This window comes from Salvelinus sp. IW2-2015, linkage group LG4q.1:29 (genome assembly GCF_002910315.2).
Source record: "Salvelinus sp. IW2-2015 linkage group LG4q.1:29, ASM291031v2, whole genome shotgun sequence".
Classification (NCBI taxonomy): domain Eukaryota; kingdom Metazoa; phylum Chordata; class Actinopteri; order Salmoniformes; family Salmonidae; genus Salvelinus; species Salvelinus sp. IW2-2015.
The window spans coordinates 6,741,116-6,802,063 of NC_036842.1; the positions used below are offsets into that span (position 1 = coordinate 6,741,116).

The following is a 60,948-nucleotide window of genomic DNA, read 5'->3' on the forward strand; positions in this document are numbered from 1 at the left end:
TATGATTCAAGAAATGAACGCCTGTGTTCAAAGCACGTTCTCATTCAGCAGGTAAGAATTACAACACTTTTCATTTTACAGGACCTTGAAACAAGAGAACACACAGGAAGTCACTGTACCAGTTTGTATTTACAAAGTGCAATATATATATATATATAGAGAGAGAGAGAGAGAGCAAGAGCGAGAGAGAGAGACACACACACAATATGGGGAATCATTTTCAGCCCTTTTCACAAATGATCTTGAAACCAGAGTGACTCAATAATGCTAATCAAAGTCGTCCCTGAACTGAAACGGTGCCAAAGCAATACAGTACATCTCCACGGAGAGTACAAAGGACCGACAAAAAGCAATGTTACGGATCAACGATAGACCTTGTCTAAGTGGATAACATTCCCTTATTAGATGAGGAACAGTATCATGATGCTCTGGGGGCAAATATAGTTATGTTATAAACACTGGTAGTTGACGTGTACAGTATTACAACTGCAAAGTGTTGATAGTCAAACACATTTCAGCTAAAAATGTGGTGGTACAGCTTCAGATTTCACACTTCAGTACAGGTTATTCAGTCAATAGAGGTAATACTATTTTGGCAACACATAAGCCCCACTTACAATGTATACACCAATAGAAAAACAACAAAATGTGTCAATTGTGCAAATAATACCTGTATGCTAGGTGATGATTATGATTGTTTATTCTATCCTCTGACCCAGAGAATGACTACTCATTTAAATACGTAAACAATGTATAGACTGCGACTGTGACCCGCTGGAGGATATAAGGTGTAGAGCTGCATAGCAGTTATCTAAATGTCAACCAGACATTCTCTGACAAGAGAGCCATGGGTCAACAGTCCTCAGAGAGACAGGTGGCACATCAAAGCACTTTAACTCTCATCTGAAGTGTGTTTACACTGTTATAATGTGTTTTGAATGGTTTACAAAGAGTTCCTAATAACTCTCAATGTACACCAGAATCATCTTTCCTCAAAAAGGCACAGTATTATTCATCATCATGACACACCTCGTGAACCAAATCAAAGATGCCCATTTAAAACAAAATGCAGTAGTGAGCAGTTGAAACCCATTGGTAATAATCCAGCCATTTATGGAAATGCTCTGTAGATGCAGTCTTCAACTCCCATTGTGGGTAGTAGGGTTTCACCGTAGTGGAAGACAACCAGTCATACTGAAGAAGTTTGTACTATGGCTCCGGGCCCTGGTCTCTGGCTGCAGCTGTTGGAGCAGATTGCATTAAAAGTCTGTAACTGCTGTCGGCTGGAGTCTTTAAACCAGGTTGTACTCCTTTAGATTCAGCTGCAGGATGAAGTCCTTGACAGCGGCGAAGACAAATCGAATGTTCTCCGTGTCGGTGGCACAGGTGAAGTGGGAATAGATGATTTTATCGCTATCTGGATTCAGGTCCAGAAACATCTTCAAGATGAATTCTCTTCCTGCCTGTGGGTCCTGCTGGGGTCCTGAGAGGAGGAGATACGATTAGTTATGATTCATGAAATTATGACAGATGCTTTTTTTTTTTTTACTGTTATATCGGTCTAAAGCGATACATATTAAATATTGTTTCATTTCCGGTTAATGGAACAAGGTATTTGCTCAACAGGACTGAAGAGGATGGTCTTTGAAAGTGTACTGCCCACCGATTGCCTTAACTGGAACAGTGTGTGTGCTGTTTGAGGTTTAACCATGATTGTTTGTGAATGTCCTTCTGTGGCCACAGGGGACAAAGAGGTTGCAAATTGCACCTTCAAGGATCGATTATAGGCCATAAGGGGCAAGGTCATGTAAATGGTATTAGACGGCTACATCGTATATACAATACTTTATTTATGGTGAGTATGCTATTAATAGGGTTTATTGCGGGTGTTTTTATCTATACACTATATCAGTAATACAATCACTGAATGCTAATCCATTTTGCATTGGTAGCTTATGATCACATTTAGCTGGTCCATGCAAATGAAGCGCTTGTCATTTTGTCATTAGGTCCATGAAAAGAAGGACTTCTTACCATCATATTCAGGGAAGTAATCCACCAGATGTGAGAACAAGATTTTCTCCTGCAATAAGTCAATCTTATTTAAGAATAGTATGATTGAGGAATCTTTAAACCATGGGTAGGTTATTATTGTCCTGAACAATGCTTTGCTTTCCTCCATTCGATTCTGTGTAAATAAAATGAACACACACACACACACAATGTTAAAGAGACTACTGGTATTTGAACTCATTTTTTTCTTATTCCATCAAGGTGGTGTTGGACCCACTGATCTACACAGTCAGTGTGGACAATTACTTTGCAGTGATTGTGCATGATGCAAATACTGTGCAACAACCAGGCTTTGAGTGTGTTCCAATAATTATTACAGTGACTGAAGGGCTCCCCCTACAGGTGAACACTGAGCACAAACCCTGAGTTGGTCAAAGTCCAGTTCAAGTAGCAGGTGTGTTACAAAAAAAAAATACTTTCAAATAGTGCGAAGGGTATTCTCAAAAAAAGTTAATATCAGAGAACATGTAGGCTGGTCCCAGATCTGTATGTGCATTTAGCCAACTCCTACAACTATTGGAGTTGTCGTGCAACAACAGTCGGAGGGGTTGGCTAAAGTAGAGATCTGGGAGCAGGCAAGGTCCAACTCCAACCCTATGAATGAGTATGAATGGAGATCAGCTGGGGGGGGGGGGGATCTGGGTCATCTTCACATAACAGGTTTGGGCTTATTAAACACTAGCGCTGGAACAATGTGCCTCTGTGTTCGGACTGACTGGTTGATTGTCTTTCCTCGGTTGATCCTCTCCTCCACTAGAACAGAGCCAGTCATAGAGAGATAGCAAGAGGCAGAGAGTTTGGCCAACTTTCTAGTAAGATGTCATGGTTCTGCCTCTTAGCAGTCCATCTACCCATTCATGAGTTCAAGCAGTACAGTTGGTTAGCACAGTTTAAAATTGTCAATATTTTGCGGAATGTCATTGGTCAGCATTATCCATGGAGGCTCCAACATGGCTGCCATGGACTGATACAATGTCCTCTAAGAACATCAATGCTTTGGACTGTTGAAAACTGCAATGGCCAAACTCACCTCATTATCAGACTCTACCAGGACCTGGTCATATTCACTGAGAGCCACCAGGAACATGATGGAGGTGACATTCTCAAAGCAGTGTATCCATTTCCGTCTCTCGGACCTCTGGCCACCCACATCCACCATCCTGAGAACAGCAGCACAGCACCATGAGGTTTAGGGGAAACGCTCAACAAGCAGGTATAGAGAATAAAGAGTAAACTCTTTTTCTAATGGGTTATGATGAGTTATTAAAATATCATTACTATGTACTGAACTGTAAAGCATGGAACAATGTCAATTTGTATTTGAGTAAATCAAAATGATGCCTCTGATAACAGTTTAATCTTCTAGGATAATCTTGATTACTTGTGTTCACCAGACAGGGAGACAGTAGTAGGCTATGTGGATGCTTACCTGAAGACCACACTCTGGAGGTCAAAGGGGTACTCGATGATGCCTGTGGTGGGGACCCGGACCCTGAGCACATCCTGCTGGGTCGGCACATAAGATGACTCAGCTATACGGTCCAGTGAATTCAGGTAGCTGAAAGGTCATGAGAGGGATGGGGTTAGTATCATTATTATTCTGTTTACAGTTCTGTTACTCATTATATCACTTCTCAGAAAAACACAGAGGTCATAAGATACGTAATCTTTCACCCGAGCAACAATAGGAAGCAATCTGGTCCTTGGACCTCTTCATTGCTTACCTAAATCTGCACAGCCTGTTATGTATGAAAATGAGATGTTTCTTAACATAACTGGTATTGGACACAGTGGAAACTATTTGGCAAGAGTTAGGGAGTAGTTATTTACTGGTCTCTGTATCTAGTCACTATTTGGCAATCTAGACTAAAGGCTGGTAATGGTGACTGCTTTACTCACTATTTGGCAGAGTCTGAGAGCTGGTATTCCCTCTTCCGATCATAGCATTCCTGGATCCCTGGGTCATTCCATAGACTCTTAATGGCGTCAATGTACGGATTTGTAAACGTGATCTTCTCCACGTCCACTTCAATGACAATATTTGCATGGCCCTGAAAAAAGGTGAGAGAAAGACAAAGAGAAGGGGAAAGAGATCATTACTTGAGAAACGTAGAGAGGCATTTATCTGAGTGATCACATTCTTGTAAATGGCAGGCAAGGGATTGTGTTAGCTTGGCCCCAAACCTATCTAGAATTTAAATGGGTGTTAGTGTGAGGCAGGCAGCACATAGCAGTGAATTTGTATGATTATTATATGGAGGTTTTGCGGGATAGAAAGGTCAGCAAAGTATATTTGTCTCTCTCGTGGAGATTCCCTACTTTATGTGTGGGCCAACAGTCAACGACGTGTACCTTTTACAAGACCTTGTCTGTCATCCTGCTCAGTAACTAATGACATCATCAGCTAGGCAGAAAGTAAACAAAGTTACATATATCATAATGACATCACCTAACCCCTTACTACAAGTCTCACTGAGCCTCGAGAAACGAATGAAAGGTCTGTACAAACATCTGCCTAGCCATTACAGCTAGGGTCGGGAGTTTTTTCTGACAATGTGACCTGCCAGGAAAGCCCCCAGACGAGGGGTCTTCAACCTTTTCTTGCCCAGGCACTCCCCTCCAGCCAAACCGGTGGCCCAGGGACCCCCATCATACGTTAGAAATATGTTTCATGTCTTATCATAAGGTGAATGATAATGGCAAGGAGAATTAATCAACATTTCTAAACGAATAGACTTGGTAGATAGTTATTCATTATTTTGCAGCGACTGATGCTCACGGGTACTTTTTAACAGCCTATGTCAGGTACTCCAGTGAGTGTAAATAGCTCCAATGAATGTAATTCGCTCAATATTAGGAATTGAGAACTAAAGTTAACATCATTAGAAATAAAATAGGAGACTATTTTATACTGTAGGTATGTAATTCAAAATGTGTTTATTATGTGATTGCTAGCGATATTCATAAAAACTTTGGGGGGAATATACTTTTTTATGTTTTTATTTTTGGGACCTCATGCAGTACCTCCGCAGACACCTAGTGGTCCGCAGACCCGAGGTTGAATATCCCTGCTCTAGACTAGAGGCTATGACTAATGCTCATAGTTTTTCCAGGTGAGATTACAAGGTGTGGAAAAACACAGGTCTATAAAATGTATTATGGTGCAAAAACTCCTCACCAACAGACTTGTGGGCGACCAACACCAAATGTTGACAATAAACAGGCAAAGTCGGTATAGATTAAACAACAAAAGGGTTACCTGGTTGCCTTCACACTTGTAGGGGATCTGCAGGGTCTCCATAGCATGGACCATGGTCTGCATGGCAGTGAAGATGTTCTGGTACACCAGCTTGGTGAAGCCTCGCTTGTCCTCCTCGGAGTAGCCCGTCCCATGGATGATCCTCATCTGCTTGATGAAGGTACTCTTCCCACTCTCACCAGTCCCTGGGGAGAAAAAAAGCTCGGAGATTAACTGTTTCACTTTTAAATCCCTACTTTTAAACACCATTAATGTGTGCAGTGGCTCTCTTCTCACTAACCCACACAGTAGCCGGAGGTTGCTGATGAAAGTGAGGCACATTTTAAGCTTATAATAGTGTCATCTTTATATTGTCAATTTCATGAATAAGTGAAATTTAGATTAAAGCAATTGCAATTCGTCACATGCTACGGAAGAGAGGGACTGTGTTGGCCATTAAATGTTGATACAAAAGTGTCCGAGGGTTTGGCTACTGTGTGTGCATTGTATGTACAGTATGTCACTGGAATAGATTTCTGATCTACTAATTTAAATGGGTGGTGATCCATGACAAGATTCGATGATTTCTAAGAAATGTGTCCCCCTCTGCAATTTTAAACAACCTAGTGTTTATTGTAGCAATTGTAACACTTCCTTAGTTGCAACTACATTGGCCCGTTTGCTGTCAACCATCTTTCATTGAGTTATCATTTATTTTACTTCCAGCAAGCTGACAGTTGTGAGCTGGTTGTGTGAACATATTCAAGTTATATAAACATCAAAGAGTACAAAAAACAATGCACAACAATAAACATTGTTTTCTTGGCAATATCTAAGTTGAATATAAGTTCAAATAGCCATGTTTATTATAGGCGTGTACATTGAAATAACAGAGCTAACCGTGTAACAATGATAGTCATACAATGAAACAATGTTTAAAATAATGATTCAATGTCGTATCAGTGCTTTGAGTGGGATTCAGAACTTAGTTTACCGAGAAGCAACAGCTTGAATTCGCGGTTCGAGTCTTTCTTGTCCCGGCGAAGCTGCCTTTCGATCTCGTCGTTGATCCGCCGAGCCTCCTTTCCTTCTTCGCTGAGGCAACAGGCCCCTACGGAGTTCAAAGTCATGACTCCCTTGAGAAATACTTTGGCTACTTTTGGGTCGAAGAGGTAAACCTATATTCCCAAAGTGAAAGAAAACAATTATAATTTGTAAAGATATTTATATTTCTAAAAATACTTCCCTCAGCTCAGGCTGAATTTTCACACAGACTAGGCAGTAAAAGCCAAGCGCAATAATAACGCAAATGCAATTCCCAGATGTTTTTTTAAACCTTTGGCAGAAATAGACCACGTTGTTTTCTTTTTATATAAACTGCGGTCCTCCAAAGAAATGCAGTAGCAGCCAAATTGGGTAGCAGTCAATCTGTGGAAGAATGAATAATTAAATACCAGCACATCTTCACATCCAAATGTTGAACTCCGGGCGTGGTGAGTGAATATGGCGGACTTTTACTCCATATCGCCACAAATGTATAAAAAACTAAATTCCATTATTGCACGGGAATATAAAAAAATGATCTCATGCCACAATATGGTGCGTTTGAATTTGTCTTCATTGAAAATAGTCTGCTTAACTTTGCTCCATTTTTTCTATTCTCACCTTTGCTTGTCCAATCTTGTAATTTCATTATGTACAGAATACAGGCTACTCTGTAACCTATGTGAACCTAGCAGCAAAAAGGCAAAAGCCTTCCAAATAAAAGTGCTCCACACAGAAAAGTACATGTAAAACATTTTTCTTCATCCACCCTCTTCATTCTTCTTCAACTTCATCACTCATCCTAGTCTTTATTTGCATTTTCCCACATCATGCTAATCTACATCGTAATCATCTTCACCAAATTTAAAAAGTGTGGGCCCATTAGAGTGAGGGAGGGTCGGACAGTCTCTCGTAGTAGAGGACTCTTATTTTGACACAATTCTAGCCATTATTGCTGCAGCTGCCGTGTTGTGCTGGCGTAACGCAACTACACTCAAGACCCGATCCATGTGACGTTAGGAGAGGGTGTGTTTAGATGGGAAAGGCTCATGAGGGCATGTCGCGCCAGCACGTTACTATAACCAAGTTACCCTTCCAACAATTTTACGAGTGTAAAGTATGTCTGATAAAACATTTCACGATAGGCCGGATAACAACACATTTGTCGGTAAACTTTCCAAATGTCGACAACACACACCAGACGGTCGATAAAATGAATGATGCGAGAAATGGCGATGGAAACGCCTTGGCTTTATGCGAAAATATTGATATACGAATCATATCGAAGTAAACTTGGTTATACGATGATATGTTGTGTGGTCCTCCCACTACGACTCTGAAAAAAATCAGTTTTTAGGCTACAGATTAAGTTACAGATAAGTTTTAACTTCACAAGGTGGTGTGTGGCTCAGTTGGTAGAGCATGGCGCTTGCAACGCCAGGGTTGTGGGTTCATTCCCCACGGGGGGACCAGGATGAATATGTATGAACTTTCCAATTTGTAAGTCGCTCTGGATAAGAGCGTCTGCTAAATGACTTAAATGTGAAAGTGCACGCGGTGATCGATGCTACTTTCCAATAAATATCGAGCGTCTTATTCTGGAGACATGATCGACGCTTGGCTGCCTTTTGAATACATATAATATTTTCATGTAGGCTATCCTACCCGCACCATATTTGCTAGCTGTTGATTAAAGCGCATGTGGCAAGACCAAAGTGCGCATCCGCAATAGGTCTACAACGCAAACCATCAGTAGAGAAACCCATTTAACTTGTATTCTGTACATTGGCAAAAAATTGTGCACTACGTCATCACGCACAGACTTTTTATCCGCAACAGGTCAATATCATGGAAATGTCTCAGGTGGGGAAAATGTACAATTGTTTTTATGCGGATTTTAGAATATTGACATGAAAATCTGTCGCCAATTGGATGGAAACCTAGCTGGCAAATAAAAACGGTGGGCAGTCCACTACCTACATATATATTGGATTTATGAATAGGCCTATGGGCTAATTTTACCAATCTTAAATGTATCGTTAGGCTACATGTTATTGCCTACTGTATGTTGACCATACAGAACTTAAATTTGATGTCACATTGTTGCACATTAATCTTATGCTGCATTGAAGTGTTAGTCGGAATTAGGAAATGTCAGACTTGCTAACTGGTTGTAGTTATACACGTGCAGCGTTCAAAGAAACAGCAAGTCAGAAATGTCCAAGTTTCGACTAGCAAGTAAACAGTTCATTGGTAAGTATGATGCGTTAGCCCTACATGTCATTATTGAAAATGCCTGCCCTCCACCACACGTTTAGTAAAAGGTGGCACAGATTTTATTACTCAGACTTCCAGCAGATACTACAGACAGGGGTAGAGCGAACATGCCACTCAAAAGGACAGAAAGGCTACATTCCCCTTGCAAACTGACTGGCGTCTACAAAGATCCCATCTAAAATGTAACAAATGCTTACAAACTGACACGAAAGCAAGTCTAAATGGATCAGAATGTCAATTATTATGTATGCATGAGTTACATCATGTCCATCCCTATGAGTGGCTTGTTAAACATCTGAAATCAGGTAGAAAACTAAACTCAAATTAAAATCAACAGTACTTTTCCTTTTGGCCCCATCAGTCTAGCAACAAAATAAAACAATCTTAGCACTTATTCATCCTATGAAATGATTACTGTATATTTCAGTTTTTATACAGCACCTAGTCTTTCAGTTAAAAAAAAATAAGCAAAAAGAACCTACATTAATTTTTTTAATCATAAAATGTTCCTTACAAAACAAGATTACATTCTGCATGCTGTACTGACTGGGGGAGGAGTGGCTCAGGGGAGGCGGAGAGAGAACACATGAGTTTACTCCAAGTACAGAACAGCACAAGAATCCAGAAAAAAAACAAAAAACAAGCAGCGCAAAAAATAACAGGGATTCATTCGACAGCTTTGAGAGAATTTCCAAACTTCTTCTAATTAAAAGTGTGTTAAATGACCGGGGGAGAGCACATCTACCCAAAGCAGGGGAATGTTGGCTCTGAGGGAGAGAATGGGCATGGCAGTTTGGCTCCACTCCACTTCCCTGTTTAGAAGAACCGACCAGAGTACTGCTTCACACTGCAACACAAAACAGTGGAAAAGTGAATAAAGGAACCCCAGGAATCATTTCTAGAAGTCCATTATGTTCAATTTCATTTCAATTAGTCATGAACAACTATTTTTTTCTTCTTCCTTGATTACCACTGATAGGTGACGAGTTGAATAGGTTTCCACCATACTGCGTTCACCGGAGAAGAGGAAAGGGTGCTAGCACGTGCCTGTTCTGCAGTAGATACTGGGCGTTCTGGATCTGGTCCTGTGTTCCATTGATGGTGATGATGCGGTCCTCTGAGCCCTCTAGTGGCTCGTCTATCTTGATGGACGCTCCCGACTCGTGACGGATCTGCTTGATCCGCTGGCCGCCCTTCCCGATGATGGAGCCGGCCAGCTACGACAAGTGAGGAGCCAGGGTTACTTTTCCCCAACAATGTGATTGACACAATGACAACCGGGTATAGGGGGCAATTTCAACGATGTATGAATAGAGGCTTATGTGGGGAGTTTCTGATCAATCGGAAATAATCTTAACTCTTTTTTTCTCCAGTACATATTTTATGGAAGTGTGTGTGTGGTGGTAAGATTATGCTTGGGGACTGCTATTTGATCTGTTACTCACATCTTTGGGGATGGTCACTTGTGTTGTGATGACAGGACCCCCGATGTCACTGTATGACCCTCGGCCACCTGGAGAGACCAAGAGATATCATTTAGAATTTATCCACTGTTGTGGGGAAAGTCATCCCTTTATAAAACGACAACAAAATACAGAAGCAACAAAATGAGACATGATACAAATGTGATCCATTTGCACTCACCAGACTGAAAGGGCTCCCACGAGGAATTGTTGTCTTTGAAAAGATGGAGGAAAAGAATAACAATACGTCACATTGTGGCTGACAGACTACATAGACCAACAGGGTGACAAAGGACAGGGGGAGAGCTGGTGGTGCTTACTGGACAGAAAGGTCTTTACCCCGACCTAAGAGACATTCAAACAGGGTAGAGACTACCGTGACCAAAAGTAAATGTGGAAGAGAGGAGACTCACCACCATATCCACCACTCTGTATTCAGCAGGACATGGGGAAGAGAGAAAGACAAAATGAGAAGCTTATTACAACACTGAAACCTACATCAAGTCAATACTGGTTTACATTTAAGATTGTGCTCCATAATTTGCGCATATGAATCTTAGCTGCCCTATTCATTTTCGACTATGTACATTATTGGTACGACCCTACCAACCCTGCCCGGAAATCGCTTTGGTTTCACCTCAAGTTCATTTGTTAGTTTAGCAGCTCCAGACTATGTACTCAGCTGCTCCTTGGTAACCAAGGAGACAACTGTTGCCAGGCAACAAGAGGCCTAACCAGTGCGCTCGCTCGTTGAAGAGCAGCGCCACAGTGTCCAAACCACAGTGCTTTCACTAGAACAGGAAAACAATACCAATCCATTTCCATAAGTAGAGTAGCTACGACAATCCAAACTGTGTCGACTTGCCTACTATTATAACACCAGGCAATTGACAGACTAACTCGCTCTACCATGCTTAAACCCTTATCCAAACACATAAATGCTGAGGTCACTCACCATGCTGTTGTAGCGGTCTCCTGGTCTTCCTCTCCTGTCGCTGCTTAGATAAGATGGGAGGTTGTCAGGGTTAACATGGCATGAGATGGAGAGGGTTCAGTTTACCACCTTCAGTGGACAGACAGTGTCCCCCAAACCAACGGGCTGACAAGTCTATACAACACAAGTGTGACAAGTCCTTCTTGGCTTGTCGTTTAGCCACCCGAGAGTGTGAAGAGCCACAACAACTTGTTTTGGAATCAGTATTCATAAGTGGACACCGATACAGACGTGGTGTTCATATAGTCATCCACTTATAGGATACAAGGTCATGTTGACAGAATAGCTACTGTGCCATGGTTAAAACCATACTGACGCCCATTAAATCAACAGAAGAGTAAACCCAAAATTTTCAACTCCACAGCCGAGAGCTCCATTCTCCAAAAAACTATGGGGATTTTGAGAAGTGGAGAAGTTTCACCCTAACCACTCTGCAGTTGTTTCCTTTTACACAAATTACTTACTTTGGTCTGTCGTCCATGTTGCCGTGATAACTCTGGTGGGAGAACCGGTCCCCTCTGCAAACAAACACAACACGGGAAACATGACTCAGTGGAACTGTGTCATAAAAGATTACTTTAAGGATTAGTCTAACAGTATGACTTGGGTCCATATGATCGCGTTAACATAGGAGAAATCCCTGAGTTTATGTATATGACTAACAGTAGTAGGGAAGCTGTGACACTTACACACAGGGGAAGGTACACGGTTAGATTTTTTTTACTGAGTAAGTGAATGTGATAAAAAGAGGTAGCCATAAACAAACAATCCAATGAAAGAACAAAAAGGAAGCTAAGCTCCTTACCCTCCTCTTGGGGGTGGTGGTGGGGGGAGGGGCAGGTTTCGAGCCCGGCTCCCTCCACGCCCTCCTCTACCTGGCAGGGGAGGGGGCGGTCCCCGACGAGGGCTCATGTCGTCATAGTCCCGTCTGGTGGGGGGCATAGGTCGGCCCCCGCGGCCGGGGGGCATGCGTTCAAAGCCCCCCCTGCCCCGCATGGGGAAGCCCCCCATGGGCCGCCGGCCCCGCTCTTCGTAAATCATGGTGAAGCCGCCGTAGTCATACGTCTCGTCGTAGAAGTTGGGGTCATAGGGCTGGGCGCGCCCTTTGATAGGAGCCTACAGAAAGATGGATAATACTATTGAGATGCTATATGTATGTAGCCCTGTGAAGAAATGTAGCTCTGAAATGACTACAATGTCCACAACTGTTGTAAATGGAATATGTAAAACAAATCGGTACAATTCTAGTATAAGTGACTGACTTTCAGTGAGTTTCCATGTTTAGACACTGGTGATGGGGAAGTGTGTTGTGGTCACCGGCTCAGAACTCTCACCCACCTCAGATACCAAGTCCAGGATAACTTTGATGCATTCAACAACACGGTCTGGCTTCCCTCCAACCAGAACCACACGGTCAGTGGACTGAGGACAGCACTCCTGGAACAGCTTGATGGTGGTCTGGGTGTTCTGGTGGAGACAGAGGAAGCTCAGCATGAAATACACCCGCAACACAGGAAGACTCCGCACAATGCCAAATGTTCAAAATGGGTTTGACCCTTCTTCAGCTTTGAACATGAAATAATATTCATCTTCCAATACACTCCCCATAGCTATCTAAGGACAAGTGGGCAACAACGACAATGATTAAGGACTGATCAAGCACATGCACTCTACATTTCAGCTCATCTTTAACCATGACTATGGACTGAGTCAAGTCAGCATTTTGAAACCAGTGGTGTACACACGACAGACAACAGGATCTTACCTCTCTTAACTCCTTTATCTTGGCACCTTTCACCCCGATAATTCCCCCGGCCAAACTCTGATGGATCAGCAAACGCAGCTCGCAGTCAAAATCAATCCCGTTATAATGCTGGTACTAGGAAAAAACAGGTACAGATCAGTCAGGTCAAATACGGCCTTTAACTCTCGACTGAGGAGCAGGAAAAATACAAACCTACACATGTACTGTATGTCTTTGGAGGCCGCGGGGGACTCACCTCTTCCAGAGTAGGGATGATCTTCAGCAGAATCTCTCCGATAGTGTCAATATCTGCACTCACACTCAGGATCCTGGTAGGGAATGGCATGTGGCCAAAGGTAATGAGGCAAAACAGAAAGAAAATAAAAAACAGAAGTAAAATAAAAACTTACTTTAAGACTAACACTCACGTGAAGGTCACACAAAGAGTTAAAAAACAAAAAGCAAAGGAAGAAGAGGACTGCTGTATACTGTACATCTTTTGGCTTTCCCAACACTGGACTGAAATACGAGCAACTTGACATGCACTCGCTTATCTCACATTCAACAAAGAAAGACAGGAAGATTGGAATGGGGCAGGTTTGGCAGGGCGTTAGATTACAACGTGAGGCACAAGGCTGGCCACAGTCAGGGGGGAGAGAGAAGCCTTCTTTTAATCATCATGTGCAGCAATTTAAAAAATATAGAATAAACTCGCCATCACAATCGTGCCACCGGCACACCTTCTCATAGTGACAGGGGGTCGGGGGTAGAACAGAAACAAATAAAGAAAGCAGGGGGTGGGGGATGCGAGTGGTAACCACTAGGTGGCGGACAGGAGCGAGGGGGGGAATGAGAGGTTTGGCAGGCAGTCTGGACCGATGGGGGGGCCTGAGAGAAACCAAACAGGGAGATGCAGCACAAGGGGGGGGAAAAAAAGAGACGACAGTGATGAGTGACAGAGTGGGCGGAGCTTGAGCGCTCAGATCATGAACAGTGATGTTGAGAACAGTGGGGTGGGGGAGGGGCGCAGGGGGTAGGGGGGAGCAAGATGGGCCAGAAGGACAGAGCGAGAAATATCATTGGCTTTCCTTTCCACAGTTCAAGACGAATAATATCACAGCAAGGAAACATCCAACAGTTCAATATGAACTACTGAAAGTGGAGGATTATTATTTTTTAAATCTCCCTCTGTACGGGACAAGTGACTTCATTTATAGTGACTAAAAAAGGTCAAAATTAAATGGAAATACCTAAATGTGGGGGGAGAAGACAGAAAGATTCAATGGAACAATACACGTCTCCTGATAAAAGGGGAAGGGGAGGGGTTCTATATGTAAAAAATGTTAAAATGAAACAGAAGGCAGGTTATCAAAGACATGTTTCTCTGTTCTAATCAGGCAGTGAGGCAATAACTGGTGGGACATACCGCTCTGGGCCACTGCTGTCAGGGACTGATACACTGGCATTGTACTGCATTGGCCGTGGAGGTTGGCATTGGGCAAGGGCATTCAATCACATGATGTCAAGTAAGGTGCCCGTTTAAGGAGGGGCACGTTTGTGGGCGGGCGGCGGGGCGGGGCGGGGCCAACCGGGGTGTCAGGTGGGCGGGCGGGCGTTCAGGGGCGGAGGTTGGGCCAACGTCAAGGTGGGCAACGCAGGAGGGGCATGTCGATCCAGTACATGGGCAACGGAGGAAGGTGGCCAAAAATAAAAAAGTAAAGGAGAGGGAAGAGGGGGAGAAGGAATACATTTTAATTGAATACACGCTATACTCCATCACTATACTGCTTAAAAAAAAGAAAAAAGAAAAAAAGAACAACGGCGACTAGACTGAGCTCTAACAAACACACTGTTAGCTAAATGGACTGCATGGCTATAGAGGTTGTAACAGACTATAGGTCCGCTCAGGCTTTGAGACACCAGTTGAAGGGACATCGCCACAGTCCGGTATAGTTTCAAGGCCGTAAGGGGCATTAGAAATCACATTCAGAGTTCAGTAGGGAGAATCGTTTCCTTTTATCTGAACCATGAGAATGCCCCACCCACCCTCGACCCCAAATCTGGTCCAATCAAGCCAAACCATGTCTGTCCACATGAGCCAACCTATAGATGTGCCATTTGGGAAAGCGAGAATCTGACTACTGTATAAAATAAAGCTGCAGTTGTCCCTCCAAGTGTTCAGACATGCACCATTTGACCAATCAAGTCAAACAATGACAGTCAGTCTATAGATGGGAGATTACCTTTATCAGAGGAAAACCATTTAATACAGGGATCACGTTTGTTTAATAGGGCTCGTTAGGGTTGTCATTAGAAATGGGGTTGCTGGATACCATAATGTCTATGAAAATGTTAGGTATACAACGTCAATTATTAGTGATGGGAGAAAAAAAAACAATAGTTACATATCACAATATTTTTTGACAATATGATATTTATACATATACAGTACGCCCAGAAAGTATTCAAAACCCTTGACTTGTTCCACATTGTTACGTTACAGCCTTATTCTAAAATATATCAATCAACACACAATACCCATAATGACAAAGCGAAAACAGGTTTAGACATTTTTGCAAATGTATTAAAAATAAAACAGAAATCTTATTTACATAAATATTCAGAACCTTTGCTATGAAACTCAGAATTGAGCTCAGTTGCATCCTGTTTCCATTGATCATCCTTGAGATGTTTCTACAACTTGATTGGAGTCCACCTGTGGTAAATTCAATTGATTGGACATGATTTGGAAAGGCTCACACCTGTCTATATAATGTTCCACAGTTGACAGTGCATGTCAGAGAAAAAACCAAGCCATGAGGACGAAGAAATGGTCTGTAGAGCGCCAAGACAGGATTGTGTCGAGGCACAGATCTGGGGAAGGCTACCAAAAAAATTCTGCAGCATTACAGGATCCCAAGAACACAGTGGCCTCCATCATTCTTAAATGGAAGAAGTTTGAAACCACGAAGACTCTTCCTAGAGCTTGCCGCCTGGCCAAATTGAGCAATCGGGGGAGAAGGGCCTTGGTCAGGGAGGTGACCCAAAACCCGATGGTCACTGACAGAGCTACAGAGTCCAGACATGGGAGAACCTTCCAGGACAGCCATCTCTGCAGCACTCCACCAATCAGGCCTTTACAGTGGAGTGGCCAGACGGAAGCCACTCCTCAGTAAAAGGCACATGACAGCCCGCTTGGATTTTGCCAAAAGGCTCCTAAAGGACTCTCAGAACATGAGAAACAAGACTCTGGTCTGATGAAACCAATATTGAACTCTTTGGCCTGAATGAAAGGCATCACATCTGGAAGAAACCTGGCACTATCCCTACGGTGAAGCATGGGGGTGGCAGCATCATGCTGTGGGGATGTTTTTCAGCAGCAGGGACTGTGAGACAGATCCTTGATGAAAACCTGCTCCAGAGCGCTAAGCACCTCCGACTGGGGCGAACATTCACCTTCCAATAGGACAATGACCCTAAGCACACAGCCAAGACAACACAGGAAATACAGGTGTGCCAAGCTTGTAGTGTCATACCCAAGAAGACGTAAGGCTGTAATTGCTGCTAAAGGTGCTTCAACAAAGTACTGATCTGAAGGGTCTGAATAATTATATAAATGTGATTTCAGTTTAAATTTGCCAACATTTAAAAAATAGTTTGCTTTGTTATTTTGAGGGGGTGGGGGGTTAATCCGTTTTAGAATACGGCTGCAATCTAACAATGGAAGTCAAGGGGTCTGAATACTTTCTGAATGCATTGTACATATTTATTTGCTACTGTAGATAGCATTAGCTCACGCTAGTCTGCTGTGCCAAAACTCTGGTATTTCATCCTATAGCTTGTTCTCCATCTTTTTGTAGTAAGCCAGCAACTTTATTTCCCTGAGTGATCAAAACTCGTCCTTATGCTCCCCCTTGTTTCTGCAGCAGACATGGTGAACAATAATACATTTGGAATGTCCAATCGCAATACACATAGAATTGTGACAATCATGAGAATCGCAATACATATTGTATTGGCACCCAAGTATTGTGATATCGTATCCTGAGGTCCCTAGCAATTCTCAGTCCTAATAATTATAGCTTTACAGCAAATCCCCTGGTCGAGGAAAATATTTGATGATGCCAATTCTGTATACTCACGTCTGTGCGTAAGGCTTTTATATTCTTGCCACCCTTTCCGATAACGGCTCCAGCATTCTGAGGGGAAACGAGGGTTTTACTTAGGGACAGAATAATGGGTCAGATTGTTCCATGTCTATCATTCAGCAGACTATCAGGAATTTCTGATTTTTAAAAGGAATAGGTCTAAAATCCCATTTCTGTTGACAGGCTTACTTTGCTCTGCAGCAGTACCCGCAGCTCAACCATCTCGTCTGTGTTGCGAGAGCGCTTGAAGGCCTGCTCCTCGTCCATGTCCTCGGCAGGGCGTTTACCTGGAGGGAGAAACCTGGAGCGTTAGCCTGATGCTACACTGTGCCCTATACATGTTCCAGCCAGGCGACAGCATCTACCCAGCATGTGTTCAGCCCCTACCACTCCCCTTCCTGGATCAAAACTGGGCAGAACTGCTCCCAAAACAGCAGTGACTTGGACAGCAAAAAAAACATGGCCATCTGACATGCAATCATGGTGCCAGCATGCGGCTATACCAGTAGTCCCTTCTGTAAAGATTGACAACACTGCTTTTTTCCAATAGTTGATATGTCTGATAATGCACTGACAGAATAGCCTTCATGTCTTACCGTTAGTGTCAGTGTTGCTGAACGTGGTCTCTTCTTCCTGCTGCTCGATTTCTGTCTCCATTGTCTTGCACCAGCGGTGAAACGTGAACAGGCTCCTCTCTGTGGATCTGCTGTGGTGAGGCAACAATGGAAATAAGACTATGCCTCTTGAGGACTGAGGATGTGTCAGACAAGACTTCACCAATCCTGTCACTAATCAAACCTGTTGCCTTGCCCCTGCTTACAACTAAAATGATATCCCAAAGGCTGGCAGATGGCGATAGTCGTGTCATCTTACCGTCCAAATGCATTGTATGCAGCCGGCAATACATTCGTATCCCCCGTGGACCGGTTCTTACCTACAACATTCTCAATTCAGACAGCATAGGCTTTGATTTCCTCCTACCTAAATTATAATCCTGAATGTTCTGTATCACGTTCAGCCAATCAAGTTGCAGCAGTCAGTTTTTTCCACCCCTAACCTAATGCAGTGCTGTATCATTAGTGGAAACCAAGACTCTCTGGGTGGGTCTGCTGGTTTGGACTAGCAGAAGTTACTTTTCATAGCAGGTGAGGGAAAACTTTTGGAGCAGGTTAGGAGAATTAGTGGAAGGTTGGTACGATTAGCTTATGGTTAGGATAAGGGTTAGCTAAAATTGTCCCGGACTCGAACATATCTAGTTACAGCCAGGTCTGCCTTGAGAACAGTCTTGGTTTCCACTAATGCGACGCTGCCAACTCAACAGGCTTGCTTAAAATGAACTGAACCCCTGGTCTGGGTTTAAACCCGATTGGCTGAACGTGATTGAAAACATCAAGCATTGGCTTTTAGCCACTCCAGTAGCATGGTGGTGGAAATGGAAAGGAAAGTACACATTTTCCCCCCGTTTATTTTATCCACAGAGGATATGAATGTATTGGCGGCTGCATACAATGCATTTGGACGGTAAGATGGCACAACTTAATATCGCCATCTTCCGGTCTTTAGGCTACTTTAATTCCTATTAATGCTGTGCCACAGGATACACAAGTGTATTTACTATACTGTAATTTAACGTAAAACATCCCAAATCACCGCCCTTAATACGAGTGTTTGCCGCTTGATGACATAGCTAAATGTAATGTTAACAGGTCATTAAATGAACACAGTACAGTCGCCCGAATTTTTTTAGGGGGTAGTTTGCCACCTCTCATTGTAACTAGCTAGATACGTTACTACTTGTGTGGGTGTAATGTGTAAGAAAGGGATGACATTAGCAAGTTAACGTATGCTTAATACTGATGAGGACAAGCTATTTATCGAGCTAGTTAACGTTGGCCAGTCAATGACCTAATGCGTGGCAACACTGGAAGTAATCTCGCTAGTAACGTTAGCTTGCTACCGTTACCGATTACTAGGTAGCTCTGGAGGCCTATAGTAGCTAGCTAGCTACTTCTGCACAAACACATTTACAGTAACGCGTTATATAACGCATTTTTTTGTCAAGAAGTCAGCTGTTATGTTTCTGTTAACCAGCTAATACAGGGTCAGACAACGTTAACCAGGTAGTTATGATTATTGGCTAAATCCATATGTGTAACGTTACATGCGCTGTATGTAGCTAGGCGAGTTAGCAAGCTAGCTCATTCACACTAGTTAGCCAACTACAGTATAAAACTAGAGCCGTTTTGCATAGCTAAACGTTAGCTTGAGGAATGACTGACAACGTTAGCTACAATTTCCTCAACGGAGGTAACCGCAAACGTTTGGGAACTAAATTAACTAGGCTCGACTCCTAGCTAGCTAATATTAGCGATACAGTTCGAGGCGTGTCCCCAAATGAGCCCAAAACTGATTTCATTCCCCATTGACCGATTAAAATGTAAAATAAATAACGTTAACTAACAAACAGCCTCAAATAATTGAACGCGAACCACTAACCTATTTAGATTTTTTTAGCTAAACTAATATGAAACAAACCTGCAGCCAAATCGTGTTCTTCACAGCCAATTTTTGTCCTGAAATTGGTTGAACAATCTTCCCATTACAGTCGGGCCGCAAAATAGGGCGTCTGTCTTCTTTCACTGATTGGAGAGTGCAGATTCGAGATAACAAAATATTGTGCCGAGATTGGATAAATCAGCTGTCTTTCAAAATCAACACGTCTTCAGAGAAATGTGGGCTGCGTTTAGACAGGCAGCCTAATTCTGATAATTTTTTCCACTCGTTTTCAAATGTTATAGTAGCCTAGGCTATGGCTAATCAAATTTTATTTGTCACATGCTTCGTAGACTAACAGTTAAATGCTTACTTAGGAGTCCTTTTCCAACAATGCAGTTAAACAGAAAAAATGTGTCATTTATTTTATTTATTTAACCAGGTAGGCTAGTTGAGAACAAGTTCTCATTTGCAACTGCGACCTGGCCAAGATAAAGCAAAGCAGTTCGACACATTCAACAACACAGAGATACACATGGAATAAACAAACATACAATCAATAATACAGTAGAAAAGTCTATATACAACATGTGCAAATGAGGTAGGATAAGGGAGGTAAGGCAATAAATAGGCCATGGTGGCGAAGTAATTACAATATAGCAAATAAACACTGGAATGGTAGAATGTGCAGAAGATGAATGTGCAAGTAGAGATATTGGGGTGCAAAGGAGCAAGATAAATAAATAAATACAGTATGGGGATGAGGAAGTTGGATGGGCTATTTACAGATGGGATATGTACACAGCTGGTGCTTAAAGCTAGTGAGGGAGATAAGAGTCTCCAGCTTTAGTGATTTCTGCAACTAGTGACACGAGGAATAACTCCACAGTAAATAACAATGTATGAAGAAAAAAAAACGTACAGGGAGTAACTGTACCGAGTTGATGTGCAGGGGTATGAGGTAGTATGTACATAGAAGGGGTAAAGTGTGGGTGTGTGGGTGTGTCCCAAGACACTGCATCGCAGTACAAGAGGCATCACTGCAGTACCTGGTTCGAATCTAGGCTGCATCACATCTGGCCGTGATTTGGAATCGCATAGGTTGGCACACAATTGGCCCAGTGCCGTCTGGGTTTGGCCAGGGTAGGCCGTCACTGTAAATAAGAATTTGTTCTTAACTGACTTGCCTAGTTAAATAGAGGTTCAATTTAAAAATAAATGTATTTAACTAGGCAAGTAAATAAGAAATTGTTCTTAACTGACAATGACTGCCTAACCCGAACAACGCTGGGCCAATTGTGCGACCGCCCTATGGGACTCCCAATCACGGCCAGTTGTGATACAGCCTGGAATTGAACTAGGGTCTGTAGTGACGCCTCTAGCACTGAGTGGCACTGCCTTAGACCGCTCCGCCACTCGGGAGCCCAAGTTGGGGTGTCATGTTGGAGTGTGTGGGTAGAATCCAGTGTGTGCAGTTAGTGCAAAAAAAGTGTCTGTGTTGGTGTAAGTGTGTGTGGGTAAAGTGTGTGTGTGTGCATAGTCAGTGCAAGAGCAAAAAGGGTTAATGCAGGTAGTCCGGGTAGCCATTTGATTAGCTATTTAGCAGCTATTTAGCAGCCATGTTTAGCAGTCTTATGGCATGGGGGGTTAGAAGCTGTTCAGGCTCCTGTTGGTTCCAGACTTGATGCACTGGTACAATATTTTGAGCCTTCCTCTGACACCGCCTGGTATAGAGGTCCTGGATGGCCGGGAAGCTCGGCCCCAGTGATGTACTGGGCCGTACTCATCACCCTCTGTAGCGCCTTGCAAGCCAAGATGCTCTCAATGGTGCAGCTGTATAACTATTTGAGGGCCCATGCTGAATCTTTACAGAACCCTGAGAGGGAAGAGGCACTGTTGTGCCATCTTCACACCTGTGTGGGTGTGAGGACCACGTTAATTCCTTAGTGATGTGGACACAGGAACTTGAGGCTCTTGGCCACGCTGTCATGAGTGAACAGGGAGTACAGGAGAGGACTAAGCACACACCCCTGAGGGGACCCCATGTTAATGGTCAGCGTGGTGGATGTGTTGCCTACCCTCACTGCCTGGGGGGCAGCCCGTCAGGAAGTCCAGGATCCAGTTGCAGAGGGAGGGGTTCAGTCCCAGGACCCTGAGTTTGGTAGGGACTTTGGTGTTGAATGCTGAGCTATAGTCAATGAACAGCATTCTTACATGGGTATTCCTTTTGTCATGTGGGTGAGAGCAGTGTGGAGTGCAATAGAGATTGCGTCATCTGTTGGCACGGGATGCAAATTTCAGTGGGTCCAGGGTGTCTTTTTATGGCTATAGATGTGCTATGGGTCGAAGGTCATTTAGGCAGGGACTATGGTGGTCTGTTTGAAACAAATTTGTATTACAGACCGGGTCAGGGATAGGTTAAAAATGTCAGTGAAGACACTTGCCAGCTGGTCAGCGCATGCTCTGAGTACCCGTCTTGGTATTCCACCGTGGCTTTGCGGATGTTAACCTGTTTAAAGGTGTTACTCACATCGGCAATGGAGAGTGAGATCACACAGTCGTATGGAACAGCTGGTGCACTCATGCATGGGTCAGTGTTTGCCTCTACGCGAGCATAGAAGGCATTTAGCTCATCTGGTAGGCTCGCACGGCTGGGTTTCCATTTGTAATCCTTGACAGTTTGCAAGCCCTGCCATATTCGTCGCGCATCAGAGCTGGCGTAGTAAGATTCGATCTTAGTCCTGTATTGACACTTTGCCTGTTTGATGGCTCGTCTGAGATCTGAGCAGGATTTCTTATGAGCGTCCGGATTAGTGTCCTGCTCCTTGAAAGCAGCAGCTCTAGCTTATAGCTCATTGCAGATGTTGCATGTAATCCATGGCTTCTGGTTGGGGCATGTACGGTCACTGAGGGGACGATGTCATCGATGCACTTATTAATGAAGGCGGTGACTGATGTGGTAAACTCCTCAATGTCACTAGTTGCACAGGTGACATGCTGGTAAAAATGAGTTAAAACGGATTTCAGTTGCCTGCATTAAAATCCCTGGCCACAAGAAACGCAGCATCTGGATGTGCATGCTCTTGTTTGCTTATGGCCCTATACAGCCTGCTAAGTGCGGTCTTAGTGCCAGCATCGGTTTGTGGTGGTAAATAGACGGCTATGAAAAATATAGATTAAAATTCTTGGTAAATAGTATGGTCTGCAGAATGTCCAGACCTGTAGACTCGTTGAAGTAGAAATGGTCATCCAAATTGATGATGGTGACCGCTGTTCTGATGTCCAGAAGCTGTTTTCGGTCATAGGAAATTATGGTTGAGACAATATATACAAAAAAAGTTCAAATCAGCTTGAAAAACACACAAAATAGCAGAATTGGTCAGGAGCTGCAGCACCATGTGGTGGTCATCATTGCAATGATCAGTGGTGTAAAAATGCTTGAAAGTACTACTAGATTTTTGGGGTATCTTTACTTTACTATTTAATGTTTTTCACAACTTTTACTTCACTACATTCCTAAAAAAAATGATGTACTTTCACTGACACCCTAAAGTACTCCTTACATATTGAATGCTTAGTTGGACAGGAAAATGGTTTAATTTGCACACTTATCAAGAGAACATCCCTGGTCATCCCTACTGCCTCTGCTCTGGTGGATTCACTAAACATAAATGAGTGTTGGAGAGTGCCCCTGGCTATCCTCAAATTAAAAAAGTTAAAATGATGCTGTCTGGTTTGCTTTATGAGGAATTTGAAATTATTTATACTTTTACTTTTGATACTTTAGTATACTCGGGCTCCTGAGTGGAGCAGTGGTCTAAGGCATCTCAGTGTTAGAGGTGTCACTACAGACCCTAGTTAGATTCAAGGCTATATTACAACCGGCTGTGATTGGGAGTCCCATAGGGCGACGCATAATTGGCTCAACGTCGTTAGGGTAGGCTGTCATTGTAAATAAGAATTTGTTCTTAACTAACTTGCCTAGTTAAAATAAATATTTTAGCAATTACATTTACTTTTTGATACTTAAGTATATTTTAAAACCAAATACTTTTATTTTACTGGGTGACATTTTCTTGAGTCATTTTTTTTAAATTAAGGTATCTTTTACTCAAGTTTGAAAATTGGGTAGTTTTTCCACCACTGGCAATGATTCAGGAAAAAAACAAAGTAGCCTAACATCTGTTTTCAAAATGTAGCAAGCTAATGGTGCAGACATCAAATTACATTGGTTTTCATTTCAATGTAAAAATTGCTATTGGATACACTGCTAAATCTGCATTAGTCTTTTCATTAATCAGAATAATACCCTCTGCTCCTCCTTGTGGAGCAAAAATGTTAACTTCCCCTGTTATTGGTAATGGTGAGAGGTTAGCATGTCTTGGGAGCATGATCTTTGTACATCTAACTTTTTTGTACTCATTATTTCTTGATTCTTTCATGATTATCTGTAATCATGGTAGCATCTACATTAAATGTAGAAATGTTAAGCAAATAATGTTTATCTACAAGATAAATTACTCAAATGACACAAACCATTGATTTCTGTTGGGCACATTGTATTCCGAAACACATCAAACAAACTGCCAAATACATCCAAGTTTGTAGAGTTACAATCTTGATGTAATCATTGTGTGGTAGGAATATGGGACCAAATACTACATTTAATACACTATGAATTTGTCCAAATACTTGACACCTTCAAATGTGGGGACTACAGTAGATATATAAAGCGCATTCATTTCTAAACGGTAAAACAGATATGTATGAAAATATCCTAGAATAAATGGTGACATTCTGTACTGCCACCTCATATTAAACATTTGATCTCAAATCCAAAATGCTGGAGTATAGAGCCAAATACATTTTTAGCTTCACTGTCCAGTAAGTAGGGAGTGTATGGATAAATCACAAATTGATACTATCCCATTTCTATGACTATTCTTCATGTTCCATGTGATTTTTTTTTTTTTTAAGCTGAGGTACAAGGGTAGAACACGAATTGCACATGGTTGCAATGTTTTGTTCAGTTGATTTTCTTTCATTGTCATAAGAACATTCATTTATTAAAGATCACAAATTATCTCATTTCAATAGCCATTGATATCTGACATTTCCTTCACTTGCTTATTGTGACATTTATGTAATCATTAAAGGACCTTGTCAGAATTATAACACTTATCCCTCAGAGATACAATTTTCCAACATCACAGCACCTGTGTGTGTGTTTACACCTGGTATGAAAACAACCGTGTCATGTGCCAGGAGTTTTCTTGTCCGTGACCTTTGTCTGCAGCAGATTTACTTGTCCTCACATTGAAAAGATCCTAGAGGAAAAAGTTGAACTGCGCATAATTACATATTTTTTAAATAATCTGTCCAAGTTAGCTATTACAATAGCAATTTTTTTCGTAAATGGATGCATATTTAATCTTATGGCCTACCAAAATCTGATGTATCCACAAATATGTATTTTTAAAACCATATGCTAAACATAGCTTTGACAAATTACGACTATTCCGATTGAAGCTACAGTATTTCTGTCTTTTTTTTCCTCGGATGGAAGACCCATTTGAAGCACACACACACACATATATATTGTTTAATTATTTTTCGTAGATGCAGCCCGTCTTGTGCGTCAAACTGCACGTCACACTCGTAATGGCCATCCATGGAGCTGTGGTATTGTTGGAAAAAGCACTCTGTAGGCCTATAGACCGAGGTTGTCGGTATGCAGAATAAAATTGGCACATCAAACATTACAAATAAAGGTAATATAATTCAATTTTAACCAACTATTAAGCCTTCTATTATAAGATAAGGGTGTAGGTAGGCCGTCAATGTAAATAAGAATTTGTTCTTAACTGACTTGCATAGTTAAATAAAATAAATAAATGTAGGGTTATAGTTTGAATAGCCTATTCCCATCTATTTTTCAGAATGTGTACGATAAGCATACAAATATATAGCTATTGAATAGTCATAACACTGATAAATGTTGATCAACTGTCAGCAATACATCTCTGTATCAACGCAATTCCAGCGATGACTGGCGGAGATGCGCTCTTCCACAGCGGTAATCAATAGACGAATGCAGGTACCCTGCCTCCTCGCATACGCACTCTGTCGCTACATCACCACGCATTCTGACTCCACCGTGCAGTCTCTTATTTCCATCTCCATCACTACTGCATATGAAGAAGAATCACAAGGATAACGGGTTGCTCCCTCAACATCTGGAGCGCCACGTTTTACCACGCAGAGACAGTCGCTCTGCCTCTGAGAAAGAGACGGGTGAGACGGAGGACGGAGCACTTGACACCTTGCTTCACCGCATCGATATGCAGTAGTGTGATACCAATTCTGCGGAGACATAGAGGCCATTCCATGACATCCTAATATTACATTGAGGGGATTGCGCATTCGTGATCAAAGGTAGTCTCGTTAGTGGTGCCGAACGGATTAATTTGGCTATAGGACAGGGGAAATTAATAATATCCATATTTGATCAATACCTACCGTGAGATATCGTTGGACCTGCAATGGACTCCAACGTAGGGGAATATGGAATGGCTCGCTTGGGAATCTTTATGGTTTTGATGGGGCTGTGGCGGTTTAGTGCTGCTTGCCCTGCGTTCTGCACTTGCAGCATCTCAAGGATTGCTTGTATCGATCCTGAACCAGGGATCGAGGATTTCCCTATCCTTACGTTAGATGACATAGAAATGGACATCAACATCACCGATATGTAAGTATCGAGTAATTAAAATAAATGGCTACGCTCATTGCAGACATGGCAACCCTACAATGAACAGTTCATGTTTTAAGCAAACCAATGTCAGATTGCCCAAACAAATAAATACAAAAACACATAAGGTGTATTTACTTTGCCATACTATTTAGGCTGTTCATCTCTCATGTTTTCAGTTTCGTATGGAGACAGCCTACCCTAAGCAACAATTTAAAAAAAAAATAAGAAGTAGGCTATAGCTTCAGCATATAATAGTGTAGGATAATTATCATGCTAGGGGAGGGGGGTCGAGCGTGCGTGTCAGGTGGTGGGGGCACGAGTTGTTGGGAATATTTGGAATAGGCTATTTTCCTCTAGAAACCAGGCCCTGGCAGGGATAGTGGTAAGGATATTTAGTGGGGATAATGGCATGATGGCTGCCGTGGCTCCAACATGCAGAGACTTGGGGGAAGCAAGAAAAAAAACATGAAGGAAAACAATGTCAGATAAATTAGCCAAATCACGATTATAATGGGCTAGCCAACGTAACAGACTCGGGTCTATGTCGCCCCCACAAAATACCCATCGTAGCAATCAATGCCGCGCGAAGTGGTTCTTGGAAATATCAAACACGTTAGCTCACAGTGGTATCTGTATAAAACACAGGTTTAAAGCCATTTATTAGGTTTAGGTTACAATTGTTGAAGCGCCAGAGCTGGACTGGATGAGTGTATTTGATAGACAATAAACAGATAATGCATGTGCGGAGAAAACAATGCATTACCACGGCACGTTGTTGGTGATAAGTGTTACTCTAGTTTATCAGGTCTATTAGCTAACGCAGCATATGTTTAGATTTACCATATTTCAGTGCAGTAGGCCTATTGCATGTATCCATAAGGTGTATAGTATTGTGCCTGAAACCTATATTGCTCCTGGGCAAATGCAGATAGTGAGAGAACTAACACCATCAGCATGCAGGGGCCATAGCCTACATCTAGACAGGGTGGTGTTGTACTTAACTGTGTCCTCTCATACCATCCATAGCTTAATCAAAGGTTAACCTTAATTGATGATGGTCTACTGGCCTATTACCTTGGCATGCAAAGCATTTTCATTCATTATTATGAATATTTAACATGAATAATTCATTCTAAACATATATGAATATTACATGAACAACCATCACCCATCCGGGTGTTGTATACTCTAGTGTAAAGAGATATCAATCACATTAGCTGTTCTAATCAGTAGATATTAGCCGAGTGTCCAAAGAGACACCAGTTTGTACCACTATCCAATCTATCATGAAGAGAAGCTACAGATTCCCGTAAAACAGTTCAGAAACCTGTGAAACTGCCCGAAATGGACATGATGGTCAAATACTATATTTCCATTATGTTTGTAATAACAATAATTTGTCATTATTTTGTATTGAACTTTTACAGATACATTGCAAATCAAAACAGACTATTTGACATCAATGATAACAGCTTGAAGTACTACTCAAATCTCAGAAATCTGTAAGTATCAGTATTACGCGAGGTTATGATCCAGACTATGTTATGGTTGAACTATATTATTATGTAATCGTGACTAAAAATAACACATTCACTCCCCCACTCCGAACAGAACTGTGACAAATACGAAATTGACTTCTATCTCATCTCAGGCCTTTTTCAACAATACAAGACTTCAATATCTGTAAGTACTGTATAGTCTTTGATTAATCCTCTGTTTGGTGTTTTTCTTATCTTCCTCCTCACAGATGTAGCTAATGTACTTTCAAAGAGCAAATGTAGGGCCCCCAAGCCAATCAAAAACAATTAAGCCCAATTCATATTATAGACTATGTAGATTCTTACAGATGTAGGATCTTAATTTGGATCTTAATTTATATTTTTGTTTTGCTGAGAATGTTCCTACACAGCAGGAAATGCAAACTTGTAGTGTATTTGAGTTTTAAATAGGCTTCTAAACGGTGTGCATTCCACTTTGAAACTTGATTTGCCCTAATGAAAAATGTATCAACCCCTACAAAAATGTCCATTAATTATAATCCACATAATAATTAACATTTGCTGTTGCTGAAGGATTATTCTCCTGCTGTAGCAAACTGTCTCAAATGAAGATTCTACATCTGTACTAACCTTACAGTGAAGCCTGGCAGTCAACACTTCTAATGTGGTAATTCTTGTCCAAATCTGCATGGATTGGCATGATAATGTCGACTATAGTCAAAGGAGCTGGTTCAAGCACATACGGTTTAGCCTCATGGCTGGGTAACGGGACGACACGCTCAGCAAACAGTGACGAGCAGTTAATGGTCGGACTATATTTTTTTGTTAATGCATAGTTAAAAGGTGCTAGGGGCAAAAGAAGTGAAAGTGATAGAGAACATATAGCAAGCATTCTTTTCCAACGTCACATACGTTTTCATTTTAGTTTAATCACACACACACACACTGATTTTGGATTGAGTTCAGTATATACAGGTAACTGCCAAAAGAAAGGAAACTCGAGTAAATGAGGGATATAAAAGTACATTGAAAGCAGGCGCTTCCACACAAGTGTGGTTCCTAAGTTAATTAAGCAACTAACATCCCATCATGCTTAGGGTCATGTATAAGTGCCCAGTTGCCCATTATTTAGGCTACCATGGCTAGAAGAAGAGGTCTGTGACTTTGAAAGAGGGGTCTCAAATGAGCATAGGGGGTTTAAATGGTTATGTGTGTGTGTGTGTGTGTGTGTGTGTGTGTGTCACCAGATCTCAACCTGGTGACACAGACGTATGGGAGATTCTGGAGTGGCACCTGGTGTTTTTAATCACCATCAACAAAACACCAAATTATGGAATTTCTCGTGGAAAATGGTGTCGCATCCCTCCAGTAGAGTTCCAGACAGTGCTTGACTTGGGCAGGAGCTCACCGGAGCAGAGTACCGGCACCTCAAATGTTCTACTGCTTGAGCTCCTGTTCCTCTTATAGAATATTAACTCAAAAGTATTGTGGAGCTCCTGCAACGAATTGTAAACAATACCGGCACCTATTTCAGTCCAAGTCAAGCACTGGTTCCAGACACTTGTAGAATCTATGTCAAGGCGCATAGGAGCTGTTCTGGCGTCTCGTGGTGGCCCAATGCCGTATTTTTATTTAACTAAGCAAGTCAGTTAAGAAAAAATTCTAATGTACAATGACGGCCTAGGAACAGTGGAAGGAACACAACTGCCTTGTTCAGGGGCAGAACGACAGATTTTTACCTTGTCAGCTCAGGGATTCGATCTAGCAACCTTCCGGTTACTGGCCCAACGCTCTAACCACTGCCGCCCCAAAGATACTTTCTGTTGGTGTTTCCTTTATTTTGGAAGTTACCTGTACATTGATAACATTAGTTAACCTACAATAGTTGGTTTATTGTAACATTTATGATTTATTGTTTTGACTCGTAGGAATCTGAGAGACAATAACTTGTCAACACTCTCTTGGAAAACATTCCAAAACTTAAATATGACATCTTTGTAAGTACCTATCCCTATTTACTATTTTATGTCATCTAATTCTTATTTTAAAGTGCAATGTCTATGAATGTGTGTGTGTGTGTGTGTGTGTGTGTGTGTGTTAATGCTCTGTTTTTTCCCCCCTCTAGTCCTCTCCTGTCTGGTAACCCTCTGGAGTGTGTATGTGAGAACATGTGGATCAAACTGAGGCTGCAAGAGGACATTGACAGTACAGAGAGTCAAGAGCTGAAATGCATAGATGACAGAGCAATGAAGAGGGCCATCTCCAGATTCTCTCCCCCTGATTGTGGTAATGTCAACCCCAGAGAAAGACAGACATACAGACGGGGAACTACACTAAACATGTTGTGACAAAGCAGAGAGAGAGAAAGTTTGTGTACGTGTGGAACATTGAGGAGCATACTAGAATGCCAGTGTATTGGTTTGACTTTTCTTTTCAAATAGTCAGTAAACAGCATGAAGTACAAATCAAGTGAAGGTCACTTAGGTGCAACTTGTACAGTAAAACAACATTGTTAAAGGTTCTGTTTACATTTGACAGAGGCTCCCGCAGTGGAGGTCAGTCCCACTATCATCAAAATGACGGAGGGAAGTGATGTCAGAGCAGTGTGCAGTGCAACAGGGTCTCCTGCCCCTGATATCTTGTGGAATATTGACAGTTTGTTTACCATCACTAAGGTAAGATGAGGATCTTTGTTTTGGTATATTATGACACAACCCTCTGACTATTACTAGGGCTAGGAGTTGTTCCTAATGAGGTCATGTGGGCAGGGAAAAACTCTTGGCTTTGTATATTATGCACTTTCCTCAACTGACACCTTAACACTCACCCCCCAAAAATTGCCCCTTTTTCGATCTTGTCTCATCGCTGCAACTCCCCAATGGGCTCAGGAGGCAACGGTCAAGTCACGCGTCCCCCGAAACATGACCCGCCAAACCGCGCATCTTAACACCCGCCCACTTAACCCGGAAGCCAGCCGCACCAATGTGTCGGAGGAAACACTGTTCAACTAACGACCGAGGTCAGCCTGCAGGTGCCCGGCCCACCACAAGGAGTCGCTAGAGCGCGATGAGCCAAGTCAAATCAAATTTTATTGGTCACATACCCGTGTTTATCAGATGTTATTGCGGGTGTAGCGAAATGCCCCCCCGGCCAAACCCTCCCCTAACTTTGACGACGCTGGGCCAATTGTGCGCCGCCCTATGGGACTCCCGATCACGGCTGGTAGTGATACAGTCCAGGATTGAACCTGGGTCTGTAGTGACGCCTCTAGCACTCCAATGCCTTAAACTGCTCGGGAGGCCCCATAGCACTCAGTTTTATGTTTGTTTTTCATTTTTTACATGAAACTTGTCAAGTTTTTACATTTCAATACGAAAAGAACAATATCATTTTATTATTATAATAACAGCACATTACACCATACTTTTAAGTGTTTTATAACATACAGCGTTAAATATTTTAACTCCAGATGTTTCACTATGATCACAATGATTTGTTATTAACTGTATTGACTGTGTAATACATGTTACTATTACTAATAATGCTAAAGCTAATAATGCTTATGCTCATCATGACAATGCTAATATTCCTAAATGTATTTACAGATCAATGCCTTGGAGCTGGAGAGCAATCTGACACTGTTAGGTCTCTCGCCTTCGGACAACGGCAGAGTGATCACTTGCAATGTTGAGAACGTAGTCGGCCAAACCGAGGCTTACCTCCAACTCAACATCCTCTGTAAGGACGTGTTCTGTTGTGTTGAGTGCCTATACCATTTTTTTATATTTTTTTATTCTGCCACTGTGGTTGCAAAATGTAAAATGCCATTTTCACTGATTCTACAGTGTAATTTTATCCTGGATCTGTAGCCTCCTAGTATTGGTTGTCTACATTCTGAAAGACCACCTCTGGTGGTTCTGTGTCCTTACTGAAATGATAATATTGCTCAACAATCTGATTGACTCTACATGTCTCCTGTCACCTTGCCATACTGTACTCCTCCTTCTGTTTAGCTCCTGGTTGCCCTCAATGCCCTACCATACTCTCCCTCCTGTCTAGCCCCCTTACCCCAGTATCCCACTGTATTCTTCCAGTCCTCCTTCCTCATGTCTAGCACCCACTCCCAGTACCCTGTGACTATTCTTCCTGTTGTCTCTGTGTCAGTTCGCCCCACTATCCTGGAGCTGCTGGAACCATTGCGCCTCCACCACTGGTGTATCCCCTTCAGTGTGACCGGAAACCCCAAGCCCGAGCTACGCTGGTACCACAAGGACCAAGAGCTCCACGAACAGGAGTACATCAAGACCGAGATCCACGAGAGCACAGGGAGCGTTCACCACGGCTGCCTGAAGCTTGTCAACCCGACTCACATCCACAATGGGCAGTATACGCTGGTGGTCAGGAACGAGTACGGGGAGGATCGTAAAGAAATCGACGCCCACTTCCTGCTCCCGCCAGACCCAGACTACGATACAGGTCTCACTGCAGTTTAGTTTATAGTTACTGTAATTCTATATAAGATGTTATAATCTATATGTAAGTTGTTTTTAGACTCTCTGAAAAAATCTGTGCTATGTAGAACCCTGTAGGACCATAAAAAAGGTTAAAAATAGAACCATTTCAAGTCAAATAAAAGTCTTTTTGGTTCCAAATAGCACCAATTCAAGAGTTATATTTGAAACCAGAGGTTCTATGTGGAACCAAAAATGGTTCTATATGAACTGAAAATTGTAACCTTTTTTCAGAGGTTTCCTACCGGAACAAATGGTTCAACATAGCAGCTTTTTTTCTGAGAATATTCTGTTTTTTTTTGTGTAGCATGGTATGTGTAATGGATGTTTATGAATAACATGTACATTCCCTTTTTCACTTATTTCAGAACCGCCATATACCTACCCTTGTAAGTATTTCTTAAGACATTGCAATTTTGCAAAGAATTACAATTCTAAAACGTGCCATTACAAAGACAAGTATGTATGTGTTTTTCTCTTGACATGATGTTAAATAACTGTCCAGTGTTTTCAGATTTCTATGATATATGACCTATAATTAATTACAATATGAGTGAAATAGATTTCCTTCCAAATTCTTTCAATTAAGAATATCAAAAATCAGCTTTTCTGTGTTGGAATGGTGTGGGCGTATACCAATCATAAAAAATATGCACGCAAGTAGACCACCGATTGGCCTTTATGCGATCATCCTCTGAGGAAATTGCAAGCATTTTTAAAAACGGTCTATTTGACATAGTTTGAGGTGCTCCCCCCCCCCCCAAAAAAATAATGCTTTGGCAACATACGGTATGAGTATAGCACGAGTCAACAACATTATTCATGTACGAGTTAACAGAATATGAACTTTTTAAAAGTGAGATTTTCACTGGAGAGTTACTTTAATTTTAAATATCCATCGCAGCCGTTTTTTTTGTTATCTCAATATCAAATCATTTTGGGATACAATTAAGTACCTTACTGTGAATGTTTTCAATTTAAATTGTCATAAAGAAACAAACATTGCTCTTTGCTAAGAAGCTATTTCTCAAGCAAGAATTTTGCAGGGACTGTCTGGGAGTGGTCTGAGTTGGGAGGGGAAAACTGAAAGCTAGCTGTTATTGATAGAGGTTTGGAACTGTTTCTTATTGGTCTATTAACTAATTTACCACCTGGTGATGTCACCAGTCAGGCCAACACTCCATCCCACAAAACAGTCAAAAAATTTCGGGCGGTCTTTTCAAACAGCTCTTACACTAAAAGGTCATTATCATAAATTTCACAATTTTACAGTATTATTCCAACGTGTGTGTGTTTGTGTGTGTGTATACAGTGCATTCTGAAAGTATTCAGACCCCTTGACTTTTTCCACATTTTGTTACGTTACAGCCTTATTCTAAAAATGATGAGGAAATGTTTTGATTTAATCAATCTACACACAATATCCCATAATGACAAAGTGAAAACAGGTTTTTAGAAATTTTAGCAAATTTATTTTAAAAAACAGACACCTTATTCACAAGTATTCAGACCCTTTGACATGAGACTTGAAATAGAGTTCAGGTGCATCCTGTTTCCATTGATCATCCTTGAGAGGTTTCTACAACTTGATTGGAGTCCACCTGTGGTAAATTCAATTGATTGGACATGATTTGGAATGACACACACCTGTCTATATAAGTTCCCACAGTTGACAGTGCATGTCAGAGCAAAAACCAAGCCATGAGGTCGAACAAATTGTCCCTTGAGCTCCAAGACAGGATTGTGTCGAGGCACAGATCTGGGGAAGGTTACCAAAACATTTCTGCAGCATTGAAGGTCCCCAAGAACAGTGGCCTCCATCAATCTTAAATGGAAGAAGTTTAGAAACACCAAGACTCTTCCTGGAGCTGGCCGTCCGGCCAAACTGAGCAATTGGGGGAGAAGGGCCTTGGTCAGGGAGGTGACCAAGAACCCAATGATCACTCTGACAGAGCTCCACAGTTCCTCTGTGCGATGGGAGAACCTTCCAGATGGACAGCCATCTCTGCAGCACTCCACCAATTAGGCTTTTATGGTAAAATGGCCAGGCGGAAGCCACTCCTCAGTAAAAGGCACATGACAGCCTGCTTGAGATTGCCAAAAGAGAAAGGCACCTAAAGGACTCTGACCATGAGAAACAAAATTCGCCTCCCGGGTGGCGCAGTGGTCTAGGGCACTGCATCGCAGCGCTAGCTGTGCCACCAGAGATTCTGGGTTCGCGCCCAGGCTCTGTTGCAGCCGGCCACGACCGGGAGGTCCGTGGGGCGACGCACAATTGGCCTAGCGTCGTCCGGATTAGGGAGGGTTTGGCCGGTAGGGATATCCTTGTCCCATCGCGCACCAGCGACTCCTGTGACGGGCCAGGCGCATTGCGCCCTAACCAAGGTCGCCAGGTGCACGGTGTTTCCTCCGACACATTGGTGCTTCCGGGTTGGATGCGCGCTGTGTTAAGAAGCAGTGAGGCTTGGTTGGGTTGTGTTTCGGAGGACGCATGGCTTTCGACCTTCGTCTCTCCCGAGCCCGTATGGGAGTTGTAGAGATGAGACAAGATAGTAATTACTAACAATTGGATACCACGAAATTGGAGAGAAAAAGGGCGTAAAGAAAAAAAAGAGAAACAAATTTCTCCGGTCTGATGAAACCAAGATTGAACTCTTTGGCCTGAATGCCAAGCGTCACGTCTGGAGGAAACCAGGCACCGCTCATATCCTGGCCAATACCATCCCTACGGTGAAGCATGGTGGTAGCAGCATCATGCCGTGGGGATCTTTTTCAGCGGCAGGGACTGGGGGACTAGTCAGGTTTGAGGGATAGAGCAAAGTAAACCTGCTCCAGAGCGCTCAAGACCTCAGACTGGGGCGGAAGGTTCACCTTCCAACAGGACAACGACCCTAAGCACACAGCCAAGACAACACAGGAGTGGCTTCGGGACAAGTCTCTGAATGCCCTTGAGTGGCCCAGCCAGAGCTTCGGACTTGAACCCAATCGAACATCTCTGGAGAGACCTGAAAATAGCTTTGCGTCAACGCTCCCCATTCAACCTGACAGAGCTTGAGCGGATCTGCAGAGAAGAATGGGAGAAAGTTGCCGAATATAGGTGTGTCAAGCTTGTAGCGTCATACCCAAGAAGTCTCGAGGCTGTCATCGCTGGCAAAAGAGCTTCAACAAAGGGTCTGAATACTTATGTGAATTTGCAAAAATATCTAAACCTGTTTTTGTTTTGTCATTATGGGGTATTATTGATGAGAAAAACAATTTAATCAATTTTAGAATACGGCTGTAACGTAACAAAATCTGGAAAAAGTGAAGGTCTGAATATTTTCCGAATGCCCTGTATGTATAAAATACAGGAAAATTTTGTTTTTGACTGCACTGGGCCCTAAAGACTTTAGGAATAATGACAGATTGATGATCCTGCCTTGTTATTTTCCTTTCTTCTGTCTACTGCTCTTCCTGTGCTGTGGGATGTCATCACCCTGCTGCATCTCAGACACCACTGGTATGTGCTTGAAGTATGAAATCCTGAGGGAACGTATTGGATTTGGGGAAAAATCCAGGGTGGTCCAAAAGCTGATAGGGGATAGACGAGCATAATCCATGGCGAAACCTTTGACTGGACAAAATGGCAGTTTCTGGACCCTGTCTATTACATAACTTACAGTGCCTTCAGAAAGTATTCATACCCCTTGACTTATTCCACATTTTGTTGTTACAGCCTGAATTCAAAATGGATATCAAAGTGAAAACATGTTTATTGAAATTGAAATACAGAAAGATTTCATTTACATAAGTATTCACACCCCTGAGTCTATACTTTGTAGAAGCACTTTTGGCAGTGATTACAGCTGTGAGTCTTTCTGGGGATTGTGCAACATTTGCCCGTTAGTCTTTTAAAAAAATCTTACATTTGTCAAATTGGTTGTTGATCATTAGATCTAGATCTTGAAGTAATTTATGTTAAAAAAAAAAATGGTTAAAGAGCAACAGTAAAATAACAGTAGCGAGGCTATATGCAGGGGGTACTGGTACAGAGTCAATGTATGGGAGCACCGGTTAGTCAAGGTAATTGAGGTAATATGTACATGTATGTAGAGTTAAAATGCACTATCTTCTTAGTAAGCAACTCCAGTGTAGATTTGGCCTTGTGTTTAAGTTATTGTCCTGCTGAGAAAAAAACTCCCCAGCCCTCAACAATTACAAGCATACCCATAACATGATGAAGCCACCACTATGCTTGAGAATATGGAGACTGGTACTAAATAATGTGTTGTATTGGATTTGCCCCAAACATAACACTTTGTATTTAGGACAAAAGTTTTTTGCTTTGCCAAATGTTTTGCAGTATTACTTTAGTTCCTTGTTGCAAACAGGATGCTTGTTTTGGAATATTTTTAGGCTTCCTTCTTTTCACTCTGTCAATTATGTTCGTATTGTGGAGTAACGATAATGTTGTTGATCCATCCTCAAACTATGTAACTGTTTTAAAGTCACCATCGCCCTCATGCTGAAATCCCTGAGTGGTTTCCTTCCTTTCTGGCAACTGAGTTAGGAAGGATGCCTGTATCTTTGTAGTGACTGGGTGTATTGATACACCATCCAAAGTGTAATTAATCACTTCACCATGCTCAAGGGGATATTCAATGTCTGCTTTTTTTTACCCATCTACCAATAGTTGCCCTTCTTTGCGAGGCATTGGAAGACCTCCCTGGTCTTTGTGGTTGAATCTGTCTTTGAAATTCACTGCTCGAGGAACCTTACTGATAATTGTCTGTGTGGGGTACAGAGATGAGGTAGTCATTCAAAAATCATGTTAAACACTATTGCGCACAAAGCCAGTCCATGCAACTTATTATGTGACTTGTTAAGCACATTGTTACTCCTGAACTTATTTAGGCTTTCCAAAACATAGGGGTTGAATACTTATTGACAAGACATTTCAGCTTCAAATGTTTTATTAATTTGTAAAACTTTCGGGGAGAAAATCCACTTTGACATTGTTTGACATTGTGTGTTGGTGTGTAGGCCCCCAAAAATCTAAATGTAATCCATTTTAAATTCAGACTGTAACACAACCAAACATGGAAAAAGTCAAGGGGTGTGAATACTTTCTGAAGGCACTGTAGCTAACACACCTACTGTCTGGTTACATCACAACCAGACAGCATTTTTAGCGTTTGAAAAATCTAAGGTCATTTTAATGTGAGAGAAGAAATTAGATGATGTACTTTAATGTTTGTATGTTTAATGCTGTTTCATTCTGTTTTAAATATGTCCTGTGCTTGTTCTTTTTGTCTCAGACTTACCACTACCCCCAATAGAGGACAGTGTTGCAGTAAGTTAACGTACACATCATAATTTGTCATGCGTGGTTATGTGCATACTATAATGTTGCGCACTGTTATTGGTATTTTGCATTGTTGAATGGTGTTTTTCCAGGTGTACATAGTGGTGGGGATCGCTGGCGTGGCACTCATTGGATGTGTCCTGATGGTGATCATTCTGAAATACGGAAGAAACTCAAAGTTTGGGATGAAGGGTAAAGCTTTTCTTTTTAATCTTAGTTTAGTCGTTTTTCAAACCAGTATTGAGACTTGCAGGCCTCCCATTTGGATAACGATGAACAGCTTGTTTTAGGTGCACATTTCTACAGTTTTAATTCCATTTAACCCCACCACATTTCAGCTTATGTTCGGCGACATAATAACATACAGAAGTCAAACACTCCTCTCATAATTGTATTTCCTCCCACTGGGGTCCTCCCCTTCCTCCTCAGGCTCCTCCTCAGTCATCAGTAACGACGATGACTCCGCCAGTCCTCTTCATCACGTCTCCAACGGCAACAACACCCCGTCGTCCTCGGAGATGGGCCACGACGCGGTGATCATTGGAATGACAAAGATCCCTGTCATCGAGAACCCACAGTATTTCCGCCAATCTGGCAGCATGCTGAAATCGGACACGTGTGAGTTACCGTGGCGCGGAGGTCTGCTGGTGTTGTAACCCGGTCTTTTTCTGATAAATCCATGACAGGGCCACTGCGACTGGATGGACTTCATGGCGATGACTTTGGTTGACCTCTTGCCGGATGACTTGCAGTTAATGTTGTAATATCAGACTGTATGGCACAGAGGATGTCACTAGACAGACACACACATCTGACTATTTCACTTGTAGCCCTGTGAGGAAATGTAGTTCTGTAATGGTTACAATGTCCATACTCGTCTGACAAGCGTCCAGAATATCACAGTTTCACTGTTTTTCCTCTATACAGAGTAGACTAGGGCTGTTAACTTTAGTGTATGTAATGTGTAGGGCCAGGAGTTTTTCCTGACCACTTGACCTGACTAATTCTAACTAGGGCCCAGAGTTTTTCCTGGTCAGTTCACACGATGTTCAGGAAAAACTCAAGCCTCTAGACTAGGGCCTTGTGATAGCCTTACTTCATCTGTCTCTTTACATCCCAGTTGTCCAGCACATCAAGAGACACAACATTGTGCTGAAGCGTGAGCTGGGAGAGGGGGCCTTTGGGAAGGTGTTCCTGGCTGAGTGCTACAACCTGATCCCAGATCAGGACAAGATCCTGGTGGCTGTCAAGGTAAAGTATGGCCATCTATGCATGCCATTTCAAACAATCAACACGCACTTTAGTCCTGGCTTTGATTTTTATTTTTTTAAGAACAGCTAAGTATAAACTATTTAGCTGTTTGTGCTTTTCCCATATGTGAGGATTCTATGTACATTGTTTTGGATAATAGCACGGCAAACAAGTATATTAGGATTTAATCGAATTTTGTAGGAAGGAGACTTTGAAACAATCACCATTCCCATCAATCAATGGTTAAATGATGCTGTGCGTGCGTGTGTGTGTGTGTGTGTGTGTGTGCTTGCACGTGCACATGCATCCCTGTCCTCCTCAGACGTTGAAAGAGGCCAGCGAGAGCGGCCGAGCCGACTTCCACCGGGAGGCGGAGCTACTGACCAACCTGCAGCATGAGCACATCGTTACCTTCTATGGCGTGTGTGTGGAGAGTGACCCGCTCATCATGGTGTTCGAGTACATGAAGCACGGCGACCTCAACAAGTTCCTCAGGTATTGTCCTGTGTCCCAATGTCTTTGTGCGAATGTGCGTGTGATTTACGTTTGCCAATTCACGTGTACTGTATTAAATTACTAACGGACGTAAATACTCGATGTGAGCAATGTGTATGTTTTGTGTCTGTTTTTATCCTTTTACTGTAAGCCAGAGCACCAAAGACACATTTAAACTTAATGCATAATAAAGGTGTCTAATCTAATCAGTCATGAAAGGTTATGGGGGATTTTAGCACATACAGTACCAGTCAAAAGTTTGGACACCTACACATTCAATAGTTTTTCTTTATTTTTACTCTTTTCTACATTGTAGAATAATAGTGAAGACATCAAACTATGAAATAACACATATGGAATCATGTAGTAACCAAAAAAGTGTTAAACAAATCAAAATATATTTTACATTTTAGATTCTTCAAAGTAGCCACCCTTTGCCTTGATACTTTGCATACTCTTTGCATTCTCTCAACCAGCTTCATGAGGTAGTCACCTGGAATGCATTTCAATTAACAGGTGTGCCTTGTTAAAATATAAATTGTGGAATTTCTTTCCTTCTTAATGCATTTGAGCCAATCAATTGTGTTGTGACAAGGTAGGGGTAGTATACAGAACATGGCCCTATTTGGTAAAAGACCAAGTGAATCAAGCCTTCATGGTCGAATAGCTGCAAATAAATCCCTACTAAAGAACACCAATAATAAGAAGAGACTTGCTTGGGCCAAGAAACATGAGCAATGGACATTAGACCGTTGGAAATCTGAGATTTGGACTCATCAGAAAGAAAACCACCGTTTCTTTGTGAGACAGAGTAGATGAACGGATGATCTCCGCATGTGTGGTTCCCGCCGTGAAACATGGAGGAGGAGGTGTGATGGTGTGGGGGTGATTGCTGGTGACACTGTCTGATTTATTTAGAATTCAAGGCACACTTAAACAGCATGGCTACCTCTGCAGCAATAAGCCATCCCATATGATTTGCACTTAGTGGGACTATCATTTGATTTTTAACAGGACAATGAACCAAAACACACCTCCAGGCTGTGTAATGGCTATTTGACCAAAGACCTCAACCCATGTGAGATGGTTTGGGATGAGTTTGATCGCAGTGTGAAGGAAAAGCAGCCAACAAGTGCTCAGCATATGTGAGAACTCCTTCAAGACTGTTGGAAAGCATTCCAGGTGAAGCTGGTTGAGATAATGCCAAGAGTGTGTGAAGGGTGGCTACTTTGAAGAATCTAAAATATGAAATTATTTTAATTTGTTTAAACACTTTTTTGGTTACTAAATGATTCCATATGTGTTATTTCATTTTTGATGTCTTCGCCATTATTCTTCAATGCAGAAAATAGTAAAACTAAAGAAAAACCCTTGAATGAGTAGGTGTGTCCAAACTTTTGACTAGTACTGTATGTAAGTGTGATGGAAGCGAATGAGTTTGCACTTCTCCAATTAAGTCCTCTTTGTAGTCAATTGTAGATAACTATAGTTAGCATGGTGTTTGACCCACCTGTGTTGTGGTGTAGGTCCCATGGTCCTGACGCAGTGCTGATGGCTGATGGGCAGCACAGCCTGATGGTGGAGCTGACCCAGTCCCAGATGCTGCTCATCGCCCAGCAGATCGCTGCAGGCATGGTCTACCTGGCCTCCCAGCACTTTGTCCACAGGGACCTGGCCACACGCAACTGTCTGGTGGGAGAGAACCTGCTGGTCAAGATTGGGGACTTTGGCATGTCCAGGGATGTGTACAGTACCGACTACTACAGAGTGAGTCTGTGGGCATGCACACACACACACACACACACACACACACACACACACACACACACACACACACACACACACACACACAAGCAAGACAGGAATAGACTCATGTGTAATTAGAATTTGGTTTTGGTTTGTAACAGCCATGCTGTTACAGCAATAATTTTAACCATCAATTTTTTTATCTATTTTTAATTCCATTTAAATGCAAATTCTATAATCTGCATAGAATTGCTGTTTCCATGGTAATAGGGGGCAACAGTGCAAAATGCACTGGCAGTTTTTTTTCCCTGAGCAAGGAGTTCATGCTTGACGTTGCATTTATGCCGTGATGCAAATTTAGCCTTGAATTCTCTATTTTAAGGCCTTTTCAGAGGCAAGCTACTGCTCCTAAAATACCTAGATTCATGAACACGCTTCTCCTTATCACCCCCCTTTCTATCCAGTATCTAACCTAGTTCTTATAAAATGAGTGAGGGAAAACATTGTCTACCTTAGCAGATAGCCTGGTAGCCTAACCTGTGTCTGTTTTACCCAACTCCTTTGTTGTTGTTATGCCAAATTGGCATGATATTGGCTACTTAAAGCACAAACAGATTGGGCTAACAGGCTAACTGCTATCTGCTACTGTCTAGCTTCTACTAGAACAGTATAGACAACACTACAGGCTTTAATGCGATTTCATGCCTGCATGGGCCCAAAAATATTTTGGCCATCTCAGATTGATCTGACAAATCTCACATAGAAACTTAATTGGGAGGATGGATGTTTGATATTCTTTTTACATTTGGGTCAGAAACATTTTTTTTTTAAATCATAATGAAAGTGTCCATTTTAGGCCCTTTTTAGACCTATACATGCCCCTTGTAAGACTTAATGATCTGTGAACCGTACATGATACAGACAACACCTTGGTGTCATTGTCCTCCTGATAGTGTGCTCATTTTTAGACATATTGTTTTAAACAATATATTCTACAAGTACATCACATTTCTAGAGTGGGCTCTCTGCTACTTTCAAAGTTCTGATACATTTTATGAGCAGCACCAACACAATGAATGGGGAAATGGATTCAAAGGGAACTCCCTCTGCTGGTGATTTGCTGAATGTGCAATCCTACAGGAGGCTTGTGATTGGTTAATGACATACAATGTCAATTTCTTTGTATAAAATTGATAATTTCTTCAAAAGTACCAGAGAGCCCACTCTGGGAAGTTGATGTTTGAATAGTATATTGTTCCAAACAATGTCTAAAAATAAGCAAATTCAAAAAGGTTACTTTTGAGATATGAATAATATTTTTTTATGTTGAATAAATTAATGGGAATTTTATTTCAGAACATAGACATACTCCATGTTTTAGAGCACACATTAAAAGGAGTAAGATGACAAGATGCTTCACAAATTATTTGTTTCTTACAGGAGGCATGTATAGGTCTAAAAAGGGCCTAAAACGGCCACTTTCATCGTTTTATATACAGTACCAGTCAAAGGTTTGGACACCTACTCATTCAAGGGTTTTTCTTTATTTTTACTATTTTCTACCTTGTAGAATAATAGTGAAGATATCAAAATTATGAAATAACACATATGGAATCATGTAGTAACCCAAAAAGTTTTAAACAAATCAACATATATTTGAGATTCTTCAAAGTAGCCACCCTTTACTCGATGTCAGCTTTGCACACTCTTGGCATTCTCTCAACCAGCCTCATGAGGTATTCACCTGGAATGCATTTCAATTAACAGGTGTGCCTTGTTAATTTGTGGAATTTCTTTCCTTAGTGCATTTGAGTCAATCAGTTATGTTGTGACAAGGTAGGGGGGTATACAGAAGATGGCCCTGTTTGGTAAAATACCAAATGCATATTATGGCAGGAACAGCTCAAATAAGCAGAGAGAAATGACAGTCCATCATTACTTTAAGACATGAAGATCAGTCATTGCGGAAAATTTCAAAGAACTTTGAAAGTTTCTTCAAGTGCAGTCACAAAAACCATCAAGCGCTATGATGAAACTGGCTCTCATGAGGACCACCACAGGAAAGGAAGACCGAGAGTTCCCTTTGCTGCAAAGGATGTTCATTAGAGTTACCGGCACCTCAGAAATTGCAGCCCAAATAAATCTTTCAGAGTTCAAGTAACAGACACATCTCAACTGTTCAGAGGAGACTGTGTGAATCAAGCCTTCATGGTTAAATTGCTGCAAGGAAACCACTACTAAAGGCCACCAATAAGAAGAAGAGACTTGCTTGGGCCAAGAAACACGAGCAATGGACGTTAGACCGGAGGAAATCTGTCCAAATTTGAGATTTTTTGTTCTAACCGCCGTGTCTTTGAGACTCATAGTAAGTGAACAGATGATCTCCGCATGTGTGGTTCCCACTGTGAAGCATGGAGGAGATATGATGATGTGGGGGTGCTTTGCTGGTGACACTGTCTGTGATTTATTTAGAAATCAAGGCACACTTAACCAGCATGGCTACCATAGCATTCTGCAGCGATACGCCATCCCATCTGGTTTGCGCTTAGTGGGACTATCAATTGTTTTTCAACAGTACAATGACCAAACACACCTCCCAGGCTGCGTAGGAGCTATTTGATCAAGGAGTGTGCTGGAGTGCTGCATCAGATGACCTGGCCTCCACAATCACCCGACCTCAACCCAATTGAAATGGTTTAGGATGAGTTGGACCGCAGAGTGAAGGAAAAGCAGTCAACGAGTGCTCAGCATATATGGGAACTCATTCAAGACTGTTGGAATAGCATTCCAGGAGAAATCTGGTTGAGAGAATGCCAAGAGTGCGCAAAGCCGTCAAGGCAATGGGTGGCTACTTTGAAGAATCTAATTTATATATTATATATCAAAGATATATTTTGATTTATTTAACACTTTTTTGGTTACTATATGATTCCATATGTTATTTCATAGTTTTTACTTCTTCTATTATTCTACAATGTAGAAAATAGTAAAAATAAATAAAAATCCTTGAATGAGTAGTGTCCAAACTTTTGACTGGTACTGTGTGTGTGTGTGTGTGTATTATATTATTTATTAAAACATTTTTTAAAGCATGTTAAACCTTCCTCCCAATTATGTTTTTATTTGAGAATTGCCAGAACAATCTGTTTTACCAAAAATATTTTGCGCCATGCTGGCATTATCTTAAAGAGCCACTGAACATGTCAATTGGCACGTGTGTTTTTCTATTGCTCATTAGAAAAACACGATTTCATTTTCAAGATTTCATGTTTGTCCCCCATGAGACACTGTAGACGCAGAAGAAGTCTATTTAATTTCCTCATAATCCTCAGAATGAATCTAAAATAACTCATGGCATCTGTAATTAATTTAGACGTTTTTGCAGAGGATGTTTTAGTTGCGCAATTTTACATCGAACTAAGGTGTTTGGTGCAGTATTTCTGAAGTAACACACGGTTGTTCCAAACTCCCTTTTAGGCGAGACTGACTTTATGACCAAAATTATCCTATTTACACTTTGTAGTCAATTTTGACACTAGAATAACTGTTCCTGACTCAAATCGATGCCATGTAGGCCGTTTTCAAAGGGATTTGTTGCTTTTTAAAGGCACTCAGATTTGGCTCTTAGATCCAGACTTGTTCTGTGTCCCAATCAGCCCCAGGCCTGGGGTCTATGTAGACTACAGTCCCCTCTGCTGCTTCCTGGCCCTCCCTCGGGAGAATCAATACAAAACAGATTAATGTAACTGAGACCCATCAACCCCCCCCCCCCTCCAATCAGAGGGCAGCATATGAATATGCCCACTCACTAATACACAGTATCCGCTATTGTGATCATATAGGAAGACCAACGATGCAGCTGAACAGCAATTGGGTCAACACATGGAAACATTTGAACTGACAATCATGTCAATATCAGACAAGGCCTAACCATACCAATACAGGCAAAACATGTTGGGTTTTAATACCTTTTTTAAATATCTCATAATATTGATTTCCATGACAACTGTAGGCCCACCCAATACACATTTGTGTACGTGACCTTTAAACAAATGTTAATAGGCCTTAATAGTAGGTTGGTTACTGACCTGACTGACAACACCTTTCCATCTAACCCTGTTTTTTGGGCCGTCTCCCGTTCATTCCAGCCTTCGTCCTCATTTGACCTTCTCTGTGGTTTTCCTGGATGGTTCTTGATGGATCCTTTGTCTGTTTCCAGGTGGGGGGTCACACCATGCTGCCCATCCGCTGGATGCCTCCAGAGAGCATCATGTACCGGAGGTTCACCACGGAGAGTGATGTCTGGAGTCTGGGCGTGGTCCTCTGGGAGATCTTCACCTATGGGAAGCAGCCCTGGTACCAGCTCTCCAACAATGAGGTCAGTAGTCTCTTATCACAGACAGCAGCACTCTTGAGATTTGGTTCTGGGTTCCCGAGATTACAAGGTCTTAGACACAAACTCAAACCTTTCCTACAGTAGATTGACTACACTGGTATCACAGCACTTGACCTCCAATGAGATTTATTGTCAACTTCAAATACGTCAGTCTTCTGTAGTCTCCATTTTTCTAATCTTAGTTGCAGTATATCACATTTGTATTGTCCGTATACATCGACTGTACAAAACATTAGGAACACCTGCTCTCTCTATGACACGGCGTGACCAGGTGAATCCAGGTGAAAGCTATGATTCCTTATTGATGTCACGTGGTAAGTCCACTTCAATCAGTGTAGATGAAGGGCAGGAGACGGGTAAAGAAGGGGGGGGGGGGGATTGCAACGCAATATTAGGAAGTTGTTCCTAATGTTTTATTCTCTGTGTAGATTTTTATGCGTTATGAATATACGTTTCCTGGAAATCTATTAGATGAAACCAAGGCTAATATGTCTGAGTCTAAAAAACACATCACCTGTGGAAACCTCACTTTGTTTAGATGCCGTCATCATGTGAGCAATGGCTTCCTTAATTGCCCCTGAGGGAATAAATAAAGTTGAATTGAACTGAATTTCAATTGAATTGTGGTGGTGACCCTTTATGCAGGTGATCGAGTGTATCACCCAGGGGCGCGTGCTGCAGCGGCCGCGTTCCTGTCCAAAGGAGGTGTACGACCTGATGCTGGGATGCTGGCAGAGAGAATCCTACATGAGACTGAACATCAAGGAGATCCACAGCCTGCTCCAGAGTCTGGCCAAGGCCTCGCCTGTCTACCTGGATATACTGGGCTGAGTGAGTCTGGGCAGGTGTATGGTGGGGGTGAGGGGGAGTTGCGGTGTGTGTGTGTGTGTGTGTGTGTGTGTGTGTGTGTGTGTTGTGTGTGTGTGTGTGTTGTGTGTGTGTGTGTGTGTGTGTGTGTGTGTGTGTGTGTGTGTGTGTGTGTGTGTGTGTGTGTGTGTGTGTGTGTGTGTGTGTGTGTGTGCGTGCATGTGTGAGCATATGTGTTTGCGTGTGTGCCGACTGTGCTGACTTGCTTCTGCCTCCTCATCACATAGAGAAAAGCCTTAAATTTGATTGACATTTCCTTTCCTTCTCCATTTGAAGATACTCTTAGGACCAGTTTCTCAAACCCAGATGAAATAATCCAGGAGTAGGCCCAATTCTGATTTAGTTCATCAAGAGCTAAAAATGATGTATTCTATTAACCTTGAATTACATACTGCTGGACTGTGACGTGAACTTTTTAAAGGAAGTTTAACCATAGTCCAACAATAATTGAGGCCATGTCCATGAAACCAAATGATTGGTAATCTTGATTAAATTGTAATCTGGGTCTGCGAAACAAATCATTAACTGTATTATTGTACTCTTCTTGTACACTGTAATTGCTGGGGATGAACAAAGGGAAAATGACTGTGTCCAAATGATCATGGACAATGTATGGACACGTGACAACATGGATAGAGCTTTTCCTTGTTCCTCCTAACATGAGGAACATCTCATGTGGAACGACATATAAAGTCGAAGTAATATTATTATTTTTTAAACCCATTGCAATGAAGTAAGGCTTACCGCTTATATAAGTGTCATGGACTATTTTTATGATGTGAGAACTTTCTTATTGATGTCAGGTGCTTTTGACTCTGTTGTTTTCATGTTACCACTTTACATTTTGATTGGTGACTGAATTCTGTCATCATGGCCAACCAGTCCAGAGCTGTGGAGTTGATTATTATGGTACTTGAAGGGTACCTCTTAGGACTTATAATGACTTCATATCACATTAATAACCCATATATACCACAGTATGAAAGAAAACATCGATTCGTGAAATGCTTATGTACTGCTCATATATGGTTATTCATGTGTTATAAAGTCTATGTAGGTAGCCTCAGTCTAGAGAGAACAAGAGCCATCCATCCACACAACACAACACCGTTAAACCCCGTTAAGAGTGTTACTATACAACACCGTTAAGAGTGTTACTATACAACACCGTTAAACCCCTGAGTGTGTGCATATACATATGTGCATATTACAAAAACACTTTTAAATGTTATAAAAAATAAGGATTTACCTTTTAAAACATATGGGCATTCTCTATGCCATATTTATAATTAATTTTTCAGAATTAATATTTCAGGTTGTGGTTCATTATCAGTGGTATTTTCTATCTGATTCTATTTTGCTAGATACTGACATTGTCCATTTCCATGTAGAAGGTCTTGGTGTTTTTGAATGTGGTTAGTATGCACTACACATGTCACAATCTTGACTGGATAACTAAAGCACAGTGAATAAGGACCGTCCCAGCATTAAGTTGGAACAGGGAGGAATTTGAGTTGCCTCAACAAGTAGTAAGAAAGTTGACCATACTGTAGCATAGAATAACATTGTCATTTTGTTTTGTCATTTGTGAAGAGCACATTCACCAGCAATGGCTTAGAGAGAGCATCATTTTATCCTCTACTGTATAAATCTATTGGAGGCCCAGAAATCTACTACACTGTTTGTTTAGCATTTTCGAAGGCAGCTTCATAAATGCTGTCGATGTTGTTGAGGTCGACGTTGATAAGATGTTTCAGTATATTGAAGCTAATAGGAAATGATGGATTTAGCCTTTAAGGATATTTGATTTATTTCAAATGTATTTGTGGGGAATCAACATTGACACTGCTTTAGTTTTCACCCTAGAGTTAGAAAAGATCACTGGTAAAATGCCCCTATTCAGCGATTTATGCACTTAAATTACTAATTGACTTGTTTACATTTGGAACCAGGGTGTGAAATTCTGATCTTATATTTATTATTTATTTATTGACACACCTACTCATTCAAGGGTTTTTCTTTATTTTCTACATTGTAGAATAATTGTGAAGACAAACTATGAAATAACACAAATGGAATCATGTAGTAACCAAAAGTGTTAAACAAATCAAAATATATTTTAGATTCTTCGAAGTAGCCACCCGTTGCCTTGATGACAGCTTTGCAAACTCTTGGCATTCTCTCAAACAGCTTCAACTGGAAGGATTTTCCAACAGTCTTGAAGGAGTTCCCACATATGCTGAGCACTCGTTTGATGCTTTTCTTTCACTCTGCGGTCCAACTCATCCCAAACCATCTCAATTTGGTTGAGGTCGGGTGATTGTGGAGGCCAGGTCATCTGATGCAGCACTCCAGCACACTCCTTCTTGATCAAATAGCCCTTACACAGCCTGGAGGTGTGTTGGGTCATTGTCCTGTTGAAAAACAAATGATAGTCCCACTAAGTGCAAACCAGATGGGATGGCGTATCGCTGCAGAATGCTGTGGTAGCCATGCTGGTTAAGTGTGCCTTGAATTCTAAATAAATCACTGACAGTGTCACCAGCAAAGCATCCCCACATCATCACACCTCCTCCATGCTTCACAGTGGGAAGCACACATGCAAAAATCATCTGTTCACCTACAATGTGTCTCACAAAGGCCTGATTCACACAGTCTCCTCTGAACAGTTGATGTGTCTGTTACTGGAACTCTGTGAAGCATTTATTTGGGTTGCAATTTCTGAGCCTGGTAACTCTAATGAACATCCTCTGCAGCAGAGGTAACTCTGGGTTTTCCTTTCCTGTGGCAGTCCTCATGAGAGCCAGTTTCATCATAGCGCTTAATGGTTTTTGTGACTGCACTTGAAGAAACATTCAAAGTTCTTTGAAATTTTCCTCATTGACTGACCTTCATGTCTTAAAGTAATGATGGACTGTTGTTTCTCTTTGCTTATTTGAGCTGTTCTTGCCATAATATGGACTTGGTATTTTACCAAATAGGGCTATCTTCTGTATACCACCCCTACCTTGTCACAACACAACTGATTGGCTCAAACGCATTAAGAATGAAAGATATTCCACAAATTAACTTTTAACAAGACACACCTGTTAATTGAAATGCATTCCAGGTTACCTCATGAAGCTGTTTGAGAGAATACCAAGACTGCAAAGCTGTCATCAAGTAAAGGGTGGATACTTTAAAGAATCTCAAATATAAAAATATATTTTGATTTTGTTTAACAGTTTTGGTTACTACATGATTCCATATGTTTTGATGTCTTCACTATTATTTAAAAAATAAAGAAAAACCCTGGAATGAGTAGGTGTGTCAACTTTTTCATATCATATAGGCTATTGCAATGATTAGGATCAGTTGTGAGTCTCTGAAGTCTAGGGACAGTTGTAAGATTATATTTAGTAGGATTCCCCATGTGGTTGTTAGGCATCCTGAACAGCTTCTATCAGGGATGGGACGACTTGATAACTGGCAGAGTTGAATCAGATTATTTGATAGGGAAGAGGACCTAGGACAGTGCCTTCAGAAAATATTCATACCCTTTGACTTATTCCATAGTTTGTTGTTACAGTCTGAATTCAAAATTGATCAAATCTTTTTTCCCTCACCCATCTACACACAATAGCCCATAATGACAAAGTGAAAACATGTTTTTTGAAATTCTTGAAAATGTATTGAAAATGATATACAGAAATAATATTCCCATAAGTATTCACACCGCTGAGTCAAATCACCTTTGGCAGCGATTACAACTGTGAGTCTTTCTAGGTACGTGTTTATTTTATTTTATTTTTTAGCTTTGCACACCTGGATTGTACAATATTTGCCCATTTTATTATTTTCAAAATTCTTCAAGCGCTGTCATATTGGTTGTTGATCGATGCTAGACAACCATTTTCAGGTCTTCCATATATTTTCAAGTAGAATGAATGGCCACTCAGTGAATGAGTGGCCACTCACCATTCACTGTCTTCTCCAGTGTAGATTTGGCCTTGTGTTTTAGGTTATTGTCCTGCTGAACGGTGAATTAATCTCCCAGTGTCTGGTGGAAAGCAGACTGAACCAGGTTTTCCACTAGGATTTTGCCTGTGCTTAGCTCCATTCCATTTCTTTTTTATCCTGGAAAAGTGGTACTCAGTAATGTGTTGTATTGGATTTGCCTCAAACATAAGACTTTGTATTCAGGACAAAAAGTTAATTGTTTTGCTATTTTTTTTGCTGTATTACTTTAGTGCCTTGTTGCAAACAGGACGCATGTTTTGTAATATTTTTATTCTGTACAGGCTTCCTTTTCACTCTGTCAATTAGGTTAGTATTGTGGAGTAACTACAATGTTGTTGGTCCATCCTCAGTTTTCTCTTATCACAGCCACTCTGTAACTGTTTTAATGTCACCATTGGTCTCATGATGAAATCCCTGAGTGGTTTCCTTCCTCTCTGGCAACTGAGTTAGGAAGGAAGCCTGCATCTTTGTAGTGACTGGGTGTATTGATACACTATCCAAAGTGTAATTAATAACTTCACCATGGATATTCAATGTCTGCTTTTTTTTCTTTTTTTTACACATCTACCAACAGCTGCCTTTTGCGAGGCTTGTAAAAATGTCAAACAATTTCGCTCTGACATTATGGGGTATTGTGTGTAGGCCGGGTACAAAACATTTAAATATAATCAATTATCAATTCAGGCTGTAACACAACAAAATGTGGAAAAAATCAAGGGGTGTGAATACTTTCTGATGGCACTGTACAGAGTATTATACAACGGGTGTGTCTAATCCTGAATGCTGATTGGTTAAAACCGCGTTCCAGCCGGTGTCTATTCAACAAGTTGCCACCGGCTAAATCTATGAAGTCAAACTGCCTATTTTACCCTGTTCCATTTGACTGCGAAATCCACTGTCTCAACAGCCCAGCCTGGTAATTTATAAACTTGATCTCCACTATAAAAAGTATCTAGACGTTATCTCACATTTCTTTTAGACTAACATTGCGTTTTTCAACAGCGGATATTTGTATAAACCTTGCTGTCTGTCTCTCCAACATTTGCAAATTCTTTTCAATATTCAAATTCGATCTGCTGTCGCATAGTAATGAACGAGTCAGAACAAGACAGACAGGCAGACAGCGTTTCTCAGCCAGTCAAAATCAATAATCAGCTGGCATAATTTGTGTGTGTGTATATATATATAGATATATACAAAATGTATATTGAAAAAAGGTAAAACGAAACGCAGCTAATTTGCAGTCTTTCCAGCTTCAGTTTGAAGTGATTGTGTTACTGTAGCTGTGTTGTTGGCTATCTCCTTTGGACAACAGTGTCCTGACGAGTGTGCACATGTTCTATGCCAGGTGAAATCGCACATCATTAGCTCATTGTTATAGATGTATCTAAAAAAAATGTCACTAGAAAACAGTTTATGCAAATGCAGCTACTTTGCTGTTATTCTGGCTGGACTTTTTTGACATGACTGTAAGATAGCCGTAGTTGACTAGCTAGCAAGCAAGGGATAAGAACGTTATAAGCCAGTATGGCAATGGAACATTTAGAACGAACGACTGGGTCGCATATATAGATACAGAACATAAAGACTGAATGACTGGGTCGCGTCTCTAGCAACCCTAGATTTGTGTCGAAGGATGAAATGGTATGAATAAATTAATCAAAATAACGTTTTGAATGAAAATATGTCAATCATTATTTGAATATGTTGGTAACCCGTTGTATAAAATAGATAATTCCCTTGAAGCCGGTGTTTGGAGGATATATACGTAGCACCCATGCCAATATATCCTCTAAACACCGGCGTCACAGGCATTATCACTTAAATATACCAGGTCGGTGTCGGGACCATTTAGTGGTGGTGGTGGGGGACTGCTGTTGGGTGTCAAAATTAATCTCTCCAGTTACACAGTTCCAAACGCCTTTGAAAATTTGTATTGAGTAAATCTATTTAATGGTTTATTTTCCTTTTGATAAGAGATAAAAATGTGATTAATTGAAGGTTATTTGTTTTTGTAAAAATCTGGGGGGGTACCCAGAAATTCTTGCGGGAAAAAATGGTGTCTGCAAGAAAAAGTATGATTAGCAAAACAACGTCAACCACCATATCTCCCCTGCTTTTGACTGAATCTTCATGGTGATCATGCATTCCCTCCAAGGAAGAATGATGAGTCCATATGGAAAAGGACCATTAATGTCACAGTGCTCTGCTCAATGTGTCTGTCTCTTTGTAAGGTACAATCAGATTGTTTCTGCAGTGATATCAATGTACAATCTTTCCATTTTCTCTTTAGTGGAGTCACTTTTACTCATAAACGTGATCTCGACACTACTGTTAATCAGTAATACTACGTAAGCCCCCAGTTCCTATAACCTTTGGCTGTTGATATGGAGATAATTCAGTGCAGTAATGTTTGCTGAGACAACAGATCATGTTAAGTGCACTTCAGAAATGCACACCCCAAACTCATATGCTTTGAGCCACAGTCAGTTCAAGTGTTGTATTATCACTATTACATTCTTTATTGAACACAACAGAAATCTGCCCCCAGCTATGTTGGACTGTCTGCAACATACCGCTGAAAAATCCTAACATATTTGTTCGGGGATAATGGTCTGTCAATGGTTGGTTCTTTCTTGACCAGTTCCAGCATTTACAGTGCATTCAGAAAGTATTCAGACACCTTGACTTTTTCCACATTCTGTTACGTTACAGTCTTATTGTATAATGGATTCAATTGCCCCCCCCTCTCATCAATTGACACACAATACCCCAAAATAGCAAAGCAAAATTAGTGTCTATGTATATTTTTTTTGCAAATGTATAAAATACAGAAATTTTAAATTAGTATTCAGACCCTTTACTCAGTACTTTTTCGAAGCACCTTTGGCAGTGTATTTGGGGGTTTTCCCATTCTTCTCTGCAGATCCTCTCAAGCTCTGTCAGGCTGGATGGGTAGCATCGCTGCACAGCACAGCATTTTTCGGGTCTCTCCAGAGATGTTCAATCGGGTTCAAGTCCGGGCACTGGCTGGGCCACTCAACGACATTCAGAGACTTGTCACGAAGCCACTCTTGCATTGTCTTGGCTGTGTGCTTAGGGTCGTTGTCCTGTTGGAACGTGAACTTCCGCCCCAGTCTGAGGTCCTGAGCGCTATGGAGCAGGTTTTCATCAAGGATCTCTCTGTACTTTGCTCTGTTCATCTTTCCCTCAATCCTGACTAGTCTACCTGTCCCTGCCATTGAAAAACATCCCCACAGCATGATGCTGTCAGCACCATGCTTCACCATAGGGATGGAATTGGCCAGGTGATGAGCGGTGCCTGGTTTCCTCCAGACGTGATGCTTGGCATTCAGGCCAAAGAGATCAATCTTGGTTTCATCAGACCAGAGAATCTTGTTTCTCATGGTCTGAGAGTCCTTTAGGTGCCTTTTAGCAAACTCCAAGCAGGCTGTTACAGTTGAAGTCAGAAGTTTACATACACCTTAGCCAAATACATTTAAACTCAGTTTTTCACAATTCCTGACATTTAATTCCAGTAAAAAATCCCTGTCTTAGGTCAGTTAGGATCACTACTTTATTTTAAGAATATGAAATGTCAGAATAATAGTAGAGTGATTTTATTTCAGCTTTTATTTCTTTCATCACATTCCCAGTGGGTCAGAAGTTGACATACACTCAATTAGTATTTGGTAGCATTGCCTTTCAATTGTTTAACTTGGGTCAAACGTTTCGGGTAGCCTTCAACAAGCTTCCCACAATAAGTTGGGTGAATTTTGGACAGAGCTGGTGTAACTGAGTCAGGTCTGTAGGCCTCCTTGCTCGCACACGCTTTTTCAGTTCTGCCCACAAATTCTATATAGGACTGAGGTCAGGGCTTTGTGATGGCCACTCCAATACCTTGACTTTGTTTTCCTTAAGCCATTTTGCCACAACTTTGGAAGTATGCTTGGGGTCCATTGTCCCCAGGCCCTCCTGCAGCAAAGCACCCCCACAACATGATGCTGCCACCCCAATGCTTCACGGTTGGGATAGTGTTCTTCGGCTTGCAAGCGACATCCTTTTTCCTCCAAACATAACTATGGTCATTATGGCCAAACAGTTCTATTTTTGTTTCATCAGACCAGAGGACATTTCTCCAAAAAGTACGATCTTTGTCCCCATGTGCAGTTGCAAACCGTAGTCTGGCTTTTTTATGGCTGTTTTGGAGCAGTGGCTTCTTCCTTGCTGAGCGGCCTTTCAGGTTTGGTCGATATAGAACTCGTTTTACTGTGGATATAGATACTTTTGTACCTGTTTCCTTCAGCATCTTCATAAGGTCCTTTGCTGTTGTTCTGGGATTGATTTGCACTTTTCGCACCAAAGTACGCACATCTCTAGGAGACAGAACGCGTCTCCTTCCTGAGCAGTATGATGGCTGCATGGTACCATGGTGTTTATACTTGCGTACTATTGTTTGCACAGATGAAAGTGGTACCTTCAGGCGTTTGGAAATTGCTCCCAAGGATGAACCAGACTTGTGGAGGTCTACCATTTTTGGCTGTTTTTAAAAAATGTTTTCCCATGATGTCAAGCAAAGAGGTACTGAGTTTGAAGGTAGGCCTTGAAATACATCCACATGTACACCTCCAATTGACTCAAATAATGTAAATTAGCCAATCAGAAGCTTCTAAAGCCATGACATCATTTTCTGGAATTTTCCAAGCTGTTTAAAGGCACAGTCAACTTAGTGTATGTAAACTTCTGACCCACTGGAATTGTGATAAAGTGAATTATAAGTGAAATAATCTGTCTGTAAACAATTGTTGGAAAAATTACTTGTATCATGCACAAAGTAGATATCCTAAACGACTTGCCAAAACTATAATTGTTAACAAGAAATGTGTGGAGTGGTTGAAAAACGAGTTTTAATGACTTCAACCTAAGTGTATGTAAACTTCCGACTTCAACTGTATGTGCCTTTTACTGAGTGGCTTTCGTCTGGTCACTCTACCATAAAGACCTGATTGGTGGAGTGTGGCCGAGATGGTTGTCCTTCTGAAAGGTTCTCCCATCCCACAGAGGAACTCTGGAGCGCCGTCAGAGTGACCATCGGGATCTTTGTCACCTCCCTGACCAAGGCCCTTCTCCCCCGATTGCCCAGTTTGGCCGTGTGGCCAGCTCTAGGATGAGCCTGGGTGGTTCTAAACATATTCCATTTAAGAATGGAGGCCACTGTGTTCTTGGGGACCTTCAATGCTGCAGACATTTTTTGGCACCCTTCCCCAGATCTGTGCCTCAACACAATCCTGTCTCGGAGCTCTATAGACAATTCCTTCGACGTCATGGCTTGTTTTTTGCTCTGACATGCACTGTCAACTGTGGGACTACATATAGACAGATGTGTGCCTATTGAAATCATATCTAATCAATTGAATTTACCACAAGTGAACTCCAATCAAGTTGTAGAACCAAGGATAATCAATGCAAACAGGATGCACCTGAGCTCAATTTTGAGTATCACAGCAAAGGCTCTGAATACTTACGTAAATAAGGTATTTCTTTTATTTAAAAACAAAACAAAAATTGCAAACATTTCTAAAAACCTGTTTTTGCTTTGTGTGTACATTGAGGATTTTTAAAATGTATTTAATCTATTAGAATAAGGCTGTAACGTAACAAAATGTGGAAAAAGTGAAGCGGTCTGAACATTTTCGGAATGCAAAGTAGTCCGTTCTGTATTATAGTCATGTGTGTCTGCTTTGATTACTCTCGCCTATAATCTGCAATCCATTCTGTACAGTTCTGATATTTGTCTAAATGAATAGTATGGTCTATAGTATATTCTGTTATAAACAGGTACCATATCAAAAACGTGTGACATTAAAGAAATATGTGTTATGGGCCATTGGCAATATGTAAATACACATTTATTTGTGAGAAGAAAAAAAAACTGTATTTGTGCTTGTTCATAATTTCATATAATAATACTTATTATTGTATGTTTTTTACTTTGGAACTGGAGAGATTTCATTAAACTGTGTTTTCTGAGTCCTATGTCCCCGCTCTGCTTTCCTATCGGATGGAAGAACCATATAGGTTATGACTGAGTGATGCTGTCTGTCAGAAGGCCATAGACTCTTGGTCACCTGGAACGTCAAAGGACCCAAAATCCAGTAACCAGGTGACCCAATGGGGACGGAGACCATATTTTCAACCCCCAACCACTCATCTCTATCTCTGACTGTAGCTTATTTTTGGTGTTCTTTCAGATGAATAACTGTGACTTTGCATCATGAATAGTATATTATTTTGAATGTAATTTAGAAAGGGTGGGACCTTTTTGAATGTAATCTATTTTGGGATGGGAGGAGTGTCAATGATTTATTTTGTAAATATGAAAAAGCATAATAGATTTTTTTCATCCCTGTGCAGATAACGTTTTACCTGCTGTCTGAATGATGTCGCGTGAGAGTCCGAGTGTATGCGTGCATTTGTGTGTGTGTGTATACGTGTGTGTGATACCCCTGAGCTGCGGTGTGTATGTGTGTTTTTTCTCCCGACAGATTCAATCCCACTGCTTAAGTATTAGTCGATTCTATCAATCAATTCTATGCTTTGTGCATCATAAGAGTAGCTTCTCTGCAGTTAATGGAAATGCTCCTTGTAATACTGTGCATTTAATAAAGGTGGTATGTCTTACAATAAGTTGTCTCCTTTCAGAATGTCACTTTGAGTTATGCTTTACAATACCAATCTCATACGTTATGTTCTGTACATCTTATTCATAGAACCCTAAACTGATTGAATTACATCTGAGATTTGGGCCTCCTTGAGCAGCTGTTCAATTGTTAGCTAATCATATAACGGCTACAGGTATATGCCGATTTTTAATATCAAATCAATTTACATGATTTATTGCATGTAGGCTACCGACCTGCAGCAGAATTCAATACCGCGCTTCCAATCTCTCCTAGAATTGCTGTCAGAGGTCATTTGTCATTGTACCCCAGTAGCCACGAGATAATGGACTCATCTGATCCATGTACCTTATAACTCGCAATGATTTACTGCTCCAGTGCCGCCATCAGGGTTGCGTTAATTCAGGCACGCCATACCAAAACGTTTTGCAACAGAAAACGAGTATTCCTTATTAAACAAGTTCAGATATTCAGTCCATTTTATTAGGTTTGGTACCTAATGAACATAACCCAGCTTTCTGTTCTGCATCTGATAGGCAGAGTATCTGAACACTGTGTTGGGATGTCCATCTCTGTAAAATGTTGATTGATACTGTCACGGCTGTTGAAGGAGGAGGACCAAGGTGCAGCGTGGTCAGCGTACATTTGATTTATTTTCAAAAATGACGCCAACAAAACAACAAACGAGAAAACAAACCGTGAAGCTCAAAGGCTATGTGCCCTAAACAAAGTCAACTTCCCACAAAGAACGGTGGGGAAAAAAGCTACCTAAGTATGGTTCCCAATCAGAGACAATGATAGACAGCTGTCCCTGATTGAGAACCATACCCGTTCAAAACATAGAAATAGAAAATCATAGAAACACAAAACATAGAATGCCCACCCCAACTCACGGCCTGACCAAACCAAAATAGAGACATAAAAAGGATCTCTAAGGTCAGGGCGTGACAGATACTTGACATGTAAACCCGCCATTGCTTCTGGTGGCTATTTTATAGAACCAACCCTTGCAGTGTCGTGAAAGACATCCCGAAGGGCAACTTAGGGATCTAAAAATAAACACACAGTTAAGTGTCAATGGCAGCTGGCCTGTAGCAAAGACCCTGATACACAGACAAACCAATACCAGTAATGCTTGCTGAGAAGGATGAAGTGGTCCCTAGGCCAAGGCCCCTATCCACAAGGCATCTCAGAACAGGTTCTCGGGGAATCCTGTTAACCTGTTTTAAGACAAAAGAATCCCAGCTCAGAGTAGGTTTTATAATGATCTTCAGGCAAACTCTGAGCTAGGAATAAAATCAACTCATACAAGTTTGTCAGCTGGTAATCACGACAGTTTGCAGTACCGCAAAGGAATGATGGTGACGACGCCATGACGCTTATTTACAGTGTTGCAAATGATGGGGAATAACCAATCACGATGAGGCATTGCCATTCACCAGCTGTGAACTCTAGTCTATAGCACGCTTCAGACAACCACTGTGAAAGTGAAGAGGTCTTCACGGATCAACCTGGACCCGATCCGTGACCCGAGTGGGTCCCAATCCAGAATTCTAAATCATGTCACGGGTCTGGGTCAGATCTTATATGATTTTCACAGGTCTCAGGTATGTGTCATTTTAACTGACTTATCCGGAAGGACCCATACAGTTCCGAACGAAACTGCTGCAGGAGAGAAAAATAAAGAGAAATTGTACAATTTACTGTATGCTGCTGCTCTTTCTTTTCGAGAGTGGCGTGTGGCACGTGTAGCTTGTTGTTGGGGAATAATAAGGCTATATCTAATCAATGGAAGATGGAATTAAAATGACGTAATTAAAAGGTAAAGGAGAAGGATAGGTTACAATGACCAAGAGCCAACAGGTATGCTGCTACTTAATATTCTGATGTGATTTATTTGTAACGGTGTAGGGCAAGAAAGCGCATCCAGCCTCAATTAGCCTAGCTAGCTAGCTAAACTAGCTTCTCCAGGTTTGATGCAGTCAAGACAGGTACGACGTAGTCATATTGCATGATAAATAACCTAGCTATGGCAGCTGTTGGGGGCCATGCAAGATGGCGACGAGGGCAGCAGCATCCATGTGAACTGTGGGACAGTTATCGAGTACCACATTGATTTTCATTGATTTATTGAACCGCAAACTTATCTCCATTACGAAAGGAATTTAACAATATGTCTTTTGAAGCAAAATCAAGAAGATCTGCCTGTTTAGTTGAGACCCAAAAAGGAACTTTCTCTGTGCACCTGTTGGCTAGCCAGCCAGGTTCACTAGCTAGATAGCTAAGTTACTGCCTTTAGCTAACTTTTTTTTAGAGCAATTGTTTAGCTGTCTGGCGAGTGACGGTACTGCAAAGGCCATGACTATGTTTACACAAGAATCTCCATGATAAACATAGAGGAGCTTTAATGAGATAATTTGCCCCCAAGGACAACAATCAAGATTCAAGGCTACCTCGTTTATTTGTGACCAGTTGTTGGTATCAGGCACTTGATGGTTTTTGAACCCTAATGGGAGAGACTTCACTTGGAGCAATGCTAACAGAACTTTTCGTTTGCAGTTTCAGAAATATCACACCATTGAGCACCTTTATCTGATCATAAGATTATAGCCCTTAGTCTTGTTGGTTCTAAAGAAAAGAGTAACAATATTTGTGGTTACTGGAAATTGAATAATAATTTATTACTAAATTAATTATTCATTGACACTATTAAACCAGCTGCTAAGGAGATTCTTTGGGAAAAAGCAAATGGGTTATGTACAAAGATACAAATTTTTAAGTTTAAAGTCAGAGAATTGGCAATAAAGCATAGTAAGACACTCTTGACGCCTATCCCAAATGGGAACTACAAATGTGGCTCATGCGCAGAGTGCAATAGCGCTATAAAACATCTTTCTTCAGACACCCACATACAGGTTGAAAAATCCCTGTTAGGGGTATCATCTCATGTAAGACCAAGGGAGTAATCTATCTCATCACCTGTTCATGTGGAAAAGCCTACAAAGGGAGGCTTACTGGTTATCCTATCTAAAAACATTGACCCCTAGTGGTCTGAATATTGACTTTGATCTCAGGCCCTTCTTATGAACAAATCTTTATTTTATGAACAAGTCTTATAAATTGATATATTCTTTCTACAGCTTATTAGCGTACACCAAATATGTTCCCCCTGTTGATGATGCTCATTATACATTAAGGTTGAACCAAAAGATTACAGGTAACAAATATGAAATACAAAATAATTATGTGAAATTGAATTTTGATAGAATTAAGCATAGCAAAACATTTTACTCATTTTACTTTACTCAGAAGATAAAATAATGGAAAATCTGAATGATCTGCTTATAACAGCTAATCTTACAGTAGAAGAAGACATAACACTTAATACATCTGCTGTAAATGCATGTTGACATGGCTAAATGTGCCTTTATAAGTTCAAGAGCCAATGGAAGGTGAAAATACTACTAGTTACTTTTTTGCCTTAGAAAAAAGGAATCAGAAATGTAACTGTTCTGTTCAGCTCTTAAGATAAATGACAATCTTAACACTAATCCTGTAGAAATATCAGAGCAATGGAACTTATTTTTATGGTAATTTTGAAGAATTCAAATTTCGATCTCGAGGATTGTGATAGGTTTATTGAAAAGGTAAAGGGCTTTATTCCAACAATTTCAGAACAATTCAAATCGGACTGTGAGGAAGATATCTTGAGTTGTGAGGTCTCGCACAATAAAGTTTCCCTTGAAACTTTATCGGAAATGTTTAAATAATGTATGGATAGAAAGAAAATGCCTACCACAATGAAAATTATTATTACCAATTTTTCTCCACAATTTTGTGATATCCAATTGTTACAGTCTTGTCCCATAGCTGCAACTCCCGTACAGACTCGGGAGAGGCCAAGGTTGAGAGCCATGCATCCCCCGAAACACACA

At 41.3% G+C, this 60,948-nt stretch overlaps 3 protein-coding genes across 8 annotated transcripts; 1 reads left to right on the forward strand and 2 right to left on the reverse strand.

Moving 5' to 3' along the window:
• Window positions 1-986: 986 nt before the first annotated feature.
• Window positions 987-6,854, reverse strand: LOC111961320 (guanine nucleotide-binding protein G(q) subunit alpha). 2 transcript variants are annotated; one of them, XM_023983494.2, is made up of 8 exons: window positions 6,766-6,854; window positions 6,306-6,489; window positions 5,333-5,517; window positions 3,973-4,124; window positions 3,503-3,631; window positions 3,104-3,233; window positions 2,035-2,188; window positions 987-1,483 (listed from the first exon to the last, which is right to left on the reverse strand). In XM_023983494.2, the coding sequence occupies exons 2-8, from the start codon at window positions 6,439-6,441 to the stop codon at window positions 1,293-1,295; spliced, it is 1,077 nt and encodes a 358-aa protein (XP_023839262.1). In that variant the 5' UTR covers window positions 6,442-6,489; window positions 6,766-6,854; the 3' UTR covers window positions 987-1,292. The 2 variants fall into 2 exon arrangements, with proteins under 2 accessions (XP_023839262.1, XP_023839263.1); XM_023983495.2 differs by lacking the exon at window positions 6,766-6,854 and adding an exon at window positions 6,648-6,729.
• A 2,257-nt stretch (window positions 6,855-9,111) lies between these two features.
• Window positions 9,112-19,621, reverse strand: hnrpkl (heterogeneous nuclear ribonucleoprotein K, like). 5 transcript variants are annotated; one of them, XM_024143025.2, is made up of 16 exons: window positions 19,517-19,621; window positions 17,578-17,687; window positions 17,171-17,268; window positions 16,976-17,032; window positions 14,260-14,303; window positions 13,090-13,162; window positions 12,855-12,968; window positions 12,428-12,556; window positions 11,895-12,205; window positions 11,554-11,607; window positions 11,051-11,090; window positions 10,509-10,524; window positions 10,277-10,309; window positions 10,078-10,145; window positions 9,680-9,849; window positions 9,112-9,479 (listed from the first exon to the last, which is right to left on the reverse strand). In XM_024143025.2, exons 2-16 carry the CDS (start codon window positions 17,636-17,638, stop codon window positions 9,449-9,451), a joined length of 1,299 nt encoding a protein of 432 aa, XP_023998793.1. In that variant the 5' UTR covers window positions 17,639-17,687; window positions 19,517-19,621; the 3' UTR covers window positions 9,112-9,448. The 5 variants fall into 5 exon arrangements, with proteins under 5 accessions (XP_023998793.1, XP_023839260.1, XP_023998783.1 ...); XM_023983492.3 differs by having other exon boundaries at window positions 11,051-11,093; XM_024143015.2 differs by having other exon boundaries at window positions 9,390-9,479; window positions 9,603-9,849.
• Window positions 19,622-25,757: 6,136 nt separating this feature from the next.
• Window positions 25,758-46,375, forward strand: LOC111961321 (BDNF/NT-3 growth factors receptor-like). Its single transcript, XM_023983497.2, has 18 exons — window positions 25,758-26,222; window positions 27,653-27,727; window positions 27,837-27,908; window positions 29,653-29,721; window positions 29,850-30,010; window positions 30,263-30,399; window positions 31,330-31,462; window positions 31,889-32,200; window positions 32,604-32,624; window positions 35,726-35,734; window positions 37,533-37,567; window positions 37,672-37,771; window positions 38,009-38,197; window positions 38,700-38,830; window positions 39,153-39,325; window positions 40,852-41,092; window positions 45,291-45,449; window positions 46,113-46,375. Exons 1-18 carry the CDS (start codon window positions 26,017-26,019, stop codon window positions 46,296-46,298), a joined length of 2,409 nt encoding a protein of 802 aa, XP_023839265.1. The 5' UTR covers window positions 25,758-26,016; the 3' UTR covers window positions 46,299-46,375.
• The last annotated feature ends 14,573 nt before the right edge of the window (window positions 46,376-60,948 follow it).

Bases quoted from the DNA above. Each gene is read 5' to 3' on its own strand.
- LOC111961320 (XM_023983494.2), bottom strand. From the start codon at position 6,441: ATGACTTTGAACTCCGTAGGGGCCTGTTGCCTCAGCGAAGAAGGAAAG. The intron at 4,125-5,332 runs GTAACCCTTTTG...ACCTTTTTTCAG, and splicing joins ACAAGTGTGAAGGCAACCAG to GGCCATGCAAATATTGTCAT. The intron at 1,484-2,034 runs GTAAGAAGTCCT...TCCTCCTCTCAG, and splicing joins TTACTTCCCTGAATATGATG to GACCCCAGCAGGACCCACAG.
- hnrpkl (XM_023983491.3), bottom strand. From the start codon at position 17,638: ATGGAGACAGAAATCGAGCAGCAGGAAGAAGAGACCACGTTCAGCAAC. The intron at 17,269-17,577 runs GTAAGACATGAA...TTCTCCCTCCAG, and splicing joins CAGCAACACTGACACTAACG to GTAAACGCCCTGCCGAGGAC. The intron at 11,094-11,553 runs GTAAGTAATTTG...ATCTTATCTAAG, and splicing joins AACATGGACGACAGACCAAA to CAGCGACAGGAGAGGAAGAC.
- LOC111961321 (XM_023983497.2), top strand. From the start codon at position 26,017: ATGGACTCCAACGTAGGGGAATATGGAATGGCTCGCTTGGGAATCTTT. The intron at 30,011-30,262 runs GTAATGTCAACC...TACATTTGACAG, and splicing joins ATTCTCTCCCCCTGATTGTG to AGGCTCCCGCAGTGGAGGTC. The intron at 37,772-38,008 runs GTAAAGCTTTTC...CTTCCTCCTCAG, and splicing joins CTCAAAGTTTGGGATGAAGG to GCTCCTCCTCAGTCATCAGT.